Source organism: Zootoca vivipara, chromosome 3 (assembly GCF_965207765.1).
Source record: "Zootoca vivipara chromosome 3, rZooViv2.hap1.1, whole genome shotgun sequence".
Taxonomy (NCBI): Eukaryota; Metazoa; Chordata; class Lepidosauria; order Squamata; family Lacertidae; genus Zootoca; species Zootoca vivipara.
Window position 1 is genome coordinate 76,918,191 of NC_142586.1, and position 72,089 is coordinate 76,990,279.

Consider the following 72,089-nt stretch of genomic DNA (forward strand, 5'->3'; position numbering starts at 1 on the left):
CCATCTGTCCCCTGCTGTGCACCCACATATCCCGTCATTCTACAAATTAATCTTTCACACATTTTTTAACAAGGAAATGTGTTAATGTTATAGAAGAGAAAACAAGGAAAACAGAGAACAGTGTAATGATACATTAAAATTACAATATATTGGCAGCCACAGATATGGATTGAGGAATCTGAATAGGAGTCTGAACTCAATTCCATGCCAATGGAACGTAGATGAAGAGTTGTGACAGAGCAACCATTCTAGATGTTTTATCTTTTTCTTTTGCAGCTAAATGCCACTTTAATTACTCTTCCCTGTAGTTGTATCCAAAGTATTAGACCCTACAGGTGGAGCTGGCAGCAAAATGATGAAGTGTGCGGTGGTCTTCTGGGTTCCATTCTCTGCCGCCTTGCCCTGAACAGTCCCTCCGTGGCCAATGAGTACACTCAGTCCTTACTGGGCTGTTTCAGTTTTCCCTGTCTGCTAAAGATTGTTTGCACTATTACAAAACCTTGGATTTCTCCCCCAAGCAATCCTGCTTCTGCCACCCTCTTAGGCATGGTGATGCCGCTTTGGTTACATGAGAACATAAGATGAGCTCTGCTGGTTCATCTAGCCCAGCCAGGTTCATCTAGCCCAGCCAGGCTGTTCTGACAGTGTCCAACCAGATGCCTATGGAAAGCCCACAAGCAGAACCCAACTCCCCACTTATGACTCCCAGCCACTGGTATTCAAAGCGCAGGTGGCGCTGTGGTCTAAACCACTGAGCCTCTTGGGCTTGCCGATCAGAAAGTCAGCGGTTCGAATCCCTGCAACGGGGTGAGCTCCCGTTGCTCTGTCCCGGCTTCTGCCAACCTAGCAGTTCGAAAGCATACCAGTGCAAGTAGATAAATAGGTACTGCGGCGGTAGGAAGGTAAATGGCGTTTCTGTGGACTCTGGCTTCCGTTCTGTTGTGCCAGAAGCGGTTTTGTCATGCTGGCCACATGACCCAGAAAGCTGTCTGTGGACAAACACCGGCCTGAAATCGAGATGGGCTCCGCAACCCTATAGTCGTCTTTGACTGGACTTTACTGAGCAGGGGTCCTTTACCTTATTACCTATTCAGAGCCATACTATCTCCAACAAGGAAGGTAGAATATAGCCATTGTGGCTAGTGGCCATTGATGTATTTCACAATGAGTTTGTCTATTACTCTTTCAAAGCCATCCAAGCTGGGTGGCTCCTTTTGTGGGGGTGAATTCCATAGTTTGCCTATGCACTGTGTGAAGAAGTACTTTTCTTTGTCTATGCTGATTCTCCCAACATTCAGCTTCATTCGATGGCCCCGAGGAAGCGAGGAATTTTCAGCCCCAATATGTATCATTTTGCTGACATTGAATTGCATTTGCCATTTTACTACCCATTCATTCATGCAGTCTGGAGAGATCCTCCCGGAGCTCTTCATGATGGCTTAACCACCCTGAACAATTTGATATCATCACCAAGCTTCCTCAGTGCTGACCCAGAATTTAATCACTTCTGAACAAGTTAAAAGCAGGTCCTGATCCTTGAATGACTCAACTTTCTACATTCCTCCATTTCAGGCTCAGCAGAAAATGCCTTGCACTCTTTGGTATTTACTCCTTCAACTGGAGATCCTGAGAAGATGGTTCAAACCCTCAAACATGTGGCCAAACCCTGAGACACTGCAGCCACTTCCTTTGATCAGCTGTATCAACCAGGACAAGATGGGGAGAGGATTCCTTGGTAAGGTGACACTAGCCTTTGCTACATTCCTCTTGCATATTAACATTTGGGCAAGAACAAGGGTCATAGAAAGCTAAAAGAACCCACCAAAAATGTACACTGAAAATAGCTGGAGTCAAACAAAACACTGGAATACACAAATTAATAGCAAGCACAGCACAAAGGTATTTCAGTAAATTAACTGATTTTATTGAATCAGTTCCTTGAAACACTGGTAGCCTTCAGTATGGGAATCTGTTAAAATGGGGTTTGTTTTACAATCCTCTTTTGTGTCCCAAAGACACAAATGGACAACATTTCTTACTAAGAAGGAGAGAGCCAGCAACAGTCAGAACTCCTTTTCACACAAAAATAAAACAATTCCAAATATTCATTTAAAAAAGATATTGGCATGATTATTCTATGTCCACCTAAAATGTTGTTGTTTAGTCGTTTAGTCGTGTCCGACTCTTCGTGACCCCATGGACCATAGCACGCCAGGCACTCCTGTCTTCCACTGCCTCCCGCAGTTTGGTCAGACTCATGTTCGTAGCTTCGAGAACACTGTCCAACCATCTCGTCCTCTGTCGTCCCCTTCTCCTAGTGCCCTCCATCTTTCCTAACATCAGGGTCTTTTCCAGGGAGTCTTCTCTTCTCATGAGGTGACCAAAGTATTGGAGCCTCAGCTTCACGATCTGTCCTTCCAGTGAGCCCACCTAAAATAGAGAGACATATATTAGACTTGCAGCCCAAATTTATACAATATTTTTAATACTTCTTGTGGGATAGTGCCCCATTTAAAAACAAAGCAATAGCCTAATACATCAATTAGCTGTTGATATTAACCATGAGGAAGGAGCACAGAAACATGTTTAATACAGGAGTTATTACTATATTTTGGTTCTATGCATCTTTTAAATGTGTTGCATATGTTTTCTGTTAGGACTAGGATTGATAGGTGGAAAACATGGCATGGAAGGAGAGACTGTCCAAGAGCTGAGAGGAACATAGTATGGGATATGAATGGCCTAGGTGAATTGTACCTCATAAAAGAGCCTGAATGCAGTTACCAATGTACAGTAAACAAAGACTTCTCAGTATTGCTGCAAAAAGAAAAGTATCTGAATTAGGTGCCTGAAAACACACTAGAAGCCTCCTTATGGACCTCACAGTTTAATGCTCATTTAAGCAATAATACAGGCATCCAGGTTGAAGATGAATTATGAAAGGCCATCAGCTGTAGCTATTGCCTTGTGCCATTTAAAAAAGGAACCGGTAGTTTCACTTTGTTTTATGAGCTTAGTGTAGCCTGTTGTTATTGGATCTGTCACATAAAAGCCAGCAAACCATGCAAATGAAGATATAATCTATTATGCTTTCACAGTTTCTGGATAAATTGTTTCATGCCATTCCAAAGTCTTTCCCCAACTAAGTTGGAGACTGATTCACATACTGATCTATTCATACAAATCCAATTGACTTTAGAAAGCTTGGACAAGTTTAATTGCTTGAGAGGTAGCCTACCAAAGAGAAGCGAAAGTTCTGGATCCAAATCTAAGTATATTGTCAACTGAAGAGATAGCTTTTCTAATGAGAATTGTGGGGTATTACAGTCAAACGTAACTAGCAAGCTTAGGGCTAGTTCATGCGTGAAGGGGTTAAGACCACAGAATTGTATTCCTAGACACAGCTAGGTCACGCTTCTCACCTGGAAGGAAGTTCTGTTTCCTCCTTCCTTCATTCTCTCTTTCACCATGTGAATTCACCAAGACAGGATGTGCCTGAGCTTGCTCACTACAAGCTCAAACCACACGCTTAGAGTTCTTTCACTATATTTTGTATCCCACAATCTGATGCCTTTCAGTTGTTGTTGGACTCCAATTCCCATCAGCCCCTGCATAGCCAATGGTAAGGGATGATGGGAGTTGTAGTCCAGCAACATCTGGAAAAGCACCAGGTTGAGCAACCTTTGAAGCTTGGGAGTTTGAAAACCCCAATACAACATGTAGCCCTCACTCTTGGTTGCAGCTGATGCGATAAATAGGCTCAGTTTCTTCCTGTTGGAAGAGCTATGTCTTGTTTTGTTGGTCACTGGAAGGAAGAGAGAATAAAAAAAGCTTCCTAGTTAAGAACAGAAGAGCAAACTGATGCCCTTGCTGCACACACTGGCAGGAAGCATTATACAGAATGGAACAAGTTCTCAGATTAATCACTGTTCTTCTAAACTTGCATCTTCTCTTAGCAAACAATGCCTAGTCTGAACAGATGACACTACCTGTCTTTACACACCTTGCCGACAACTTCCATTAAATTAAATTGGTTTTATCTAGGATTCGGTTCCCTTGGATACCTTCTGTTTCTTTTTTCTTTTTGCTGTTGTCCTTGTCTTCCTGCAATTTGGCCACTTTCAAATTATAGTTAGCTGTTCCCTGAAGAATTCAGACAAGATTATTCTACTGCATGCATTCCCCCCCCCCAGCAGTAGCTGCACTGTCAAGTTCTGGCACTTTTTTTGCATATTTGTGCATGCCCTCTCCTTCCCCATACCTTTTACCATAAGATAATAACATATGGCACCATGCAATTAGATGAGTTGGTGAATGAACTGAGCAACACAGACAGACTGATTGGAAGAAGACAGCTTCTGTCTCTGTAATCAGCTATAACAGGAAGTGAAATGCAGAATAAGCATTAGGCAATTTCGGGGACTTTGGAATTGGACCGATTTTTTAAAATAGACAAATTAATAATAATGCAGATCAGTAAAACGGACCAAATTCACAGGGCAATCCTACTCTCGGGCTGCACCAGATGGGTGAGGATAGGATTGCAACTAAATCCCCATCCTTCTGTAACTACCAGATTATGACAACATAGTGATGTCGTTATGCTATCATAATCTTAAATCAGTGTAAATCCTATGCTAGTATAACTACAATGGCATAAGGGAGGAGAAATAGAGGATTTGGGGGCACAGAGTGCAAGGATCAGAGAACTGATCAGTTCAGGTTGGATTCGATCCAAACCCAGTGCAACGTCCTACGTTTCTACTGATTGAATAGCCAAAAAAATAAACAAAACAGCTGTATGACCCATCACTAAAAAAAATTAATAATAATCCAGCAAATAAGAAAAGTCCTCAACCATCAAATGCCTGGGCTTATCAACTGAGAAAATAATGTTAAGGAAATATTTTTACATATCACTACTGTACATTGAAAGATTTTAGAACAGAGCCATTGTTCAGGTGTGCTTTAGGAAGTTAGAAGCTTTCGCTTTCAATGGGCCAAAACACAACTGTGTGTATTCGTCCTGTAGAAGCACTGAGCATGAGGCATCAAGCATCAGGATTAGTGTTACTTGGGGGTTATAAACTGAAGCTGGCACATTTAAAGGTGGAAGAGTTTTTTCTAGACTCACTGTAATATGTCCTCCCATGAGACTTTTTGTTTTTTTGTTTAGGGGGAGAAGGGGATGAACGGGATTAAATTGTTTTAGTCAATGAGAAACATTCCTGTTCTCTCTGGCTCATGAAAACTCATCACTTAAAATTTTGCTTGTTTTGTGTATTACCTAGGGATGCCTGACATGAAAGGTGTTTTATAAATGTATGTAGAGGCCAGATGTATTGCCAGATGTTGTACAGGAAAAAAATGCGCTCCAGCTAAACAGCTCCTGTTTGTATTTAATTTCTCTCTCTCGGAGTCTTAGGGCCAGAGACGATATGACAGCAGCAGACTCATGCAGAATTTGGTTTGCCACCAGATTCCTATAAAATGATGTTGCGTGTGAGAGAGTGTGTGTGCAATTTAAATGGTAACATATGCAGGCAAGGAGCATAAAAGTCTCACGGATCCACCACCAATGTTTCCTTCCAAGAGCACTTTTTAACTTTTTTACCTGGTGATGGCATTGGGCTGGTTCTGTTCTTCCCATACACCGGTCTATGTTGCAATTTAAACCACCATCCCATCAATCCAGCTTGAATCTGAATTCCATCTCACTTAGTTGCAAGACCTATGAAATCTCCTTTGTCCATACAGTTTATGCCCACACGACCACTCCGATACTTTTTCCACATTTGTAACAAGTCACTCTTTTAATGTGGCAGCACTCACTTTGGAACTCCCAGCCTATTGACATCAGGCAGGCTTCTTCACTGTATGCCTTTTTTGGAGCTATATCTATTTATTTAAGCAAGCCTATGATATCAGCAAATTTACAAACTTTCATTCATAATGTGTAATTCCCAAAGGCAGAAATTCCATTTATTTTTCAGAACTCTCTATAACAGGCATCCCCAAACTTCGGCCCTCCAGATGTTTTGGACTACAATTCCCATCTTCCCTGACCACTGGTCCTGTTAGCTAGGGATCATGGGAGTTGTAGGCCAAAACATCTGGAGGGCCGCAGTTTGGGGGTGCCTGCTCTATAATGAAGCAAATAATTACATCTCAAGATGTGTAGTAAGATTATGAAATTTCCATTAAAGCAGCTTCAGTTGCATTTTAATTTCTCTTCTAACCTGACATCTACACTTCTTTTCAATTAGAAATTTTCTTAAAGACCTTCACAATGAAGCTGGTGGAAACAAAGAATTCAAAATCCTCCCCTAATACAAGCAGCAGCAACAAACCACACCATTCATGGCTTATGCTGCAGGCACGAAATACGTTTAATGCACTTTTATAGCCCATGGCTTTCCCCAAAGCATGCTGGGAACTGTAGTTTGTTAAGGGTGTTGAGAGTGGTTATGTGACCTCTCACAGAGCTGGTAATTGCAACTCAGTGAGAGGTCTCCTAACCTGTCTTAGCACCCTTAACAAACTGCAGTTCCCATGATTCTTTCGGGGAAGGAATGTGCTTTAAAAGTTAGTCATGGACAGAGCCTTAGCACTATGTTCAAATGGAGGGTCGTGACTTACACAGCCCCCAGTTCAGATGTTAACATTAAACCAGTGATCATGTCATGTTTTGTTGCTCCTGCATGGGCTAGGGGAGGAGGGAAGCAGGGGAGAGATCTCTGTATTCACAATGTGGCATAATGGTTAGAGTGTTGGACTAGGACTTAGGATATCATGGTTCGAATCCCCACTCAGCCAGAAAGCTCACTGGGTGACCTTGGGCCAGTCACCATCTCTTAGCCTAACCTACATCACAGAGTTTTTGTGAGGAAGAAAGGGGGAGAAAGAGAACCAAGTACATCACTTTGAGATCCTTGGAAGGTAAAGGTTGTATAAAAATGTAATAAAAAGTAATAATAATTTCATATTTTACCAGTATGCTGCTATAGCATCTAGACCAGTGAGCATTTTGTAGTTTAGAAAGAATGATCCTGCCTCCCTGAACATCATAGCTAGGAAAACAAAAAGGGAAAGGAAGCTCCCCTGGCAATGTTTATTCTTGCATATGAATAAATATATGCAAAAAGTGGAGAATTTTATTGACCTATGATCCTAAGAAAGGGACATCTGCTAGCTTTGGACAATCCAAACAGAAATGTCACACTTGCCTGTCTCCCAATACTATTCTCACAGTAATTTGCAAACACAAGAAAATCAAAGTAGCTATTTTAATATCTGCAGTAATTCAAATTGTATTCTTAAAATTATTTCCAGAGTCGTAGATGTGTTAAAATTTTTGTAGCAAAACCAGAGTCTTATGACACCTTAAAAGCTAGCACATTTATTATGGCATACCAGTAAGCTTTTTAAAAAAAAGTCTAAATCAAAGAAGATAGAATTTATGTTTCATCAGATTCTTCACATTACATATTTCATAAATCTTCAATTCTGTCATTTGTAATAAAATTTTAAAAACCCTCACTTCTTTTATCATCTATAGCCACCAACTTACAAACATGTGTTAATTTCAAGGTTTCAAAAAATTGCCTACTTGAGAAAATTTATGTATGTATTAATGTTTACTGAGCTGACACCTAATTATGCACTAACTAAAGGAAGATATAAGAAGTTATGATTGACAAATTTATTCAGTTTATGAAGTTTGACAATAGTAAGTTTTGTGTATTTCACACATTGTACAGATAATCAAATAACATTTTTGCTACACCAACATACAAAAGTTTTTTAGTAGTAAAAAATAACAATTACTGACATAAGCGGTTCAAATGAATGTTGTATAATTTATCTTACCTTAGCAATGTGCATGTTACTGCAGCATATACTATTTCAAAGCCACTCTGGTAATGTCAGACTATCTAGGCAACTATGGCGGCAGGTGCCTATTGGAACTGGCAGAGTGGAAGGTGGGGAGACCAACAGTAAGTGGAGACAGAGCCAATAGCCAGCAGAGCCAACTTAATTCTAGTATTGTCCCTGTCACTTTCCCTGCTCAATTCTATTACGACAACACTGACACTAAGGAGGAAGCTGGCAAGAAGTAGCACCCCTTAGATTGACTGCAACTAAGATAGGTTGCAAGGAACTAGGTTGGTTACAAGAAAGAAGGCACACAGGTGGGGGCAGACTGAGTTTGGTGGGAAAGTGCCCCATTGGCACTAATGTGCAGACCTCCACTGCAAGCCAGCCTGACTCAACCAGTCATCCTCCAGTTTTTTGGTCTATAACTGGTGTTAGCCCCAACCAGTAGTAAACCAAAACAACTGGAGCGCACTGGGGTGTTTTTTGGGAGGATGGGCAATCTAGGACCTGTGATGAGTTCTTGATGCAGTTACTTAGCACACCAGCCTCTCCCCACTTAGGGCTTATTCACTTACCATTTGCCCCACACTTTCGAGGCACAGGCTCACGCTTTCAAGCACCACATCCAAGCACTTTCCCCACCACCACCTTTCCCCAGAAAACCTGATCTTTGCTTTGATTCACTGGTAAAGAGTAGGTTTTTGCAGGGAAAGCAACAGGGTGGCGGGCACTCAGACATGGCGCTTTAAGGAATGGGCCTGTACCTAGAAACCTGGCACAAAAATCAGGATGAGCCATTTGTCTCCAAGAATAGTGTGCTGTTCCTAGGTCACTGGTTCTAAACTCTCGTTATGATCATTGATACTGTTTTGGGCTTTACTGTATTTGTTTTCTAATGTAGCAACAGCTACCTAGAGGCTTTTTCAAATCAATATATATGATCCCTCCTCAGGGCCGTCTCAAGCAGGTCGGGCGCCCTGGCGCTGAGATCGCTCCGGCGCCCCCGCCCTGGTGGGCAAACGCAGTGTGGGCAAGCGCAGCGCCCCTCCCCCACCAGCCTGGCGCCCCGCACCACCGGGACTACCCCTAGAGCCAGGCCTGTCCTTCCTTGGATTACTATTTCAAACTCATACACTCTCATGACTTAACATGTAGGTACTTCTCCCCATTTGGTTTGGGTTGCTCTCCTATGCTAAAATTGTGTGGTAATGCTTGTTTTCAGTCACTTGGTGTTGCTTTAGTGCTGTTTGCTTCAACATCTGTGAAGATATAGCACACAACACAGTAGTGACACCTATTGATAGAAAAAGAGTATCAACATTCTTAAGACTAAAGAGACTACTGTTGACTGCAGGGGAGCGTGGAAACAGACATCCCTTGAACTGTGGAAGAACAAAAAGTAACTCTCCAGTTCTGTATACTGTACATTGAACAAACCATTTAGAAGGAACAAGGAAAGCTCAATTACATAACACTACTGTATTTTTAAAGAAAACAATACTGCTCTGTGGTGGTTTTTCTATTTGAGTTTTAATATAAACCAATGTGTACTATGACAGAAGAAAAACAAGCCCAAGTTAGGTAAACTGTTGTTAGGACATACCCCAAAGTATTACTTTTAGAACCTAACAGTCCTGACTGACCTTGGGGCAAAAGTGCAATGCTATTTTATTATTTACTGAATTTATATCCTGCCCCTCCTCCCGAGCATGTTGTCCTTTCCTTTACTCATGTTGGTGATCTAGTACAGCGTTTCTCAACCGCTGTTCCGCGGCACACTAGTGTGCTGCGAGACGCTGGCTGGTGTGCCGCGACGTGCGGCGCGATTTACATTGTCACGTGCCTGGCGGCCGCCAATATACAGCGCTGGCCCGCCGGAAAGGAAGCCGGCCGGGTCATGATGCGGGGCGAGCGCAGCTCTCAACAGCCACCACCACGGGAGGGTGGTTGTAGACAAACTTAAAGAAGCTGGCTGGATGAGCTCAACCTGAAACTTGCTGAGCAAAGGATTGTGCTGGCAGAGAAATCAGCGGCTTGTGAAGCCTTATTACAGGAGATTGCAACCAACACAGCAATTGGCAAGTGTTTCTTACAGTCATAATTATATAGTCAATATAGGGCGGCACAGTTAAATTTTTTAACTTTTGTAATGGTGGTGTGCCTCGTGATTTTTTTCATGGAACAAGTGTGCCTTGGCCCAAAAAAGGTTGAGAAACACTGATCTAGTAGCTCACCAAGCAGCAGTCATGTCTTCCTATTTTCATTCTCAGTGCATAGTTTCTAAAAGGAGAACTACAACTGGGAGGAAACTGCCTTTTAATCAGGAAGCCCATCCCCACAATCCCATCTGGAGTACATGTGTGGCCAGGTTGTGAATTCTTTTAGCAGACTTTTTGAATTGAAACCAAGGCTTCATGGTAAGAGAAAAGAGATCTTGCCCCTTTAAGATCCCTGGCAGAGGCCAGCTCTCCCTTCTTCGCGGAGAAAACTGCACCTGTGCAACTTCGGCCTCCCACGGAAAAGACGAAAGGAAGTGGCTATGAAAAGCCTACGGAAAAGGAGCTTCTCCCGCGCAGGTTGTGCGCGCAAAAGGGGCAGCCGGAGAAGATCCTGGTCCTTTTCAGAATAAGAAAGGACGCCCCTGGAAAGTTCTCCACGCCGCCCTCCTGCAAACATAGCAAGCAGCGGGGAGTTGGGAGCCATTAAAAGGTAAGCAGAAGTTAAAACAGATGAGGAACCGCTGCTGAGAGCCACTCAGGCAGCAGAGGAACTTGCTGCGAGAAGTTTCCCCTCAGCTCCCTGCGGAAATGACTGGACGGGCATCCAGCCGCAGGGAGGGCCGCATCCCCAGCAGGTCTCTGGTCCCGGGCAACCCTTCAGGCAGGCCTCGTCTCACCCTGCCTATCCCACCCGAGACCGAGGGCCATTATTCCCCACCATGCTTTGCGCCCAGAGTGTGTGGGGTTGAGCGGGGGGGGGGAGGTGGGAGACAGGAGCACCCGCACAGCTGCTTGGGTCTCTCTCCGCTCCCTCCCGAGACCGCAGAGCAGCAGCAGCGGCAGGACGCGCGCGGACTGACCCGGGACCGCGAGTGCCCGCCCCCTTCCCAGCACCTTCCCTGCCCAGCCTTGTGGCGCCGGAGCCCCGCCCCGCAGCGCTCCGATTAGCCGCAGCCCCGAGTTTCCTTAGCTTCCTTGGCCGGCCATTGGGCGGGCCGGGGCTGTCGATTAGCGGAGCCCTCGCGCTCCGATTGGAGGGAGCTTCGCCGTGGGCCGGCTGCGCTGTCAGTCAGGGGAACTGGTTCGGGCAAAGGAAGGAAGGAAGGAAGGAGGGGAGCCGAGGAAACATCTGGCTGCCGCAGCCCGGGCCCGTCTGTGCCGCCGCCGCCGCCGCCGCCGTGCGTGCTCTTGCGCTGCGTGCGCCGGGCTCCCCGCCCCTCCCTCCTCCTTCCCGCTCTGCCGGCCCGGGATCCTCCGGGGCGCTGCTGCTGCTATGGGGAGCCACTGAGGCAGCGCGGGGGCCGCTTCGCTCCCACCTTCCCCCCCGCCTTCTTCCTCCCCCCGCCCCGCTCTCGCTGCCCCGCGGGGCGGCCCCTCACTCTCTCGCTGCCTCGGAGGCGGGGAGCGGGCGGGACGCCGGCGGGGGGCGCGGGGAGCCCGGAGCGGCGGAGGGGGGCAACAGCGGCGGCGGCGGCCGGAGGAGGAAGAAGAGGAGGAGGAAGAGGAAGCGGCGGCGGCTCAGGGAGACTTGGGGGCCGCTCCAGAGTGTGAGTCCCGGCCGTGACCCCCCGATGGGACTGGGCGGGCGGAGGGGGGCTGGGCTGAAGCGACCCCTTGCCGGGGAGAAGGGGAGGCGAGCAGCTGGTTGCTGTCGCGGGGGGAGGTAGTTGTGGGGCAGCTGAGAGGCTCCGGGGTGGTTAAGGAAACTTAAGTATGCGGGGTAGGAAGTTGTGGGGGCGGCGGGAGGGCCCTGGGAGGGTTTGACTGGTGCGGAGGCAACTGGTGAACTGGTTAAAGTGAACAGGGGGGTGCTGGGGGTAGGGAGGGGGTTCTGCGATGGGGGCGGCGAGGGGAAATCTCCCCCTGCAAAGCAGGAAGCAAGAGGGTCTTGTGGGGTGTGTGGGGAGTTTGTTGGGGTTAGGAGCAAATGAGGCGTGGCGTGTGGGTCAGTGGGTCAGGGTGGAAAGTGAACATTCCTGAATGATAAGTGTTGGGGGGGGGAGCAGGTGTGTTTCTTGGGGCAGCTACGTGTGGACTAGAGGTGTGGGGCAAAGCAGGTTCAGCCCCTGAACAAGAGTTCGCAGCTTCCCATGCAGGGTGGGAGAGTGAGGAGGTTTTGCTGGGAGGGAGGGGGGCTGGGCTGAGCTAAGGAACAGATGGGGGGAACAAAGATGAAGTCCTTTGTGTGTGGCAGAGGCAGTGTGTATGTGTTTTGTTTTGTAGCTCAGGAGGTCAAAGGGGGGGTAGGTGATCTGGGGAGCAATGCAGCTGTGGAGACAAGGCGGGGTGGCTGAGGAGAGAGCTCTGCTCCCTCCAGGACTCTTGTGCTCAGTTCTTCCAGCTACTTTCCTTTTGTTGTTGCTCTGGTTACTGTGATCTGGTCTGTTCTTGCATTTGTCTGCTTTCTTCTGTCCTGTTGGTGCTTCTTTTCCTCACCCACCTCACCCTTCTGTGCATTTGCTTTGCTTTTTGGTTTCTCTGCACTCTTTACAGAGTGTCAGGGGGCTGGATTAAGTTATAGTTGGTTTAATCGCAAACTTTGTTTCTCCATGAAGAGTGAAAGGGTGGGTGTGGGTGTTAATCTGCCCCATATTCACCCAGTTTCTTTTTCTAATTTTTGGTATTCTGATAAGAATGGTGGCAACTAGGGCAGGGCTTGGATTAGATGATGGCTACTGCTATAGGTGTGCATAGTTATGAATAAATGGTGCGGAGAAGTTAGTTCATTGAGCATAAAGTTAGTTGATGGCCTGGGAAAGTCAGTCAGGGAGACTCATTTTGCTGTGTTGTTCATTCTGCTTTGTTGAACAGCTCATTTCATTTTAGTTTATTGCCCCTTTCTACATGATACTATCCTGTCAAGTAAAAAGAGGTCAAAACAATTTCCCCCATGCTCAGTAAAAAAGTTATGTTTTAGTGTAGGTGGTTGTACTGCTGCCCCATTTATTAAAACAACATATTCAATATTTCACACCAATATTTGAAAACCCTCATTTGAGTAAAAATGCAATATTTTGTAGTGCAGAGGATGAAGTATGAAAAGGAGAAGTGTTCTGTTTTTTCAAGTGCAAAATGCAGTACAACTTGAATTTGGACTCCCTATTTATTTTATATTAAGTGTTTTGAAAGAACATTGGGTTTCATTACTATATACAAATTCCTAAGCACTCTGTTTTTACGTGAGTAAAATACTCTGACAGAGTATGGTATTTGTACAGTCTTTAAAAAAATAAAACAAAGAACCCCCTCTATGTACAAAGAAGGGGTTCATTGAGTTAAACCAGTTGGATGAAAGTCATATGCTAAAACGAACCTCTGGGTTTGGTTAAAATGGTTTGGTATGGCTTGAGTAAGTTCCCAGTGTATGAAAGACTCTGCAAAGTTGTGACAGAAGGGTTGCTATACTGTATATGCAGTGGAGCCCCATATGTTTAAGGATTTTTTTTCTCTACTTTTCTGTGTTAGAAAGTTTTGAAAAAAGAGACTTTGAAGTATTTTGTTTATACTAACAGACAAGAAAAGTTCTCCTAAGAAAAAGCTGGTGGCAGGAGTGTAGAGGAGTAGCATATGGCATTAAAAGGAGCACAGCTGGAGGTAGCATTTCCATCTGAACATGATGTCAGAGCAGCTGACAGCCTGCCATCCCTCAGCCTTTTATTCTAACACACAGACAGAGAGTGAGTGTGTTTGCAGATCTGTGTGTAGGGAAGGTATCTCATTCCTCTCTAACATCATCTCCACTTTGCATCTGTCTCTCTCTTAGTCTGCTTTTTTTCCACCGATCTAACAGACCTGGAGCCAGCAAGACTCGGACAAAAGGACTTAATCAGGTTTATGTGTGCTAAAGGTAGGAACAGCAGTAGGCTAGCTACAGTGTATTTCTCTCTTGGTGTTTGTTTATCTAATTTCAGAATAAGAATCCCATTACTTGTTTAATGAGGTTTAGGAAGAACAAGTACAATTCAGTGAAAAGGGGATAGGAGTTTGTATTGTAATTAAGCTTGCAATATGTATTGACCTGTTTGTTCTTGTGCAGTTGTATCAAAAGTAACTCTTAAATGATGTAGTTCCCCTATTTTTATTTTCTCGGTCAGTAAGACAGCAATTCATACTGCAGGGAATAAATGTTATGGCCATGCAGTAATTAAATATTCTGGTGCTGCTGCTACTTAAGGATAAAAAAGAAGGGTTTGAAATAACATGCAAAATAGAAACCAAAGTACATATGAATTCCTTGTATATGGTGATTTTCACTATTCAACTTTATTCTTAAAGCCGCTGAGAACTCCAGAAATCCTTCCTCTTTTTGGAAAAGAAATGGAAATCATTTTTGGGTTAAACTTTAGAACCCCCCCTCCTTCCCTGGAGAATAACTTCTTTTTCTTTCTTCCTTGGGTATATATTAAGGAAGTTCATTTCAATACAACAATAATTGTTTGAGGGGAGGTTTTTGTGTTCACGACTAATTTAGAACTTGTAGATTTGAGCTGCCTGAATTGGCCAGACAGCTGTAATCGCACTCCTCTATTCTTAATCTCTTTATCTGGGCAGCAGCTGCCATATGGCCACAGTCAGCTGGATCAGATGTTTATAAGCTTCCTTCTTCGTCCCTCTCTGTCCTTTCAGCCTCCTAATTTGATCACAGCTACCTTGTGAGCTGCCCTCCAATCTTTATTTTTAGCCCTCTTAAGGATTAGGATGGATGTTGGCTGTGGGGCACTTAAAGTGATTGTATTGTAAATCTTCTTGCTTTATTCCAGCAGTAGTATTTTATAGAATATACTTGGGACAGGATTATAACTTTTAAGAATACATCTCTTTGCCCAAAGATGTATATAACTGCTTTAGCAAAAGTTGGATTGCAAGTCGCAGAAATGAGGAAAATACTTAAAGCCTTAAAGTAGAAACTTCCAGTGCTTGTTTCAAAAATCTTCTCTTCTAAAAAGGAACCACACAGACAAAACTACCAGAATAATGCTTGAAAGAGAGGGAAAGCAAAATTATTCAATCTTTTCTTGAAATATTTTTCTTCTTATAGCATATTGGTCAAAGCATTCTCCAGAAATGAGATTAGTAGAGGGGCAACCTCTTCTGTATAACTTTCACTTGCTTACATTTTAGTGTGCTCTTTTGAAGTTTTTGCCTATGAATTAGGGTTGCTTTTCAAGAGAGAGAGTGTGTGTGTGTGTACTGAAAAGACTAGCATTCCAGATGAGGCCAAAATTTTATCTCTGCCAAAGCAATTTGGAAGAGCAGCCATTGTCATCTTGATCAGTTAAATATTATCTTCTATCCCTTCGCTGTAGAATTATGCATGCTACATTTCAAGTTTTTCCTTCTGCCCTCACATTGTAAGATTTGTTGTAACATTTAACTTCATCAAGCTGAATACTTTATTCCCACCCCCACTCATCTGATTGTAAAATAAACTGCTAATATATCTCTGGAAGATGGAGAAAGAAGATAGTTGAACAGAAAGAAGCTATGAAAAGTTGACTAATTTATCCATGTGATTTGTTGCATGCTGTTGGAAATACGGCTCATTAATAACTTCACAACTTGCAGAAATTGTAAATGGGTGGGCACATAACTGATTACTTCCAATGCTTAACTAAATCTTTTTTTCTCCTAGGTTATGAAGACAGCATGGAGTTTCCTGACCATAGTAGGCATTTACTACAGTGTCTGAGTGAGCAGAGACATCAGGGTTTTCTTTGTGACTGCACTGTTCTGGTAGGAGATGCCCAATTCCGAGCACACAGAGCTGTACTGGCTTCGTGCAGCATGTATTTCCACCTATTTTACAAGGACCAGCTGGACAAAAGGGACATTGTTCATCTGAACAGCGACATTGTTACAGCCCCAGCTTTCGCTCTCTTGCTTGAATTCATGTATGAAGGGAAACTCCAGTTCAAAGACTTGCCCATTGAAGATGTGCTAGCAGCTGCCAGTTATCTCCACATGTATGACATTGTCAAAGTCTGCAAAAAGAAGCTAAAAGAAAAAGCCACCACGGAGGCAGACAGTACGAAAAAGGAAGAAGATGCCTCAAGTTGTTCAGACAAAGTGGAGAGCCTCTCTGATGGCAGTAGCCACATGGCAGGAGATATACCCAGTGACGAAGATGAAGGAGAAGATGAGAAATTGAGCATCCTGCCTAGCAAAAGAGACTTGGCGGTTGAGCCTGGGAACATGTGGATGAGATTGCCCTCGGACTCGGCAGGCATTCCCCAGAGTGGCGGAGAGGCAGAGACACACGCAACAGCAGCTGGAAAAACAGTAGCCAGCCCCTGCAGCTCAACAGAGTCTTTGTCCCAGAGGTCTGTCACCTCCATGAGGGATTCGGCAGATGTTGACTGTGTCCTGGACTTGTCTGTCAAGTCCAGCCTTTCCGGAGTTGAGAATTTGAACAGTTCTTATTTCTCTTCGCAGGACATGATGAGAAACAACCTGGTGCAGGTGAAGGTGGAGAAAGAGGCTTCCTGTGATGAGAGTGATGTTGGCACTAATGACTATGACATGGAACATAGCACTGTGAAAGAAAGTGTGAGCACTAATAACAGGGTACCGTATGAGCCAGCCCACCTGGCTCCTATGAGGGAAGATTCTGTTCTGAGAGAGCTAGATAGAGAGGACAAAGCAAGTGATGATGAAATGATAACTCCAGAGAATGAGAGAGTTCAGGTGGAAGGGAATATGGACAGCAGTCTGCTCCCTTATGTCTCCAACATACTTAACCCTGCAGGCCAAATTTTCATGTGCCCCCTCTGCAACAAGGTCTTTCCCAGCCCCCACATCCTGCAGATTCACTTAAGTACGCACTTTCGAGAGCAGGACGGGATCCGCAGCAAGCCTGCCACTGATGTCAATGTCCCGACCTGCTCCTTGTGTGGTAAGACTTTTTCTTGCATGTACACCTTGAAACGTCACGAGAGGACTCATTCAGGCGAAAAGCCGTACACTTGCACCCAGTGTGGAAAGAGCTTCCAGTACTCCCACAATCTGAGCCGCCACGCCGTAGTTCACACACGGGAGAAGCCACACGCATGCAAGTGGTGTGAACGCAGGTTCACACAGTCCGGAGACCTTTACAGACATATTCGCAAGTTTCACTGTGAGTTGGTGAACTCATTGTCTGTCAAAAGTGAAGCACTGAGCTTACCTACTGTCAGAGACTGGACATTAGAAGATAGCTCGCAAGAACTTTGGAAATAGAATTTTTATATATATAATTAATATATATATATATATAAATCTATATAGTTGTGGTACAGTCTAAAAGCAGTCTTGTTTCCTTGAACTGAAAGTTTGGCCATTAGCTTGTTTTATGCACTTTAAGACGGCATGAACATTTCATTACTTAGTGCTCTGATAATATGAACTATAGAAATGAGACTAATAGACTTCATAAATGTTTCCCCATCAAGTACTTCTTTTAAACAAAACTGCAAATGAAAATAATGTGATTTTTTTTAAAGGTTCTATTTAACCTTCCATGCAACACTGCATCATTTCAAACTCCATTTAAAACAAAAAGCGAACAGAAATCCCCTCCAGTGTTTTATCAATTTGTTTAAATTTTTTTAAAAAACTGCATGCATCTTTTCTAGCTGTGGGAAACCTGAATGCTTTTAGACCCAAATGATAAATTTCCGAAATGCTGGAGTATCTATTTTTAAACAAGCAGTTGAGATATTGTAATTTGTGGATTACAACAGTTCCCAATTTAAAAAACAAAAACCACCAGATTTTTGAAAATACACTGGAATTGCTGGGACTGTGTGAAGGTTTGCTTGGGATAAAAAAGGACGTTGCAGCTTCAGCAGTTGCGAACTGTGCATTTAAAAATGTGAATTACTGTTGTATACTGTAATTGATTAAATGGGCTGGGGGGTGTCAAGGAAATTGACAAGTTGTATTAATGCTCTCAGTTGAGTCTTGAAAAGTAAATATTAACGCTACGGAAATGCATGCGTTTCAGTATATTTTTGTCTTTGTTTGCATTGTATAACTTTAATGAGTGAGTTTTAAAACTTATTTAATTTTTTGTAGGAAAAAAAAACACCACTGGAAAAATTGGTGTTAATGAAGAACATAAATGCACTGTTTTTTATTTTATATAATTTAAATTAATTGCCCACTGTCTTTAAGTTGAACAAAAGCTACATGTTGATTTTAGCTATGTAAAGGAAGATAGTAATGTTTACAAACAAGCTTAGAGATTTGCATGTGCAGTGTACATTTATCAAAAAATCTGATTGCACAAAACTCATGCCAGCTCTAACTTTAGATGCATACATTACCCATATGAGCATTTTTAGAATTCCTGCTGCACAAATTAACAATAGGTCATTCATTTTTCGCCCCTTGAAAAGATTCTATGGAGTGAAAAAGCCCCAGGCTGAAAGGACTAGAAAACCTTGATTGACATGGGGTGGAATAGGGTGGGGTGGGGGAACGGCAGGAGAAAAGTTGGGGGAGGGTTTGTGAACTGTGTATCCAAGCAGCAAAGTCTGCAGCCTGATGTGTGGTTTTAATGATCAACACACGGGGCAAAAGCATTTTGCACAGTGTTTGTTTTCCTGTCTTGCACTTACAAATAAGGTCTATGGGAGTAGCATGGAAAATTGTTTTTTCTTCTTTCTGCTTTTGTTTAGAATTTGATCGCCTTAACTACTGTAAACATAGCCTATTTTTGTGCTTAAGAAAAACTGAATGGAAAACTCCATTGTGTATTGCTGGACTGTTTTGGAAATATTTTGGTCAAATGTATGTTAATTTGGCTGTAATGGCATTTAAAACAAGAAAAAAGCTGTGAAAATGGCCTTGGAGCATTATTTTTAGTTACTTGAATAGTTAGGTTTTAAAAATACATTCTTTTTATTAATTTAGAAAAGACAATCAGTGTCTGAGAAAAATGGACTACTTTTGGATTTTTTTTGTGGACGTGAGTGATTGTTTTTTCGGGGGGGGGGGGGTTGGCTTTTAGTTTCACATTCTTCTTTGGTTCTAAAAATTAGACTGACATCTAGCTTTGACAATCATAGTATGTTTTATTTTCCTGAGGGGGAGGGGGAATAACTTATAATGCTGTTTAGTTTTGTACTATTGGTGTGTTGGTGAATTTTTAAACTGTGTGCTAACTGCAATAAATTATACATACTGAGAAATCAATTAGTTGTCTTCGCCCCTTTTTAAACACTGAAACTCTAGGCGATTTTCTATAATGTACTATATGTCACCTTTTTGTCCTGATTCCTCTTGGTGACTGATTTTAAAAGTATGACTTATTTCACAATCTGTAACAAAAATGATTTACGACAGGCAAATGTAACATTTTAAAATGCAGCATTAAAAAAAATTCTCTGTTCTACAAAGAGAAAGAATAGTTACTTTGCTATTCAATAAGTAAGACTGTTCTACGTTTACAAAGGTGTTACAACTCTAAAATCTGTCAAAACTTATTTATGTTACATATGTGGACAATGCGAATTGGGATGGGTAAGAGAGGAAAAGTAGCAATTTGATGAAATGATTAGTTAACAGCTGGAACCCACAAAACTGAAATAGTGGCTGTCCCAAATAGTTTGCATTCAAGTTACCTGAAATTGCCCAAACCACTTTTCATTATATAAGAATAAAGAGCCTGTCTCTCAAATTCATCAGTGAATTTATTATATTTTGGTAGACAAGATTTCCTAAAAATGTCTAGCCAAACCATTGAAATGGAACTCCTTTACTAATTGTGTGGTGCAAAAGATGTCTCCTCATTATAGAAGAGGCTGGGGTTATGATCCTAATCAGGATCTAGCTACTTTTGAAGCATATACTATGGCTCACAAAAAAATATTGAGAGAGTATTATGTACTAAAGGAAAGCTGTACTGTATTGCCATTTAGTTAGGTACAATTTTCACAGTACTTGGTGCACTTCACAGTTTTTCAAACAATTGTTGTATGTAACCTCAACATTTAGAACTTTTAAAAAAGAAATTTTGTTACATTAATTTATTTAAATCTTGCCCTTATTTTTAAAAATGCTGTTTTCTCATAGTAGTCTATAACAACACTTGGTTTAGACTTAATTTTTGTGAATTCTAAGATCACTTATGGACGGTAAAATTCAGATTGCAACTCTAAATGTAATATGCAAAGTCTAAAGAGGCTTGTTTCTCCAAGATGAGAATTTTCAAATAACATGGAGGAAATCTGAGATAAAGAAGCGTCTCTATGAAGGAATTTAGCATCCACTTGTGGACATAGTGCCAATTTCTCCAAACTAGCCTCCTCTTCCACCCAAAGCTCTTGAAAGTCTGAAAGAAGTTGTGCTTAAAATAAAGTTCCGCAATGCTTCATTTAAAGTGTGTTTGGGAAATGAACTGAACAGGTACTTGTAATCTAAGAGCAAATGCTCAGGCTCACTTCTGTATATGTGAAGAGTGCGTATTATTGCCACAGATAAGCTGTTTTAATTTCCTAGTCATTTGTTTTTCCATATGAAAATAAAACAGTCCTTCCATGGGCTATGCCACTATCTTAAGTGTTTGTGATGCTGTAGCTTGTAATAACATTGTGTGGCACAATCCTCCTGGGGTGCGGAATGGTAGTAAAACACCTGGGTATAAACAGGAACAAAGCTTTTCTATCACCCTTGTCAGCAGAGCTGGCATTTGTAGGTCAGCTGGAAAAGGGTTTTTTTTTTTAAGGGGGGGGGGAGCAGTGATAGAAAATGACTCAGAATTGTACAATGCTGTAATCCTAAACATCACAAGGATTATTACACTTGGAACTGAACTCCGTGAATTTGATTGGTCTTGCAGCAGTTAAAAGACTGCAGTTAAAAGCTGAAGTCTTGTTCTTGTGTGCATCACACAACTTACCAAGCAACAAGGACATTTGCTAGTAATTGTTAAAATGCAGTATTTCACACTTTATTATGGAATGTCACAAGTGTGCATATGCTCATTCACAGCATAGGGGAGGAGAAAGGCAAGATATTTTTTTTTATAAAAACAAACAAACCCTGCAATGCAATGATGCAAGATAATATAGTGTTCAAAATAAAACTATTATACAGTTGAAAATAAAACTTGCTATTTACTTTGCTGTTTGCTTTTCTTACTAGCAGCTGCATTTGTTCACCTGTTCAGGAAGTATGCTGAGGTTCACTTTTCCTGCTGAATTAAAATATTTGCTTTGCTGCTAAAGCAATGTTTGAGAAATGTAGTGTCATATCCAAAGTTATGCGCCTTTGAACATGATCATGGGCATTTTGCTTCTTTTCAGTTGCCTCAGACCTGTGAACAAATCCTTTATTTCTAATTGGTACAAAATCCTGTTTGGAATAAATTTCACATACATACTTTGAATGCTTCTTTAAGTACAATGCAAATACTTGGTTGATAGAATATTTTGCTTAACAACTATAGTTATTCCAGTTCAAATTTAAAGTGAGCACATTAAATTCAAATGAGAATTTGGAACTATGCATGTATTTTCAACATTAAAGCATGCATGACTTATCTCGATTAGCATAGAATATGGTTAGACCGCTGATCCAGTTATGATAACTTGTCTTTATTTATTTAAAGAGTTCGAGGTTGGTATAAAAATACTTCTACAATAATTGAAGACGCGGTGAATAAGAGGGTTCAGTTTATAAGAAAAATTGAGTTAAGTCTGTTAAGTTCCTCAATTTTGCAATTTTTTTGTAAAATTGTTAATTTTGTCAGCTGCACTCAGTTGATATTTTGTGTTGAACTCATTTGGATTTAGCGCACTGAATTTACAATTTGTATTCCTAACCAGAACAGCCTTTAGAACCCCCACCCACCTACAACTCTTTAGTGAAATGTTAATATAGTATCCTCTGTCACTACATTACAACAGCAAATCCAAAAAGAATGCTTCATGGTTAAAGCCTAGAGCAATATGCTCATTCTATTGTGATAAAATCCAACTAAACCTGTTAGCAGCTCTTACTGATGACAGATTGTGCATTTTTGCCAATATTTAGGGGGAGAAAGCATTGCTTTTACCAATTTTAACTATCCTGTCAAATGGTGTTTTCACCTCACTTTAAGCTGCAACATGTTCCTGCTTTAGAGTGAAAGTAGTCATGAGTTAAACGTCATTTGTAGTTACTGTTTGTTATTGATCTTCTAAATGCTGTCTCAAGCAAGAGGGGTGAGTATCCAGAAAAATCTTGGTGTGTTTTTTCTCTCCTGTTCTGCTAGTTTATATGGGTCATCTTAATCTTTACAGATTAGCGCATGGAACCCATCTTCAAATTGGGGCAAAAGTTACCTGGAAACTAGGAAATTAATGTTTAAAATGAAGCTTTTGCAACTACTAAAAGCACATTTTACCATTTTTATTCATTTTTAATTTCCTTGTTCCCTGCTTTTTGTAGCCGAGCATGAAATGTTGCATTGTGTTTTTTTTAAAAAAAATGGGTTTGGGTTTTTTAAAAAATGTTTCTGGATGGATATTACATTTACGGAGGCAAATTGCTTACATGAAAGTATTGGAAAGACATTTTTGAAGCATTGAATACACATTGCCACAGAACGTGTAGACAAAGGCAGCAATCCATTAGCTATCTTCTGTAAGCTCCATTGAATGGAATGGATGCTACCCAAGAAAAAAACAACAACATGAGCTGCTCTTGTTCAGCTTCCATTAATTTCAATGGGGTTTGAGTATGAGACGTGATGAGTAATTGTGTGATTTACTTTTCTCTAAGTTGATAAATGGATTAGACATAGCATATCCTGTCGGTCTTAATTCCATATTGATGAGCAGTACATGAAGGGGAAAGTCTATTGCGCTGTAAATAGTTAACATGCAGAATGGAGGTGACTTAACCAAAACAGAATATAAAGTACTTAACAGCAGAAATAAACTTGTTAAATAACCATACTTGCCTTTTAATGTTTTTATTGCAGTGTTACTAATAAATATTGGGCTAATACACATCTTGTTGCTAAAAATGAAAAATGTGACTGGAGGGTGTTTTGTGCTGCCGATTTAAGTGCCGCAACTCTCACTTCTCAGCAGTAAAAGTGAGAAGACATTTCTAGGGTCCCTCCCCCTGATAAAATAATCACATTTTCAAATGGATTAATCTCCTGCTTTATCTATGACATTTGCTGTTGCTTTGTGAAAAGAAAGCAAAGTTTGTGATCACTTACAGCTCCCAATACTTGATGAAGTAACCTCTCGAAAGTATAATGTAAATTCAAGGTAAATTAATAATTTTAATAATGCCACTTTAAAATGTATAGCATATATTTAATACTTTGCATAAATTCTATATTTCCCTCATAAGCAGAGCTTTTTTTCTGGGAGGACGCAGGGGTACATTTTGTGAATCTAAGTTTGGCCTCAATATGAGTAGGAAAATGAGAGTACTTCTAAACTTTTTTTAGAAAAAAAAAGCAGTGCTCATAAGTATTTCTTTGACATGGATAATTTAAAGTAGAATATTTATGGGAATGCATTTAAGTGACAATAGATAACTTCAGCAGCACAGGAAATTCCTCCCAAGCAAAGTCTTGTATCGCAAAGTATCGCAAAACTGCTTAGCAAAAGTGACTGAAGCAGCTGTTTAAAGCATTCTGTAATGATGAAGCTGGGATGAAGTTCAAAGCAGGAGCTGCCTTTATAATAACTCTTTTCAAATGAATAAATACAAGTCTCCTAGTTCCTTGCCCTTTTAACATAATCTATACGTTCTCAGCCCCCTTACATGATTTTTAGTTTTGTCATAGTAACTACAAAGAAATGAAACATACCTGTGAATACCTGTGTCTGAAACCGACTAGTTCTGTGGGATAGAGAACATGTACCTTTTCCCTCACAATTTGCTCTCAAGAATGGGTTTGCATTATTAAGAGGAAGAACTGCTTAAATATTTATTCCTGTGTGTTTGAGTTCTGAAGTTCAAAAGCAGTCAAATTAGAAATGGAGATAATTCCCTCCTAAAATAAGAGAAGTTGAAGCATCAAGACTAAGAGACTCCGTACGTCAATGTGCTAGGTGGAGAAATGGCTGAAGACCAAGCCACATTATTTGCAAACAGGTGAAAGTAGCCTAAAGGCGATTCTTGAGATGTCCCCCTCAGAGGAGTCAATGTGGGGTGGGGAAGGGTGCTGAACCCTTATCCCACCTGGCATTTCTTTGCACCAAATCTCCCTGTCCATCTTTTTTACTTGAAACCCAAAATATCCCTGTCATAAATGCCCTCGTATCTGCCCACTCCATTGCCATGGGCAGGCTTTCATCAGCCCAGTAAAGCATCTGACCTGAGCCCAAATCCTAAAGCAGTATCACGAGACAGTGCCTTATCCATTTGTCACTATCTGAGACAAGATTCCTTTTCTTCTGGAGAGTGTTCCTATGTAGCAGACATGCAAGCCACTACCCGTGCACCTAAAATTGGACAGCAAACCACAGTGGGTTGCCACTTCAGAGCTGAACACTTAAAGAGCATACGTTCACCACTGACACACACAGAGTTGGGGCAGCCAAATTTGAGCTTGGAGTAATACAGTTATGGAACAATTTCTGACCGCATTTAATGGGGCCGACTCTGCTTCTCTTAGGCTCATTTATAAAATGGCAGGTCAAAAAATACACACACAGGTTGTCATGATTTGGAACACTTATATTGAATAAATAATTGAATTAATATGTTGTAACCTTGCTGACGATACAAGGAGCCTTTTGCCAGGAAAAGCATCGCCCTCCCCACACCGTGTACTATGGTTTAGCATGAGTAACTCTGTCCAGCATTTGAACAATGGTTTGTTAACTGCCAACAAACCTCAATCTGAGACCATGTTATGTTGTTGGCCTACGAATTTTGGGTTGTGTTAACTGTGGCTTGGCTTCATATGTGAACCCAGCACCCTACCTTAACCACTAGCCCACCCCAGACCCTCACCAGGCTACAAACGCACAAGGCAAAAGCAGCTGGAAAACAACCCCAACTTTGATAAAGAAAGCCATTATTTGATTGTCTGTAGAACAGCTTCCGGTTAAGTCATGATTTGTTAAACCATGGCCCTCTGTTATGTGCAAGCTATAGTCTTATCAATGGGATAAAGTCACATATCCCTTTTATTTTTGAAAAAAGTTTATTTGTCATCTTAATAGACACAATCTCTTTATTTGATATAAAGGGTGTTTGCCTGGACCTGCACTGATGACATTGCTATGGTTCAGGTGTTTAAAATAATGATACACATGCTCTCAGATCTACTGCTTTTTGCAACTTACACTTTAATGGATCCAAGCGTGGTCCTTCAGATACTGCTGAATGACACAATCCCCTACTAAAATTTGACAATAATGCCCCTGATAGCATGCAGAGCAGAATGGCTGTGCTCTTTAGATTGTGGCCATTTCCAATGCAGGATTTGTCGAGAAAAGGACTGTCTCGTGGCAGAGATGAAAAAGACGGGTGGGCCAACTGATATGCAACACCTCCAGAACATGTTTCAGGACAGAACTCTTGTATCTCTAGCAATCAAATGTCAGAGCGTTTCTTCTGAATCACTATAACAGGATGACAAGTTTCTTCCAGTTTCACATGTGGAGTCAATCTATAGGTTACATTTGCCACATCAAGGCTGCTGCCAATAGCCTTTTATTGCTAGAGCAGTTTATTGTTGCCCTTAGAGTGCCAAGGCACATGTGACAGTAGCCCAGAGACTCTGCATGGGGGCCATAATTTACAACAGGAAGCTGCACTAGAACTCCCATCTGCAGCAAGGGGGCACTAGTCCCATTGAGCCTATGTCAAAATTAATACGTAGAGCAGCTTTTAAGGTGGAACTTAATTCATTCTGGAGGTCCGTTCTTAACCTGAGGTACTACTTTAGCTAATGGGACCTCCTGCCACTGCCGCCGTGCCACCACTGCGCAATTTCTGTTCTCATCCTGAAGCAAAGTTCTTAACCCGAGGTACTATTTCTGGGTTACCGGAGTCTGTAACCTGAAGCGTTTGTAACCCAAGGTACCACTGTATCATGGATATAAATGTGTACAAGCTCAAACAAATTCCTTAAAAAAAACAAAAACCTGAGTCAGGATCTGAGACAGAGACAGGTCTTACTGAGGGAGGAGCAAACAGAGGTGGGAATATTTGCATTAGAGGATGGATGGATGGATGTGGCAATAGCTGAGTAACTCCTCTCCCATCAACTCCTTCAAATGCACCACCTTAACCCTTCATTTGCATTAACTCACACATTTCTAAAGTACAATAGTAGTTCCTTACTCGTTAATGGCAAAAAGAGAAGAAGAAAAAAGATACGACTAATAATAATAATAATAATAATAATAATAATAATAATAATATAACTCGCCCTATTAAAAGTTTAAAATAACTATCAGGATCGCAACAATAAGCACGTGTCATTAAGCCTGCACAGTTGTCTTTCATCCTGTCGTTTGCAATACAGTGGTACCTCGGTTTAAGTACACAATTGGTTCCGGAAGTCTGTACTTAACCTGAAGCGTACTTAACCTGAAGCAAACTTTCCCATTGAAAGTAATGGAAAGTGGATTAATCTGTTCCAGACGGGTCTGCAGAGTACTTAAACTGAAAGTGCTCAAACCAAAGCGTACTTAAACCGAGATATGACTGTATTGCTTTTTCTTATCGTAAAGATATTGGATAAAAACCTGCTCCTGCAAGTAATGCAACAGAAGTCAAAGGTCTCGAATGGCTTTCTGAGAGCCAGGGCCGTAGGCTGTTTCCCACAAATTACATTTCAATTGTGTTGGGGTGGTGGGAAGTGGGGTTGCACTTCCTGTGTCTGTTAATGAAAAAGGAAAAAAAGCACATCAACAAAAATGTACTTGGTTTTAAGAAAGCTTCCTTCTACTCCCTATGTTGCTTTCACAAGTGATGCATTTCAGAACGAAAGGGATTCTTAACAGTGCCTGTTAAATTTCCCTAAGATGCGGTTAAATCTGGCACGTCCCTTTTGTGAATGGATGAGCTCCTGCTGGAAGAACAACAGGGAGGAATTTTTCACCAATTCCCTTTTTTGCTCTCCCTAGTGCCCCCTCCCAAGCTGCTCTGGAGGGTTCCAGAGCAGCTTTCTGGGGGGGCTCTTGAGTCTGCAGGGGGAAGGACAAGCAGGGGGAAATAATTTCCCCACCTTCCTCCAGAAAAGCCACAAGAAATTTGAATCCAATCCGTGGTCTTCAGCCACTGCAGTCTTTGCACTTGTTATGAACGTTGCCCATTACACTTAGTAAAACGATTGCCACTAACAAATTTAGGGTCTTGCCATTAATGGTATCTGTGTGTCTCTTTAATACCTCTGAGGAAGCCAGCTCCAACATCGCACATCAGATCCAGAATGCATTTCATCTCCTTTGCTTCGTGGGTGACTCAACCTCCTTTTGTGTCTGGATGGATTTAATTTGTAGCTTTTAGGATTCTGGTAGTTCCCTATGTTTATTTTTGGTTAAATATTCGTATTTGTTGAATATTTAATTGTTTGTTTGGGTGAAGATTTCACTCTTAAACGGGGAGAAAAAGCAGCTTGATGCCATTGCCTGAGTCCAAAAGAAATTAACTGCTCCATTGCACAGATTGGAGTTGGGGGGTTTTTTCACTGAGAAATTGGTGCTGCTGATACACTGTTAATTTAATAAGAGGTCTGAGGATTCTCGGTGACGAGATTCTGCATTCACATTAAATGATCGCATGTATAAGAGAGGTGCTGTTTCTGTTTGTGGAAAGGCTTGATGTTTTTCATTTTTAAAAAAATATAAAATTACTGGGTGCCTCATCCTCTCTTGCTTTTAACAGAGGGAAGCTGAATGGGATAGTAAATAAGGGCCTTCATTTAATGGGACAGTGGTAAATGGACTTTCACACCTGGGCCAGTGATGCCCATGATGTAGTACTTGAAGATTATGCAGGTGAATATCAAGGGGGGATGCCACCTTTTCCAACACAGATGACTACTTTACTTGGCTGGCATGGCTAACAGACCTGAACAAAGGATATGTAAACTGGCATGTCTAAACCTGCAATTATTAAACCAGAATAAAGGTAGTTTTTTTAATAATAATAAAAATCACTCTAAAATATAATTTTTATTTTCTAAAAGATGAACCGGAAAATGCTGATTTTGATTCATCTTCAATTTGATTCACACGTAATGTACAGGAAAGTATGTTGCACTGTAGCACCATCCAAACTCTGTGAATGGGGCAATGGGACATCCAGCGCAATCTTATGCATGTATACTCAGAAGTAAGTCTCACTGCGTCCAGTAGAGCTTGCTTCCTGGTAAAATGTTTAAAATTGCAGCCTTGATTTCTTTTCTTTTTTTAAAAGGCAGTATTATCTGTATGACTGTGTCTGGACAAAAGCAGGATTTTTTTTTTACATATAAAAAAATACATCTTGGCACAGTAGATATGCAAATGCCAGAATACACTAAAACCACATTTAATTGGACCCACTTGCCAACTTCTTGAACACAGCTTGGATTATTTCACTGGAGGCTGCTTCTGTTAAAAGCTGGGGGAGGAGGAAGTGGCATGCTGTCAAAACTTCAGATTCCCCCCCCCCAAAGTACACTTATACCACGAGCCAAGTTTGGAGGTATTTTACTATATTTAATGATTATTATTGCTGATATTGTAAACATATGCATTGAAGTAGATTGTAAGTTTAGTAAAATCACGTTGCAACGTAGCATTGGCTTTATTTTCACTTTTCCTTCTCCAGCTTATCTGTCATTCACGATGACTTTGACTGAAGACATCCATGCTGCTATGTAATTTAGGCTGCATGAGATGACACTTGAGGGTTAAATGAGCTGACAGGCGTTTATTCTTCTTGGCTTTCGGAGACTGTCTTCTGTCTGATGGCCAATAAAAACAAAACCACATAATGGGATTAAAATGATTTCTTTTAGGGTGGCTCCTACAAATTCAGAAATAGAGGGGGAAATTAAGATTTTGAGAGGTCCCATATAACCATTTTGTGTCTGCTCACCACACCACAAAAACTGGCTGCTTCTCATATTAGATAGTTACATACTTAACAAGGTAAGTTACCATTTGATAAATGGTCATCTATAGCCATTCAGTGTTACTACAGCAGGTATTTCAATTAAGCTTGAAAGAAGCATTATATTATAGCCAATGAAATAGGCTGCAGTGCGGGGGGGGGGGGGACAGCTTCTTGAGTGTGCCAATGTACCCATAGCCCCAAAAGGTTGGCAGTACCCACATTAAAAATAACCCCACCTCATTTCCACTTATTTTGCCAATTTTTTACACATCTGCTTGCAGTCACTGTTTCAATCTGCTGTCACCTATGCACTAATTTCTGCTTGAAAAGAATTACTGAGTGCGTGGTCCTAGGCAAGCGGGGGTCACATAGCGAACTTGCTGATGTCACAGTATTGTACAGCCTATCACGCTTCGCTATCCAATGACATCGCTGAGGTTCAGTGAGGTTCTTCCATTGCTCTTGTCATGAAAGTGGAAGTGGGGATGCGTTGTTTTCCAGGAAACTGGGTCAGTGCTTTAGGTCTTCCCATGTCAAAGTGCTGACATTGACTTACAAAGCCTTGAGTTGAACCCTTCAGATCTTAAGAAACCAACTCCTCTTCCCACCCACCCTGTTCTGTTGATCTCTAAGTGATCAGCATCAGACAATCTTATCAGTGTGCAAAGTCCATAAGATGAGGGCACATAAAATGTTCTTACAGGCTGTTCCACAACCTTTCCTTGGTGGCCTATCAAACCTGAACATCATGTGGAAGTTACAGGTAGGTAGCCATGTTGGTCTGACGCAGTCAAAACAAAATAAAAAAATCCTTCCAGTAGCACCTTAGAGACCAACTAAGTTTGTCATAGGTATGAGCTTTCGTGTGCATGCACACTTCAGTGTATCTGAAGAAGTGTGCATGCACACGAAAGCTCATACCTACCAGTATGACAAACTTAGTTGGTCTCTAAGGTGTTACTGGAAGGATTTTTTTTATCATGTGGAAGAATCTTATTTGGGCCAAGATTTAAACAACAGGAAATCAGCTAGAAATAAGGACATACAATGATTTGCATTTTTGTGTGTTACTATCATAACTTACGCATTTTAGGCTTGATGTTGCTTTCTGCTTGACAAAATTAACTAACCTATTCTATTCTCTTGTGTTCTGTTGTTTTCAGCATTTTTCAAAAGTGAAACTAAGATATAATCTTACTGTTATAAATTTGTGGGAGCTAGGCACTTCTAAATTCCTGGAACCAGTAAGCGTTAGAATTTAATCAAAGGCTGCTAATTCTGGAAAAATGCCAGCCTCGTGTGTATTAAGCCAGTGTGCATTAAGCAAGACCTGTATGTATTGAGTTGCATGCTAGACACGTCTAATCCTTTGGAATCAACAGGTGTTAAAGGCTAATTAAGCCAGGCTAGTCTTCTGGGTCAGGTGATAGCCTGGGGGATGAGCTATTAAGACTACAAAGAATCAAACTTGGGGCCTCTCCCTCAACTCAAAATTAGTTAGAAGATAAAGCCAGAGCTTGGAGAGGTTAGTGTTAGGAGGGATGTGATTGAGAAGCAAAGCAGCAGGCAAAGCACAATGGCTGATGTCTGTTTGAACCAAGGGCTGCAGCTATGGGAGAAGCCAGAACCTCTTAATGCTGTGAGCTCCTCCATTGTAGGCTCAGGCTGCATATATGCCTAAATAAACCATATATCATAAAGATACCACAGTCTCTGCTGTGCCTCATTTCTAAAAGGAAACACAACCCCCTGGGTAAGTGTGCCTGGACCCCCCGGAATCTGGCACCACTCAGAGATTGGGGTGGTGCGCAACACAATGCAACTGCTCAGGCCCCAAAGGTTGCTGATGCCTTTCAATGCTGTTTGCGAAGCACCTTTTACCAGCTGTGCCTGCTACAACAACTATGACACTTCCTGAACCACAGCTGTTCCAGGCATTGCTGACTTCAAGACTATGATACTGCAATGCACTCCATGTGGGGCTTCCCTTATGCTAGATCTGGCAAGTGCAGCTACTAGAGAATGCTACAGCACAGTTGCTGACAGGAGAAAGGTCTGGTCAGCATATAATACTTCTGCTCAAATATCTGCACTAGTTGCTGATTTGTTACCAGGCCCAGGTTCAAGGTGTTACTATTGTTATATAAATACCTTAACAGTTCGGGACCAATTTACTTGTGAAATTGCTTCGCCCGATAAGTGCCCATTCGACTGCTTCAATCTGTAGAACGGGCACCATTACAGGTGCCACATAATATTCATTCCATACTTACAATAAATTGATATTTTGGTGCGGCAGCACCCACACTTTGGAACTGCCTGTTGACTCTTTTTGGCATCTGCTTAACATATCTTTCTTTAGGCATGTAATGGCTCTTATTGTTAATACTTCTTGCAAATTGCTTTGAGATTTCACAACAATCAAACAGTATATACCGTACATTTTGTTAACAAAACCTAATATTTTTCACCTTCCAGACTGCTCTCCGCTGAAGAGTTTTCAGAGTTTGCTGTGGCTCACCAGGGAAGACGAAGAGAGTTAAAAGCAAAGCAAGGAAGACAGTATTCCATTGGCGGCAGAACAGGGCTGCTCTCTTTCTGTACAATGTTGAGCATTACCTCTGTTTGTGATCATGCCCCCTCTTGTATTGGCGATCTGTTGCCTCTCATTAGAAATGTGCTGCTGGGTATGGCAAAGGTTGTTCAAGGACACCAACACGGCATTTCTTGGCACAAAAAGACTGCCACTATTGGGAGAATTCCATCCCATCAGGCCAAACACAGTTCAACTTTATTCCCTTTATCGGTTTAGGTAAAGCTAACATCTAAACTACCCCTTTCTCCAAGACACACAGATGAGAGATTATCCTTAGTAGCAGGCAGTGCAGTTTTGATGAATTGCTAAACCATAAGAATAGATCTGATTACTTTTAACACTTTTTCGCCCAATATCCTGTAATCTTGTTATTAGGATTGAAAGCATTTGTTCATCACATTTTAAAAGTGGGTTTCTCTTCCTTCCTCTACTTCATGTTGCTTCCCCCACAAGCAAAATGTAGACCATAAGCTCATTAGGTCAAGAACTCTGATGTGCTCCGTAGATCAAGGGCACAATATAAAGAATATTGAACGAAAATGAAAAGTTTTGCACTTTCATACAGCCTGGGAGAGCCTGTCTTGAGCTCTGACTTTTTCACTTACACTGCAACAGCTGCCCACTGTATCCTGTGCTTGATAAATGGGACAGAGCTGCCCTCCCTCCTCCTGAAAGCCAGAAGGGACTCCCTTGATACAAGTTCCAGCAATGGCAAGATGGTGTTGGAGCATTGTGTAGGTCTGAGAAAGGAGAGAGTAAACTAATACTCTGGGTAGAACACTAGGAGGCCAGAGTGTGATCCTCAGATTTACAGCTCAGAGGCTGTTTGAAGAAATGGTTGAAAGTAAATGTTTGTTTGTTTGTTTGTTTGATGTGTGTGTAAATACCTTTGAAATACCACTTAGACAGGGCACTGTAGTGATGAGTTTAGAAAGTGGGTGAATTAACTTCTGTAAGTGCCATCAGTTGCAATGGAAGAAATAATGATAGGTATAAATTTCCCAAGAAAATCAAGACGCCTTAATCCAACCACAATCAAGCACTTTTATGTCTAAGCTATTGAGTTAAGACATGAGTTAAATTCCAAAGTGAACTTTTAGAGGGCATGCACATGTCATATTTGGGCTATCAGAAGTGGACAAAAAAGCCCCCCCCCTCCTTTATTGACAATTGAAATATTTTGCATTTGAAATTTGTTGATTATATATAGGTGGTAAGGGCAGATGGGGCTTGTCAAGGAAAGCTCTGGTCTTAAACCTCTGCTGCCTTGTGGGATATATTCAGGAGAAGATATCCTACACAAATCAGGAGTGGAGTCCCTAAGACTGTAGGATGGTGTCTTGTATGCCTCCTTCCAACAACAACTGCAGCCCAGCTGGTGCCAAACATGTTGCTCTGCTTTCCTTTGGACCACGGAGGGGAATCTTGTTGTATGGGCAGCCCTTTGGTGCTGATAACACAGTAGTTTGACTTCACCTCCCGGTGGTGCACTCCATTGTTTTTCTCATGGCAGACAGATGCCAACAATATAAGTGGTTATAAGCATGGCACATATGGGCACCACAGTGCCTCCAAATAACCCCTTGGTGTCCACCAAAGCCCTCTGATTTTTTTTAAATTGCTTCCCACTCCCACCCCCCTTTTGGTTGTTTGGTCAGGGCTTGCATTTCTTGTTTTTGGTTTGTCTTTTATTTGTTTGGGGGTCAACTGATGTTTTGCCTGTTAGGAGGCGGTTCTGAGTAGCACCAGTTTTTCTTCTGTGAAATGGGTATTTTGTGGTGCCCGTGACAGTTTCTTAGATGATCAAACGTACCCGCAGATCCAAAACGGTTGAGACCCCTCTACTCTAAAGAGTCTGAATATCTAGAATTGTGCTGCATGGTTCTCAGTTACTTTCCGAGAAACCTTTAACGTTATTTGTAAGGTTGAAAATATCTTGAAAGCATCATTTCATTTCTATAAATATCTCATTTAATATAAGATAGGGGCTGGGGAATAAATCTGCAGATTCCTAAAGGGTGTTAACCAGCCAGATGGAGATGGGATGTGGAGTGGCGTAGTGAGAATTAACTAGAAGTATTGGGAAATCTGGTTATAAGGTTGTTTTTACATCTTTACACAGTTCACACAACAACAGTTCTCTAATCAGAAGCACAGCGAAACCCAGTGGATGAACTCCTGAAAGTAGGTTCTAGGCTCAAATTCTAGTTTAGTCTTGGACTCTTTGGTTAACCGCCATGATTTAAAAAATAAAATAAAAATAGAATAGGAGTAGTGACCTACTGTGCAGTGCAGGGGGGAAAAACAGATAATGTGAAGCTCAAGTCCAGTGTCAAATGGAAGTAGCTACTTGGGGCTCTGGGTTTTTCTTTTGAAGATCTGAAATGTTAGTACATGTGCTGTCGGAAATAAATCTGTGTTAATAGGCGAACAGGCTGCTATGGTTTCTCAGCTTGAGGTGATGAGTAGCACAGACTGCGGTGACTTGTGCTTGCTGTTTGGAAGACAGATCAGGGGATTCCAATATGTTCTCAACAGTGTTTTTGTACCACTATGTCAGAACATTGACCTCACAGATAATGTTCCATGTTCTCAGCCATAATAGGTTCTCTGTCTTTTATCCGAGTAGTTATTCTACACAAGGCATGTGTAGAAAAGTAGGGAATAGATTGGTTTTCAAGGGGTTTGTAGAATTCTGGTAGCATTTGGCACTGCAACACACCAAAACAGGATCGCAAGGGAGAAGCTCTGCTTTTCTGCAGCCTGGTTTAAATCAGAGATTTTAAAAGGCCAATGGTTAGGAAGGATGAGAGTTGGAGTTTAGCAATGTCTGGAGGGCCCCAAGTCTGGCCACCCCTGGCCCCCCATTTAAACTGTTCATAAGAGCAGCTCACTGATCTACCATTGGCTAGTCTTGACAGTTGCTATAGGCGGCAGAACTGAGCATGTCTGATTTTTATTTTTTTTAATGAGACATCTACCACTTCTCTCCAGTTCCCACAACGGAGAGCAGTACAATATTTGAGCTGTCCATGCTGCTCTCTCGCACAAGGAGTAATTTTCCAGAGACAGAGCTGCAGATGCAGAAAAGTGAGAAAGTTGGATCTAGTTTTGCTGCAAGGGATATTAAGATGCCTCCAGCTGATATTTTGCAGACTGAAAAGTTGTTCCTTCTTTATCCAAGGAGCAACGAGAGTTCAAAAATCTGGTGCAAAGGTGCCTGGAAAAGAATGAATGTGTTGAAGCATTTCAAACAGATACACTCTTCTTCAGTGGATGTAGCCTAGCTATTGAAAGCCTGGCTCAGGTCCAGAGATTCTGCTGCAGGAACAGAAAGCACTTCTACTGTTCAGGGAGAGTTGCCAATGGCGGCTTTCCCCTCTCTGCAGTCCCACACCCCAGTGTCCCCAGAGAAGCCACTCTGGGGGGCCCTTGACCCTCCAGAGCTGTCAGTGTTTGGGCACAGAGTGATTACAGGAGTGAGGAGATCTGTGTGTGTGTGTGTGTGTGTGTGTGTGTGTGTGTGTGTGTGTGAGAGAGAGAGAGAGAGAGAGAGAGAGAGAGAGAGAGAGAGAGAGAGAGAGAGAGAGAGAGAGATGGAAATACATTTTCTACTATGAGAAACTAAAATTAGGGAAGAGCTACAGTTCAGCAGCAGAGCACATGGTTTGCATGCCAAAAGCCCTAGGTTCAATCTAAGTCATCTGGCAGGGTTGAGAAAGACTTCTGACTGAAACCCTGGGAGAGCCCTTGCCAGTTAGTGTAGGCACAGCTGAGAGAGATAATCTGACTTTGGTTGTAAATCAGATCTGATATAAGGCAGATTCTTTCCTTCTTATTATAACATTTGCCTCTCTATCCCCGACTTGTTGGAAGTGAATAGCTTTTCAAATCACTTATTCATCATTATTTGAACTTTTGTTCTTGCTTTTTTAAAAATGTATTGACTGACTGCCTCTCACTTTGGGTGCCTTATCCGAGGGACCTTTCACCCACTGCTTTTTAGCTGTACACCTTAGACTTTCTCACTTGCGTTTTTAGAGCTACTGTACATATGGTAACGTGACAAACAGGTATTTGAAAGTGTTTGATGGACAGCTGTGATGGGCTACAGTTCCCTGCTTTAGTGTGCACTGGGTAGCTGGCCTGGTGGCTGTGTAATGTGTGAAACAAACCTCATTGGCGTATTGTAATTTTGCCTTTCAGTTTCTTTAAGCTTTGAGAGGGGTCTGTCACTGCGTCTTCAAGCTCAAGCTGTAACAATGCCTTGGAGGACCTTTTCACTTATCCCACTTACATCTCATGGGCATAGCTACACCAATGCTGCAAGGCAACACAATGTCATGAACTTGTCCTTGATAAGCCATCTAAAGGTTCAGTTCATGTAGACTGCAATGTGGAATTTATGAATCTGTCAGTTTCAGTTTTTCTCCATTTATTGTTTTTCCAACCTGAAGTTCAGTTCACCATGTTTTTGCATCAGTTTATTTATCAGCATTTTTAGTGTGCCTTTCTCCTACTAGAGACATTTTTGTGTGCAGATTTGCCTGATGTACTGCATCTTGTATGTTTCCTGACAGATGCATTGCTTTGCACACTTTTCCCCAATACATGCGTTTTTTGTATATGTTATTTGGTCAGAGAACCACACTGCAAACGATGGAGAAATGTGGATTCCAAAGGGAGGCTGCATTGTGGTTTGTGGGTTGTTTCAGGAAGTATGAATTAGGTGAGTTTGAAATAAAATGCAAATGGAACCAAATTCATCCCTATTCCAAATGACAATGACATGACTCCTAAGATCTATTCCGCTTTTGCCCTGGTTATGAGAGGTCCACAAACGATCTCTCCTACTGAAGTGCTTCTTGCTTCAATGTGATGCTTGTTTGGAGGAATAATAATAATAATAATAATTTATTATTTATACTCTGCCCATCTGGCTGGGTTTCCCCAGCCGCTGTGGGCGGCTCCCAATAGAATATTAAAAACATGATAAATACATCAGACATTAAAAACTTCCCTAAACAGGGCTGCTTTCAGATGAAGACTTGCCTCTTCTGCCTGGCTTTTTGAGATGAAGGGGTATAATTAATCAGAGATTGTTTTTGTCGTGTATCCTCTGCTATTTTACGCTTCTGTTTTCATTTAAATTGCATTTATTTTGCACTGATGCTTTAATGGGTTTTTAGAAAACCACACTGATGAGGAACACCAACCTGTGACAGCTGTATGGCGAAAGGCAATATAGGGACACTTAAACAAATAAACCCTGCCTCTTATAAGATTTGAACCATACATTTAGTCTGGGGAAGTAAAATGTTAGTTGAAGCTGGAGAGAATGCTGAAAAACGGCAAATCTTAGTGGGCCAGTGATTAATGTGTACCAATGTGTTGAATGCCTAGGCTCATACAAATGCAGGCACATTTTAAAATGAACTCCCATGCCCTGGAGGGTAAATCTGCTGAGACTCTAAAGGAGAACTCTGCAAATATTGTGCCAATTATAGAGCTGCCTGAGGTTGGCATTTATTGCAAAAGACAATGGATTGTCTATTTTGTGTCGCTCTTAATGGTTTCCTTCTTTAGCTCCCTGATGAGCGCCACCTGGTTAACCACACCCACGCAGCGCTACATTTTTGTGCAGGCTGATTAGCAGCCAAGATGGCAGGGGGACACACCTGTGGCTCATGTGGTGGTGGTGGTGGTGGGGAGCCCAGAAGTAGAGGGGAAGGATGGGGTGGAAAGAAGTCAAGACTGAGATGGAAGAATAAAGGAAAAGTCCACTGCAAGCACGCAGTTCACACCTCTGGGAAAAGAGGGGAAAGCGGTAAGGGAGAGAGAGAAAGCCAAAATGGATGGAGAGATGGCATGGGTATGGGGGAAAAGAAAGATAAGCATGGATAGGCTCTGGCCATTTGTGGTTCTGGCCCCACCCACCACTGAATTTGTCCCTGCCCCACTGCCACAATATGACCCTAGCAGACTCCCCTTGAGGAAAGGCAGCCCTTGGCCAACAAAGAGATTCCTCCTCCCCTAATTTAGGACAGGCTGAAATGACAGCAGCTATTGTTCTTTGGGGAAAGGTGTTCAAAGATCAGTGGTACCACTACCTAAAAGTGAGAACACATCCGCACCATACATGTAATCACACAACTCCCCCCCCCCCAAAAAAATCAAGCGAGATGTAGTTTACTCCTCACAGGGCTACAGTTCCCAACATCAATAACAAACTACAGTTCCCAGGATTCTTTGGGTGAAGCAATGTGTTTTAAATGTTTGGTGTGGGTGGGACTTGAGTGAAAATATGTTCCTGTAGGTTGCTTCCTCAGTTGCTGCTGTGCTGGGGGGAGAGAATCACTTTTTGTATAGCAAGGGTGAGGAACAGTGATTTTTACAACAGTAACTGTGCTCTGCTGTATCACCCCCCCAAAAAAAGCACCCAAGTAGCTTATTTGGGAGTAAAACCAGTGGGGCTTAATTTCTGAGGGGATTGGAATTGAGATGGGTGTTCTGTAGCAAAGAGACAGTCGTGGTAGGAATTGAAGCAGTGCAGTCTTTACAGTGGTACCCGGTTTAAGAACGATTCTGTTTACAAACTCCGCAAAACCAGAAATAATGTCCCGGTGTGAGAACTTTACCTTGGTCTAAGAACGGAATCCGAACGGCGGAAGGGCACCGGCACCAAGAGGCCTCATTAGGGAAAGCGCATCTCAGTTTAAGAACGGTTTTGGTTTAAGAACGGACTTCTGGAACAGATTAAGTTCGTAAACCGAGGTACCACTGTATTCTGGATTATTTAACCCAGAATACTATTGACTCCAGCTCTGTCTGCTCTTGGCATGTGGCCCCTGGAAGATAAGGGAAGGCAAGTTCAGGCTGAACAAGGTCCCCCACTTGTGATGTATGCCAATGACAAATAGATAAGCAATAACTTTGTATTCTTAATATCTTAGACTGTAAAACATTATGAATGTTAAAAAGTCTTCTGAATGAAAGCAGCACCAAACCTTTCAGGGAGGATACCCAAATGAAAACACATCACACATCTGGCCAGCAGGACTTTCCTTCAAAACTGCTTTGAAGATAAATTAGAACTTTCCGTTGCTCAAAGCTATATTTTCTTTTTCACCGAATTACAGCGTAGCTGTTGCTTTTGCCTAGCTGGCCAGCACTCGGGTGAGCCCTCCTAAAGTTCCAAAGTTTTTGTTGCCAACCCCATGGGAGGTGCAATTGAAATTTGTAGCTCAGCTAATATTTGGGGGTAAGTTTTGGAGCATTGTTTGGACCTTCCTTGATCCTTTTGGACAGGGTTTGATAAGAAAAGAAAAAAGGCAAAAATCTAACTTCAAAAGTGCCCACATTGTAATTCAATCTCTATTCCTCTCCATTCTAAACTTAAATCTGGTGAAAGCCTGTTGAAAAAAAATAATGGTTAGATTTCCCCTCATGATTTAAATTGAAATGATGTAACTAGTCTCATAGGCAAAGCCCTCTAATGCACTTTTGGTGTCGGATAGGGATGGGTGAGAAATTTGATTCAGTGCACATTTAAAACTGTCAAATCTGTCAAATTGGCACTTTCCAAAATGATATGTGAACCAAAACATAGCCATCCTTCAAAATTCGCATTTATCTGAATTTTGTGATGCGGTTCACCAATGAACAACATTTACAAAAATGCATATTTGGAGGGGAAGTATCTGCATAAAAGTGCAATTACTAGTCAAAATAATGTGCAAAAAATGCATTGTTAAAAATGTGCAGTCAAAACTGCATATAAAATGGTGCTTGTGAGGAGAAATTTGCACTAAAATGCTGGTGAATTTTCATGAGGGTTTAGAAATAATGATTTGCAACTGAGTTCAAGATTGGGGGAAACATGAAACAGAGACAACCAAAAGGGATGGGTTATTATTATTTATTGGATTTATATACTGCCCTATACCCGGAGCTCTCAGGGCGGTTCACAGACCCCTAGTGCCAGAGATGGGTTGCTAGTCTGCTTCAAATATCCTGCACTGACCAGAATCTTCTGGCAGTCGTGGTCTGTCTTACAGGAAATGCCTCTGCTGAATACTTGTGTAACTGTTAAAAAAAAAAAGAAACCAGGCTAATTAAGCAAAGCTGCTGGTGAGGGGAAGTAGGGAGGTGGTTTGCTTTTTGCAAATTCTGTAATGGGGGAAAGGGAAAGTGGTACTTGGAAAGAAACAGACAACCGCTGGCAACCTTGGTTGCTTTTGGACGGCTATTTGGAACACAAAAGGATATCTCTCCCCCCCTCGTTCCTTCTTGTGCCTTCTGTCTAAGTGCAGCTGCTGAAAAAGTCCATTTTGCAGGCCTTGTATTGATTATGCTATTTGTCCAGAAACAGATGCAGTGAGGGAGGAGGAGGGGTAGTAATGGGAACGCTCCGTTTAACCTTCCCTCCAAAGCAGCAGCCTCCAAAGTAGCACCACACAGTTATCTTTACAGTATGCTATGGGGGAGGAGGAAGGAAGGAAGGAAGGACTCTGGCCCTGTCTGCTTGTGTTAATTGATGGCTTCTGCTGCAGCTCTTCACACTTTAAAAAAATTGGAACAAATGTTTTTATTTATAAGTGTAAAAAGAAGAGAAAAAAAGCCAAAGCAAATTAACAGCTTCATTAGAGTGTCAAACTAAAGCTTGAAAAGAAAAAGGAAAAAAAAGAATGGAAAGAAGCTATATTCAAAACGCTTTGGAGTCAAAAGGCCTGGATGCATTTACAGCAAAGCAAAAAGGTGCAGGAGAAACTTTTCAAAGGAAGGAAAGCAGGGAAACAAACTGTAAACAAGGCCAACCTTCAGGGGTTTTTTAGTTCAGCTGCCTACATGGAGACTTGGTACGCACACTCAAATTTAAGATTGTTTTCAGACTGTGTTTCATTTGGATTTGTTATTGGGATTAAGTCTTCTCCAACTGAGTGGAAGGCAAGCTTGTGCAAGGGATAACTGTTCCCTTCCTGTCCTCTCTGCTGGAACCCCCAAAAGTCACTTCAGAAATTTGGTGGAGCCTACCAACCATTGTGGATTGGGTTGTCCGGGGCTGAAGTGGGTGGGGACATTGCCTGAAATCATGGAGGAATGGAGGGATGTTGTGCTCCACTGGTGCAAGATTCTTCCACTCAATTTCAGGCAGTCCTCTCCTTTCTGCTGCAGATCCAGGTCACATAGCCCACAAAGCTTGCTTGTTCCTCCCAAACTTCTGGAGAGGCTTTTTGAGGGGTACAGGGGAGCTGCAGGGGAGAGGAAGTGCCATTGTGTGAGCTGCTTTCTGCTCATGCACCAATGGATGCATCCCATTTATTTCCTCTAATCTGAGCGGCAGCATATTATTTTTCAGTTACAATCAATCAATCAATCAATCAATAACTCAAATAGCCAGTTTGTGCTCTTATTTTGTTGGTTTTGTGCAAGTGTGTTTGCTAGCAGTCACAAAATTAAAAGATGCCTGCTTCTTGGGAGAAAAGCAATGACAAACCTAGACAGCATCTTAAAAAGCAGAGACATCACCTTGCCAACAAAGGTCCGTATAGTTAACCCTATGGTTTTTCCCAGTAGTGATGTATGGAAGTGAGAGCTGGACCATAAAGAAGGCTGATCGCCGAAGAATTGATGCTTTTGAATTTGGGTGCTGGGGGAGACTCTTGAGAGTCCCATGGAGTGCAAGAAGATCAAACCTATCCATTCTGAAGGAAATCAGCCCTGAGTGCTCACTGGAAGGAAAGATCCTGAAGCTGAGGCGCCAGTACTTTGGCCACCTCATGAGAAGAGAAGACTCCCTGGAAAAGACGCTGATGTTGGGAAAGATGGAGGGCACAAGGAGAAGGGAACAACAGAGGACAAGATGGTTGAACAGTGTTCTTGAAGTTACGAACATGAGTCTGACCAAACTGCGGGAGGCAGTGGAAGACAGGAGTGCCTGCCGTGCTCTGGTCCATGGGGTCACGAAGAATCGGACACGACTAAACGACTAAACAACAACAACAACTCATCCTGGAATTAGATCGGATGATGAGGGCTTCAATCTTATGCATCGTATTGCAGCTACTCGTCATTTGTCTTTTGTCTTTATGCCTTACACAAGAAGCGAGGCTGTGTGTAAATGATAGTTTACATACTGCAATATTTCCTGCACTATATGTCCTTAGGTTTCCCCTGCCTTGCCAAACTTGTTATTCAGAAATTCTTAGTACTTCAGACAATTGCTGGGGAAAGGCAAAATTAGTTCCCAAAGCTTGGTGTCTATGATAAGTAACACCCTCTTTTACCCAGCCTGTGGTAAGATTTGAAATGGATATTATCTTCTCCTTGAATTGACACGAGCATTCACAGAAATAGAGTTCAGGGCTGTTCAGTCACCTATGGTATTCACAAATGTTAATCCACCATGTTAATTCTTTCTTTCAGAATTGACTGTACCTGAAGCTAATCAACATGGAACGAGGAGTAAAAGGTACACCCAATGCTAGGTCAGGCTTATTGCCGCAGTTGCACTGGAGTGACTGTTGTTCTCCACAGAAATTACCTCAGAACATAGTCAGAGGCTTGTTAGTGATGCTATTTCCTTTCCCACCATTGGTATCTCAGTGCCTTTGACTATGATGAACTCCTTGGCCAGAAGGAGTTATTACTGCTTATGATCCTCTTTTACCAATTATACATTTCTCTTTTTCTGAGACTAACGTGTATGTCTCTGAGACTAAGCGAGGCATAAGCCAGGCTTATGCAGACAATGTTATAGTTAGCTGATGCTCTCAGGCTTTACATTTGTTTGTGATTTTTATTGTGCATGGGTGGCGCTGTGGGTTAAACAACAGAGCCTAGGGCTTGCCGATCAGAAAGTCTGCAGTTTGAATCCCCACAACGGGGTGAGCTCCCATTGTTTGGTCCCTGCTCCTGCCAACCTAGCAGTTCGAAAGCATGTCAAAGTGTAAGTAGATAAATAGGTACCGCTCTGGTGGGAAAGTAAACTGCGTTTCTGTGCGCTGCTCTGGTTTGCCAGAAGCAGCTTAGTCATGACCTGGAAGCTGTACGCCGGCTCCCTCGGCCAGTAAACGAGATGAGCGCTGCAACCCCAGAGTCTGCCACGACTGGACCTAATGGTTAGGGGTCCCTTTACCTTTACCTTAATACTTGTTGGAAACCATTTTGGTATTTTTATGGAAGTGTTTTTATTAATAAATAAACAACCAATGAGCTGGACAGTCCAAGGCTGTTATTAGCACTCTTTTGAATGAACTTTTCTCTACATTAGGGAAGGCTAACTGGTGGTGCAAAGGCCACGTGGCAATTCTGGCTGACACCCAGTAGCCATGTCATATTTTAAATTGCGTCGTGCTAAGGAAATATCGCCTGCAGCACTCACTTGTGCGACCTTTACAAAAGTTGTGTGAGAGAAATAATTCACATATTGAAGTTACATCTCTCTTTGAGTGTGATATGAAATATTTTGGTTAATAGCTACCTACAGATAGTGTGCCAATGCATGGCATTTCATGTACACGCTTTTGCATGATTAGACATGCTCCAGAAAGGCGAAGAGCCATTCCCAGTCAGCTTCCTGAACAGTCTTTTGGGAGGAACCATTTCCCTCAGTTTTCCCTCACTGATGACTTCACCCAAGCGCATATGCTCCATAAATTTGATAACTTGGTATGAAACAGTGCCAACTATAATGCAGAGCTTGATGGCTCCTGACGCAGGAGCTCATGTGACGGGCTGTCCCTCTCCCACACCACTTACTGGACAAGAAAGTGGCCTCCACTTATACAGGTGTTGACTGTTGCTGTTCTAAGAAGGGCTGCTATGTGGAAAGAGGAATCTTGGCCCATTCATTAGCCAGCTCTATCCACAGCTTTTATAGATAATATTTACATTTTCCCTCACAGTTGTGAAATATATGGAAGTATGATGTCAAGATCTGAGAGTGCCTCTTTCATATGACAAGATGCAATCAATAAACCATGTGCCACGTGTGGTTATTGTGCATGTCAACTCATATTTCCCATGTTGCTCTGACTGCAAGTGTTTGTGTTGTACCTTTCCACCTCCAAAGCGTTGATTCTAGAGTTGTTATTTTGGGCTCAGAGTAACTGCAAGAAAAATCACATTCCAAATGTTTCTGTCAAAAGGAGGAAATGTAACGAGCAAGTCAACAGAAAATTCCACTTGTCAAACATCACTTGCCTGTATCTATGGCTTTTGTTATGCAACCTTGTGTTCGGGTGAGTTGTGTGAAGTAAACAGAAAATTGACTTCCTAGTAACAGATCCTTTGTACCCGCTATAGAATTTTGGTCATGTGGATTGAAGCCCTCAACTGAATTACATTTCCCTCCGCCCTCCCATGCAAAACCAGTGTTTTTTTTTCTCACTTGAAAGCATTTGGATCCCTACCCCCACCCCTCCTTATTGTTGGAAACCACCAGATTGAGGTTTTGTGGTTTTCTCTCTCTCCAATGGACAGCTAGGCAGATAAGAGACTGTATCCATAAAGAAGAGTTTGACATTAAAAAAATTCACACACTTCTGAAATTGACTGTCAAATCACTTCACATCTGTACCTAAAGCAAACAGACATAATGCTAACAGCTTGCTAGAACTCAAAAATGCCACCCACTAATCAGTCCACCTGTGGAATTCTCAGTCCATCTTGCAAACCGTGGAGTTGACTGCCAAGACGCTTGACAAGAAAATGTATATTAGACTGTTGAGGAAGAAGGGAAATGGAGTGCAGTGTGTGATGGCATGAACAAAATGCACTTGGCGCGCAGCAAGTAAAGGGATTTGTTGAAGTTGACTTGTAATTCGTTAACCTGGCTTCAGGCTGTGTTGTGTGGCTGTAGATGGTATCACCTAAAGCCAGCGCTCCTTAAATCACCAGATCAGCCCCTCCAGGTGTCCCTTTTTTTCCAGGGACGATGCCGGATTTACAGAAGCCATCCCGGTTTCTGATTTGACCCCAGGATGTCCCGCTTTTCCTTAGGGTGTCCCTATTTTCAATGGAGAAATGTTGGAGGGTATGGAGTTATCTGACCCCTGAGCCGTTTGAAGGCAGCCCTGTATAGGGAAGTTTCTAAACGTTTAATGTTTTGTTACGTTTTTATATATGTTGGAAGTCACCCAGTGACTTCCAACATATATAGTAATATTACTATAGTAATAGTAAAATTATTATTATAGTGTTGCATTGGTCATGTTCCAATGCAACACTTCAGGCACAAAGAATAATCTTAGAAGACTGGAACACGGCCAATTAAACATGTTACACATTTCAGTTAGGTCAGCAAATTTCATATTTGAACACTCTTAAGAATTCTTGGATGGATACCTTTGACCCATATAACTTTCCCTTTCAACTTTTCTTTCTTTACCAATCCTCTAGTCTTTGACAAATTTCCTCTTTTGAAGCAAAATGTGTCTGTGCTGGACTTCCTTGGCAATTGTCCACCTGCATATCTGTTGAATTTGCACTGAGGTCACTGTTTCTAATCAATTCAGCAATGGCTACATCTCCCACCAGGATTGCTTCTCTTTTTGTCAATTCAAGGACCAGCTGGTATAGAACACAGTCATTTAAGGTATCCAGGATTTTTCCTTTTTTGTCATGATCTAAACATGCATTTATTTGTCCATTCTTCAGCAAGACATGTCCCACTATATCCATGCAGCATATGTTCAAATTTATGATCAGAATTTGTCAGGAATTTAGAGTGCTTCTTGTCTAGGGCAAGTTATAATTCCCACATGCAAATCCTTCACAGCCAAGGACCAACATGCCATAATGAGTCTGACTGCCTAGGTAGGCACTGAATGGAGTTTATCCCATTATTTTGCTTGACAGACTTGATGGGTGACCCAGAGATATAACAAAAGGAGCTGGATCACATTCAATGTCTTTTAGTCTTTCTCTAATCTTGGAAATGTGAAGTCCATCAGAATTTGGCAGAGGGAAAGAGAGAAAACTAGAAGCGGTTGCTGCTTGAGTTTGGTTAGAAAGAGAGCCAGACAAGGGAGCTGTGAGTTGATCAAAGATGAAGGACCCTAGGTCAGTTAGGAATCTCATGCAGGATCAGTGGTTGTGCTGCCTGCATTAGTAATCTATTTGATCCCATTATGCTCTGCATGGATATTTGTAAATAGACAGATATAACAAAAACACTATGTGTCTAGCGTGCTCTGTCATCCAAAACCCAGTAGAACTGTCTCTGAGTTTCTTGCCACTCAGGGAAATGGGGACCATGCAACTCTGAGACCACCTGCTCCTGTATTTGCCCCAGGGATGGTTATCATCAGATAGTGAGCTCCTATGTTTTATGAAGGGTAAAACCATCAGCCTCAAGGAGTAGAGCCTTGATTGCAATTGCCCCCAAAGCTATGGACTGACCTCCCTGAGAACAGAAACTGTTCCATCCTGTGATAGGTCAGTTGGTTAGAATGTGGTGCTGATAATGCCAAGGTCACAGGTTCGATCCCTGTATAGGACAACTACACATTCCTGCATAGCAGGGGGTTGGACTAGATCAGTGGTTCACAACCTTTTTTTGACCATGCCCCACCTAAGCATCTCTAAAATCCTGACCCCCCCTGACATATAATTCTTATTATTCAAAAGGTGAACTCCTATTTACGTGAAGGAAGCTTAAAAGGCCATTAATGGTTAATAACTCATTCTTGAATTTCCCCCCTTAAAAATCAAATTGCCCCCTGTGGGGTGTGTGCCCCACGTTGGGAACCACAGGACTAGATGATCCTTAGGGTCCCTTCCAACTCTACAATTCTATGATTTCTTCCCTCGTGGCCTTTTTGATGGATTGTAAAACCTATGGGGTGCTGAGACAATTTGAAGGCTGTTCAGATTTTATTTGATGGTTGCCGGGAGTCGATTTGTGGAAGGCATGTTATGTTTAATTGCTGCTTTCAAAATGTTTGTTGATATTTAATTAAATTGCATTGAGCATAGGAGAACTGGTCTGCAAATTATTTTGAACGGATAATATTTCCATGTAATTCAGGAATCCTGTATAGCATATTGGCAGAACTTCACTATCTGACGGTCAACTCAAATGCCAATACAAAGGATTGGAGGGGTCAAGGATGGTATTAACAGGTAGCTCCTCTTCATGGATAACATTCTGCTATGAGTCTCTTTGATGAAAAGTGCTCGCTGCCTTAATGTAATCCTACATGTGACTTTTCTTGCAATTTGCATGATGGTTGTTGGGTTTTTTTTACATCTGTTTCCCTCCTCTTCCCGACTTAAGATTTCTCACTCTTTTTGCTAAAGGTTTCTCTCTATTAATTACTTCTTCGCACCTGGATATAATTACCATTCACAAGAGTCTGCCTCTTTTCAGGCTTAACTCTCAACAAGGTTTTCCAAGAAAGCATCCTTCACGACTAAAGACTGCCTCCTGAAGGATGGGACAAAGAGGTAATGTTTTATTTTATAATTATAAGTATGACTATAATAATAATGAGACTGATACAGTATACAAATCTAACAGCATCTGATAACTATCTAAAGTAACATTCTTCTTGTCCTTCCAGCCTGAAGATAAAATGCAAAGATCTATTGGGGGGGGGGACAGACAGATTGGGGGTGGGGGGAGAGGATTGTAGCATGTGATGTGCAGAATAATTTGCATCTCCCGCTCAGGATAGGAAGGTCACGCAATCTGTAGTACAACAGCAAAGGGCAAGCAATGCCTTACTTCTTTACAGGTTATTTTCTATATCGTATTCCAAGCCTACATGTTCACACAGAAGTCCCCCCCCCCTTCATTTTTTTTAAAAAAGCCTTTGCATTTGTGCGAATCCGAATGTTATTTTAACATCTGTTCTTTTAAGGCAGTTAGCTCTGGGAAGGCAGTGTTCTTTGCCATAAATTTAGGTCATTAATTTGTATCTGTTCTTTGTTTATTTAAGAAACAGGACAAAAGGGCAGCTGCTGAAACATTTGGCTGTGCCGAGGGGTAGTGGGCTGAACATGTCGGAGTTCTGCGTACGACCAGCTTGAGTTTGTATCCACAGCTACAGGACAGAACTTTATGGAGTCCTTTTGCCAAGCCATGCGGTGCCCTCCACTCCGTGGTTTTGCTCTAAATACCTGGAGGTTTTTGGAAGGAAGGCATGACAGGGAAGATCTGGAAAGTGGGGGGGGGGGTAGCAACTAGAAATATATATGCAGGCTGCCCCCTTTTTTGGAGGGGGGGAAGTGGGTATTAAAATAGCAATTATTTTTACTGCATTGGCTTAAGTGCTGCAATTGGCTAGCAAAAGTCACACTCTGCACAGCAAAATGACCTATTTTAATTAGACATTTATAAACAGAAGTGGAATAATACCTGCTAAATTGATTGTTAACTACATTTAATGTCCTCAAATTGAGCATTAAGTGTGGAATAATTTCTAGCAAACTCTTGATACCATAAAAAGGGGGGGGGGAATGTTACAGAGGTTTTATTTGTTTTCATAAACCTAATGGTCTCGAGGGAAATTAGGTACATTTGCAGGGGTCGCTTCTTCTGTGTTGACTCTCTGTGACTTCCAATCAGTTGCATCTGGACTGCTAGAAAACAGCATGCTCTCAAATGGGGCAGCTTTAACCTCCTTGAAGAAGCATAGCCATGCAGTTTGAGCTGTGAACATTATTATCCATACGTGACCCCAGTAATTATATAGCTCCAATGATTTTTGTCACTTTTAGCTCATGAAATATCCCACTTTCTGTAGCACAAGAGGGAGGCAAAACATTGCAGTACAACTACCCAATAAGCCGGTCTCTTATAAGGGCTTTTCAGCATAGAGAGGATAATTCAGCCTGAGACAAATCTTCCTCTCACACATACTTTGAAATAAGCAAAGGAATGCAGGATGACAAGCAACAAGTGATAAAATAGATTGAAAACAACTCCAATTGTAGATTGTAGATGCGGGCTGGGAAAGATCTCTACTTAACCACATTGTTGGAAGAGGAAGGTCTTCAGCAGGTGTCAAAAAGAGCTAGTGCCTAATATTTAAGGGGGGGGGGAGATTCCAAGGGGCAGGTGCCACAGCCCTAAAGGTCTGATTCCTATATTGTGCAGAGCAGACCTCCTAATAAGATAGTGTCTCCAGGAGATCCTCAGCTGCAGCACATACTGATCATTTGGGTATAAAAGGGGTGAGCCAGATAGGGCTTTATATAGGGATGTGGTGGCGCTGTGGTCTAAACCACTGAGCCTCTTGGGCTTGCTGATCAGAAGGTCGGCGGTTCGAATCCCCTCGACGGGGTGAGCTCCCGTTGCTCTTTCCCAGCTCCTGCCAACCTAGCAGTTCGAAAGCACGCCAGTGCAAATACTAGATAAACAGGTATCGCTGCAGCGGGAAGGTAAATGGTGTTTCTGTGCTCTCTGGCTTCCATCATGATGCTCCATTGCACCAGAATCGGTTTAGTCCTGCTGGCGACATGACCCAAAGATGCAAAGATCTATTGGGAGGAAGTTGGGGGGGGGTTGAGGATTGTAGCGTGTGATTTGCTAGGATGGCAACTGATGCAATACTGTCATATTGTAGTAATCACCATCCTGTAACTATATGAAGCTGCCTTATTCAGTTAGATTATTATTCCAACTAATCAAATATTGTCTGATGGGCAGTGGTCTTCCCTAGGACTTATATCTGGTTTTGTTTTTTTTAGCTTGTGATGCCAAATACTGAACTTGGAACCTTCAGTATAGAAAACATGGGCTCTCCTACTGAGCTACGAATCCCTGAAGGTGGGAGATAAGTGTAAGAATAGTAATAAATGCATCTGTAAGAAAATGTAAAAGATTAATTAGCAGGGATCGAGAAAGCCAGTTGTAACACATCCATCTGCTGATTGGATCAGGAACAGATCTGGAATGGTGGTTATACTTAAACCAGAAGGAAAGTACTTTAAAATAATGATTCATTCTTCCAGTGGTTGATCAATCATGTGGTGTCTTCAGAGCTTGATACTACATCTAGTATTTGGAAAATCCCATTGCCTAGAGATTCATTGCTCCATTTTGAAGGTACTATATCAACGAGAAGGTTCTATTCCATTTGGAAAGTACTATGTCATTTACTGAGCTCCAGAGGACATGACTTGTTTTGTTACATCACACTAGTTTCATGGCAAAACAAGTCAGTATGTCACCCTGTGATGTCTCCTGTTCAGTCCCAGTAGCTGTTCAGGTGTCATCTTAAATCTGACCGTTACATAGAGGTGGGTTCACTCCTTGGGTGCTTATACAGGGAAGTACAACTGGCTTAACACATCAGTTTATGGATTGCATTAGAGTGCTTGGGAAATGGAATCCATGAAAAGACATTACATTAGTACATCATAAACCATCCCTGTGCCCAAAAGACAAGGGTGGTTAACGGCATGTAGGAAGCCTGGCTTTAATGCTCCTGGTAAGGAAGTCAAAGTAAAAAATAATAATAATAAAAGGTTTGAAGAACTGATCCTGGCGGGTGGTACATGCCAGGAAATGAATGTTTGGCTTGTGGTACAGGCTGTTCCATGGTAACATCAGGAACTGTGGAACTGCATCTGTTGCGCAGGTTCCTCTTGGACAATACAGCTCATGAGGCCCTGTTTACCTGTACCTTAAAAACACCAAAAACACTTTTGTCCCTGGAATTCCACAACAAACTTCCTCTAAAGCAAATGTTGGTTTCACATTGGGCAAAATGGAAGGTATTCTCCACCCTCGTAGTCCCTTCCAACTCCACAATTCTGTGATTCTGATACCAACTTTTGTCAAGGTAAATGTTAAGCCTACATTTTTTAGTGGAAGCTCTGGAATTCTGTAGTAATATTCCCAAATTGCTGTGGGATTGCTTTCATTTTCAATATGACAGTCTTCAGTGGAAGACTGTGTGTGATTTTGTGAATAATCTGATTTTTTAAAATCTCCTCCCCAAATACATGGTTTTCATAAATACTGGCAGACAATCTGCTCATTCTCCAGGAATCCATGACTAACTCTTCATCCTGTAATGAGTCAGTCAGTTTCTTGTTTATTTTTCCTGAGGTACAATGCAAATAATTTCCAGATTTCCCCCCTTCTTTGTTCCACCTGCTACTTTGGACCTTCATGCGTTGCTGTGGTCCCTTCTTTGGTTAATCTGGGTGCTCTACATCTTCCTGAAATCAGGTGGAGGCTCTATGAAGCAACGACTTTTATAGTCATCAAGTACTATTTTTCCTGGTCCCCAATATACCCTTCCAATTCTCATAATTACCAACAGAGGTCTTTTTTTCCTTTCCATAATGTACAAAATGATCTGCCCTTTTATGATTGCCTTGAGAATATCCCACAAAGCCAATGGTGAGGGAGCAGATGCCTCATTCAATTCCAAATAGAAGGAAATCTGTTGTCTCAAATAATCCCTAAATTCAGACACTTTCAGCCAGCTATTACCAAGAGACCACATTTTAAGAGCAGATGTGTTATTAAGGCTGAGAAATGTTATGAGAACTTCGTGATCTGACAAATAAATGCATTTCTATCAAGCATTCCAACATTTGGTTTTTTGGGGTGGGGGGGTAGGGGAAGCACATTTAAAAAATAGATCCTATTGCTGATGAGAGATGAAATCTTTCTTCAAAAAACCATGCTGTATTTTAGCCATTGCCTAAATATTATTGGATAACACCGGCAGGCATTCATTTGATCATACACTTTTCTTACAGAATACACGTGATGTTCCATGTTGTGTCCATGTTTGTAGGGCATGTTTCCCTGTTTCTGAGCGAAAGTGGCGGGCAAGAGGAAGTGTGGAAGAACCCTCAGGATTGTCTATGCTGAGTTGCAGCAACTACCCGGGGTTTCCAACTGAGGCTATTCCAAGCCAGACCTGGAGCCTTCAATGCAGGTAGCCATGTTGGTCTGATGCAGTCGAAATAATAATAATGTCCAGTAGCACCTTAGTGATGTATGGAAGTGAGAGCTGGACCATAAAGAAGGCTGATCGCCAAAGAATTGATGCTTTGGAATTATGGTGCTGGAGGAGACTCTTGAGAGTCCCATGGAGTGCAAGAAGATCAAACCTATCCATTCTGAAGGAAATCAGCCCTGAGTGCTCACTGGAAGGACAGATCATGAAGCTGAGGCTCCAATACTTTGGCCACATCATGAGAAGAGAAGACTCCCTGGAAAAGACCCTGATGTTGGGAAAGATTGAGGGCACTAGGAGAAGGGGACAACAGAGGACAAGATGGTTGGACAGTGTTCTCAAAGCTACAAACATGAGTTTGACCAAACTGCGTGAGGCAGTGGAAGACAGGAGTGCCTGGCGTGCTATGGTCCATGGGGTCACGAAGAGCCGGACACGACTAAACGACTAAACAACAACAACAGCACCTTAGAGACCAACTAAGTTTGTTCTGGGTATACCCAGAACAAACTTAGTTGATCTCTAAGGTGCTACTGGACTTTTTTTTTATGTAATGCAGGTGTTTTACTACTAAGCGGTGTTCCTTCCTCTCAGTGGATAAGAGGGATCATTTTATTGAAAGGGATCAAAAGCCCTTCTTTAGTGCCAGCTCTTTTGAATTCTTTCATGGTATGGTCTCCCAGGCCAGGGCTTCCCAAGCTGTGGAACGGTCCACGGCCTTCATTCAGGTGGTCTGTGCCTCATCTGTAGAAATACAATTTAAAAATCATGCAGCATCTATCACAGCACGTGATGATGGCTACAACAGGCAAGTGGTCCACCAAGTCCCCCAGCAATTTTCAAGTGGTCTATGGGAGTTGGAGAGGTCCTAGACAAATCCAATAAATGAAAGGATTAAATGACAGCTACTCCTGAAAAACAGTTTCCTAGCACTTTTTAAGATGCAGAAGGTTTTTTGTCTACTGCTGCTTTTAGTGCCACATCTGTTTTTTGTTTTAATTATTATGTATTGCCTATAAGGTCCTTTTAAATCCCTTTGGCCCAGTTTGCTCATACTGATAAGCCAAACTATGGCTTAGTGTGAATAAAAAAGTGTGAGTTCCTAGACCAGGCACCCTCAACCTTGAGCCCTCCAGATGTTTTGGACTACAATTCCCATCATCCCTGAACACTGGTCCTGTTAGCTAGGGATCATGGCAGTTGTAGGCCAAAACATCTGGAGGGCTGCAGGTTGGGGGTGCCTGTCCTAGACCACAGATCATGGGTACATTGTTCCTCCCCTGGTCTTTCTGCTGCCCTGCTACTTGAGACTAAGCCATGGTTTACTTAGCATTATTGAGAATGATCGTGATGGAAAGGTAGTTAGCAACATATTAGGGCCTCATTTACCTAAATAGCAGGGCTGTTCCTGAGCGGCTCACATCTTCAATGAGGAAATGAGCATGCAACATGAGAATAATCCATTTCTCAGCCGACCATGTGGCTGGACATGAGTTGCACATCCCACCATACAGTCAAGGGTGCAAAGTTGCAATGTTTGGGGTTCTGCTTTGACATTCAGTTTAAGACCTCTGCCTGTCCTCACTGAGAAATGCTAAATTTGTGCCCAAGTTGAACCATTTCAGAATATAGATGTGGCATCATATGACTGAATGCTTCTCCATAAAAAAAACTAAATCTCTCCTCACATGGCAAACTAGCATGTCAGGGGGAGAGATGTGAAGCCTTCTTTCTGTCAGGTTAGTTTTCCGTGGGTAAGGAACTGTTTTCCAGCAGAGGCTATCTCAGTCATACCTAATCTGCAAATTAAGCAAATCTGCATAAGCGTGGCCACTAAATTAAGCGTGGCCACTAAACACATTTTGCCTTGATAATTGAAATCAATTCTTCTAAATTAAATAATTAAAATCACATCCAGAAATGCTATCAACTGTTCTAACAGTTGTCTTGAGCAGTGATTTAGTTATTATTTAAATCAAATCCCATCAAGAAAATTGCATAATGTGATCACCTTTGGCATTTATCAGCAGGCCTGGCATCAGCACATGACATCTTTGAGAAGTCCCAGCACCCTAGCAGGGCCCACCATTAATACCTGCCCTGGGTCTCATTTAAAAATTCAGCTGTGTCCAAGAGCCACCATTTTAATTCCCAACAATACCCTGGAGCAATGCTATGACAGAGGCATTCTGGATAATTGAAATAGCACTTCCTGTATCTAGCCATTCAGGGGGGGGGGTATTGGTGGGGCTACTTATTACTGCCATAGGAAAGGCCCACCAGAGGACTCTTCATCAAAGTTCCCCTCAAACGTGGATCTGATCCTGTCGGAGTTCTGTACTATATATTCCCAAGTGTCTTATTCTGCATGTTTTGCATAAACAAGAAATGATAAGGCATAGGAGGAAGAAACACACTTGCAACCCACTCTGCAAAGCTCAGCGTCCAGGAAAACCCCATAGTACTAAATGGGATTTGGCCTGGCAGAGCACTCTGAAGAATGCAGTCTAAATCTGCTAATTAAATCACAATAAATAACAGGGATTGATGGTTGGTTTTACCATTTCCTTTATTGTCTCCGACCCATCCTCTTGCGTTGACAAATGGATCTCCTTAACCTCTGGTGGCAGCATTCATTTGAGCCTCTTTAGACAAAGATGAATGAGATGAAATCCTGGCAGTCATTCCCACACTCTTAAAAAATCAGTCATAAATCTAAGAACGCATAGGATTGTGTTTCCTGCAGATATAGCCTTGCATTTCTGCGAAGGCTGCCCCTAAAATATATGATATATGTATTCTCTTTGTTCTATTCTTGTCAGCTATAAATGTGACTTCATTCCAGTTTTGTCTTTGAAGGTTTGTTGAGAGGTTCCTCTGTTTGCTAGGTGCATCTCTATTCTCCCTTTCTGTATACTGATTCTCACTATTCTGGCACAACTTCTAGACTGTTTCCTTTTGGATATGCAGCTGCATATTACAGAAGAAGACTGGCGGTATGAACAAACAACCTTTCAGGTTAGCAGTCCACCACTATTGATTAAACCCAATAAACTTGTGAGAAAGCACATTTTATGCTAGGGATTTTATCATATGCATCATAGCTTGTTTCCTGCCCAAAATACACATGGGTCTGTGGGAATGGGTGGGGCTAGCTCTACCCTCCCAGTGCCACTGCATGTGCTAACATTTTTCTGAACCTAGAGTAAGATTTGCCACCTTCATCCCACAAAGAGTTTCCAGCACAGGAACAGCCCTTGTGGTTGAAATGCTTGGCATGATTCAGGTGGTTCCCAATGTGAGAGCCAGTGTGGTGTAGTTAGGAGCGGTAGACTCGTAATCTGGTGAACCGGGTTCGCATCCTTGCTCCTCCACATGCAGCTGCTGGGTGACCTTGGGCTAGTCACACTTCTCTGAAGGGTGTCTGTTGTGGGGGAGGAAGGGAAAGGAGATTGTGAGCTGCCTTGAGACTCCTTAGGGTAGTGATAAAGTGGGATATCAAATCCAAACTCTTCTTCTTCCTTTCAGTCTCAGCCAATCACAGGCTGGCTTGCTGTTGCTGGCGCATGTAGTATAATTGGAGGGGCAGGCCTAGGCTCAAGCATTCTCAAAGGCCCCTTTTGCATGTTCAGCAGCAAATGTCTGAAGAGTCTGCTTATGAATCTGCTACAGAAAACAAGGGGCTCTGCAGCATTATTGGTGTGTGTGTAGGAGAATATCTGGGATTTAATGGCAGCTATAGTGAATGGTGGCTGTACACTGCAATAGGATGGGATGAATTGTTCTCTGCATCTTCTAATCCTGTCTTTTATTTATTTATAAAAATATTTATATACTGCTATTTCATAAAATATATTTCTCTAAGGAAGCTGATCTCAAGAATTAGACCTGTTGAAAACTACTAGAATGCACTTTAGTACATATAATGCCAAGTTAAATAGTATGAAAAATATGAAGCATTCGTCAGAATGTTTTCCTTAGTTACCAAGACTGAAACTGATGGTATCCACAAAGAAGTACAAGGACACTCTGTGATATAAACTAGGACAATGGGAAGGTGTGTTTTTCTTTACCCAGTTCAGGAAATCCTGTGCGTCTTGCAAGGGAAAGTAACATTTTCCTTCTCTGACCTACAGCCTAATTTGAGGCAGAATTTCACTGCTACGAACGTCCCAGGCCAGGTTGGAAAAGGCCTGCAAGGCAGGGGGAAGTTCTCCCAGGACTCACAGCCAAGATACAGTGAAGGACAAGGTTCCTTAAAAGCAGCAGAGTGAATTTCAACAGGTGCAAAATTTCTAGACCTTTGCCCTTGCCAAAGTTGTATTTTCTTTACACTTGTTAAGAGCACAGGGACCCTGTCATATTTTGCATATAGTCCTCCTTGAGAGAAAGGAACACCGGTTGCTGGAAAGCACAGGAAGAGAAAGTGCTGTTTTGCTCAGGCCGTGTTTGTTTCCCACAGGTATCTGCTTTGCCACTGTGAGAACAGGATGCTGGACTAGATAGGCCATTGGCCTGATCCAGCCAGCACTTTTTACGTTCTTAATCTGCTGCAGAGGACTGAGTAGCATGGAGAATGGGTGAAGGGGGTGGAAAGCTGAGAAAACTGCCTCTTCCACTTCTGTGAGTAGTTGCCTCCATTGAATAGAAACCCCTTCCATGAACAGAAGGGTACCTTTACATGGGCCGCTGATCAAGCAGGCATTTCTTATGTTCTTACATTTAAGGATGCAGGTGAACATAGAATGTCTTCAAACAGATTATAAGTGGGCCCTGTCTTTCAGCTGAGGGTTAAATGCAGATTCCTTGATTTGAAAAGGGCAAGCGCAACTGTTCCAGAACAGAGGGCAGCCCTTCAAAGGGGGGGGGGAACATAAGCAGCATTTGGCAAACATTATCTTCAGCTGAAGTATCATTGTTTAGAATTTCCCGACGCTTGGGAAATAACTGGTGAGCGGAACAGAGGACTGCGAAAGTCATGGGAGATGCCTAAAGCAGTCCTGAGCTGCTTACATTTCTTCCTTTCCTAATAGACGAGCCTCAACGAAAGCACCTGGCTATTGCTTCAATATACCGCTATGATGATCTGTTCATACATGTATATGAAAGGGGGGGAAATCTGCCAGATACACTCATGCAAAAAAGGGTTATGTTGCATGAATGCCTCCGAATGACATTTTTGTGCCCCAGTGGAAATTACAATGATAATTTAAACACAGCTGTCCTGCTGTGTGTTTGTATCTGTGGCCCTGGAGGATGGTGACATGTCTTAATAGCAATGGCTGTCCCAGAACAAAAATAATGAGAGAAACATCTGTCTCCCTGTTACTCTTCGTCCTCCCCCCCCTCCCCGCAGACAAATGGCATTTCTGATTCAGATTTGATATTTGTCCTGGGCTGTCAGGAAACAAAACCAAACCTGCCTCGCTTTTATTTTCCCAGAGTCTTTGTTAAGAGCATAGCAATGGTTCCCACTTAACACTGCCATTTCTCTTATATATATTTAATATTCATTAATTTGGAAAAAAAATATCATTATTTCCTGCCTGTGGCTAGAAAGAACAGCTGAAACGTGGGAGACCAGACTGCAGCTGGGTGAAGAGAAGTTCTGAAAAAGATTCGGCAAGTGGAAGCTGCTGAGTCACTTTTGCTGATATTTGCGACCTCTTTTTATTAGTGAACTTCTGGAGTTTTGTGTTGAAGAATGTTAATGAAAGGAAAAGCAAAATAGCACAAGCCCACCATGTTCTCTCAAGATGTGTATGCATTGAGTTATCCTTTCACGTTGCTGATTGCTTTGCGTTCTCTCACATTTTCTCCACTTTAGTCAAACTTCTATCTGTACTATTATCACCTTCGTTCATTTCCTGTCACTTGCAGCTTGTATGGTTGCATGCTGGATACCAGCCCAAACGAGGCTGACGCATAAATGCTCAAAATATAGTGTGTGCTCATGCAAAGTATATAATTCTTTCTATGTATGGAAAACACTCATCCCTTCCATTAGCTACGTTTATATGCTGTATTTATTTATTTATTTCATTGCATTTTTATCCTGCTCTATCTAGGGATGGGTGAATCTGCCAGCTTTGGTTTCCTCTTCGTTTCTCATTTTTCCAGTTCTTTACATTTTCACATCAGTTTGTGGATTTCTAAAATAATGTCCTCATGAAAATTTATCAACCTTTTATTGCAAATTTATCCTAATGTTCACATATTTGTATGCAGTTTTGCCTAATATGGTTGTTGTGAGTAGAGAACTACACTGCAAAATTCAGAGAAGTGTGGATTTTGAAGGATAGGCTTTGTTTTGGGTTCTAAGATTGTATTGGACAGCACAGATTCTGTAGGTTTATTTGTCTTTAAATGTGAACTGAACTAAATCTCTTCCCCCATACCTAGCTCTATCCCAGAGGCTTGCAGGGATTGGATTCCAGGAAAACACCTTAAGTGCCATCTTTATGCTAATTCCTGAAAGCCTGCAGAATGGGAATGGGAAAAGTTCTTCAAAATGCTGGGGGTCTTGTCTTTATTAATAGACTTTTCATGGATCCCCATCTTAACCGTATGCTGTTGCATTGACTTGCCTTCTACCATATTTGGGGGGACAGATTTAGACAAGAGAACCCTGCCAACTTGGTCATATGATCATGTATGTGGTAGGATGCAGAGACAGCTGGCACTTCCCTTCCAAGAAACACAGCTGCACCTTATCCAGAATGAGGGCCGACCCACATAGGAGGCAAAGTGAGACAACTGCCTCAGGCAGCAGGATCCACAGAGGCTCCAGATCTTTCTTTTCCTTTTGTTCCTGATGTAGATCTTCCCTTACCCCTTCTTGCCTGCTGGGGAAGGGGACGCCATTTTGGTGTCCACCTCTGGTGCCAAAATGTCTTGGGCCAGCCTTGTCTAGCATCAAAGGAATGCAGCCACTCACATAAAGGCTGGATCTAGACACATCCAAGAAGGGTTTCAGTTTAAAGCATTGTAAATTTAAACAGGGAAAGCAGGTAGAGAAAAACGGGGCTCCATGTCACCATCTGGTGGCACAATGTTATATTCCACATACAGCGCATATAAATAGCTTTTTCTTTACCAGTCTAGCTGAGTCCAAAGCTTGGCTTCAGGGCCGTCTTAAGCGTATCCGGCGCCATGATGGAAATATCCCTCCACCCCCCCACACACATTTCCCTCCTGGCGGGCAGTGGCTGGAGGGTGGCTCCTCCAGTGGGGAGGAGGCTCTGGGCACGGCGCGGTATGGCAGAGGTGGGCGAGGAGGGCACTGCCGATGAGGCTGGAGGAGGCGGGCAGCAGCTGGAGGGCAGCTCCTTCGGTAGAGAGGAGGCTCCGGGCGTGGCGCAGCATGGCAGAGGCAGGTGAGGGCAGCGAGCTGACACCAGGAGGTGCCGTTTCCAGCCTCCACCTCTTCCCTGGCGCCCTCCAGAACTTGGCGTGGTGGCGCACTGTGCCAGTAGCCTCTATGGGTAAGACGCCCCTGCTTGGCTTACACAATCATTCCTCCATGCAACAGAGACCTTACATATGTACTCACATAAAGATACGAAGCAAGGCAATGTAAGCCGGCTCCAGAGTATGTCTTTGCTGCATCCTGGAAGCTGGAGGCTGTTCACTTTCCCAGACTCTAATGTTTACAAATGCTGGAGTGATCTCCTGTCATTAGATTCAATTAATGAAACCTCAGCAGATCATGCTGGACTAAGGAAAGGTGGTCTCCCAGCATTTTTGTTTTAACCTGTATCTACTAGTTTATTTAGGGACGCGGGTGGCGCTGTGGTCTAAACCAGAGCCTAGGGCTTGCCGATCAGAAGGCCGGTGGTTCGAATCCCCGTGACGGGGTAAGCTCCCGTTGCTCGGTCCCTGCTCCTGCCAACCTAGCAGTTCGAAAGCACATCAAAGTGCAACTACGGTAGATAAATAGGTACCACTCCAGTGGGAAGGTAAACGGCGTTTCTGAGTGCTGCTCTGGTTCACCAGAAGCAGCTTAGTCATGCTGGGCACAAGACCCAGAAGCTCCCTCGGCCAGTAAAGCGAGATGAGTGCCGCAACCCCAGAGTCGTCCGCGACTGGACCTCACGGTCAGGGGTCCCTGTACCTTTACCTTTTATCAGTTTATTCATTATCTGTTTTCCTGATTTTATTACTTGGGAAATCAGGTGACACAAGGCAGCTTTTCCTCTCTGACCGTTTCCCCTGAGTGCCGTTTTCCCATTTGGAAAACCAAATAATATGACATGTTCAAAGCAAGAAGACCTCTGGTTTTAGATAGTTAATATGAATTAAAACACACACACCCCAATAAAATAACCTAGCACCGAGAACTATGTTGTGTGACCAAGTCCTGAAAACTTCCCATGGACCCTTAACCTTTGCCCCCTTTCTATCTAATCTGTCATCTCCCCCCCTCTTTTTATATACTTTCCCTCTGTCTTGGAGATGAAATAAACTGTAGGAAGATAACACTTCAATCACAGATGGTACAACTGTAAAAAAGTAAAAAAAAACCTTTGCATTTTAGACAAATATAAATTAAGTCCATGTAATATGTATGTGTGGTGACATTTATATTCACACTCTTAACAGCCTTCTAAACTCTGAAGTACACTGACAAAAAAAACTTGTGAGATTTTCCATGGTTTTTTTTTTTAAGTTAACTTGGATTTCAAAGAAGGGACAGGAAAAGAAACCAAGTAAACATCCAGTTTTATACTTGGCTTGCTGAATGTAGGTCTGAGTCACATTTTTGTGTCAGCCTCAAGACCCTTCCTTGGGAGGAAGAGTTGCTTGTTAAGTACATCTGAGGAAACAAGATTTGGGAGGCTTAGTTTCAAGTCTTAGAACATTGGGGGAATTCCTCTTGTCAGATTTCCTGTGTGAAGTGGCATTCCTCTGATGGAGCTATGAAGTGGATGGACTCGGGAACCAAGGCAATGGCATTGCCTCTTGTAGAGCTTCTGAGGGCAGACCTTATTCTTCCTCTCAGGTCTTAAGGAGTAGAGTCCTTTGGGAATGGTGAGGAAATTTTCCCTGCCACACGAGACACAACTAGTTTGCGCGAATCTAGTTTCCTCTGCTTGAATCTAGTTTCCTCTCCTTTCCTAGTTTTGTTCAGTCCACTAGGTAATGCATCAGGCCATCCTTTTAAAAATTAAGGAAGCAAGAGTTCCTTCAGAACTTCCCTGAAAAAGTGCTCTGGTGAAATGAATTATATGGATTTTACAGAATCATGGGGACAGTAATTCAGCTTCCCTAAGAATCCTCTCAGAACTCAATGTCTCTGCATTTCATAGTTTGAGCCTTTGAATAGCTGTAAGGTAGGACTCGCAGTTCAGCTTTGCATTTAATGTGTGTGTGTATATATATATATATATATATATATATATATATATATATATAATATTTATTGGTTTTATAAAACAAAACATACAACACAAAAAACACACAAATTATACACAACAAAGCAAAATACAAACACTACAATAAAAATAACAAATCAATCTTCTATCATAAATCTTTATCGACTTCCTTAATTTTATATTTTTGTAAACAGTTTAGAGGTTTTCTTACAATCTAGATTTTGTGTAAATAAATAAGTATGGATGGTTCTGTGTGGGTCTAGCCCCACAACTACTGGAGTGCAGGCTCCCAAACAGTTGTCTACTGGGGTAATATAGCCCTTGAACCCACTCTGCATCCCAAATATTGCATACATACCACTGCAAAATTCTTGAACACTTTTCTTTGTATTTGCAAGGAACACACGTCTATCTCTCTGCTGAGCCACACACCCCAACCCACTTTGAACTTCTTGCAGATAACTGTGGCGCAATTGCACACTTTGCATAATACCGAAGGCTTTTTTCTCTGCCAGCTGCTCCCTGGGTGTGAGGGAGGGAATCCAGAGGACCAAATGAAATATGGCTCATAGACTAAGGGTTCCCCACCCCAGTATAGAAAAATGGCAAAGAATGTGAAGGTAGAAAACTTGTTGAGAGGCAGCAACTTTGGAGGATAGCATGAGAGAGGAAAGAGAGCAGCAAAGTTCAGATTTTAGAAAAGTGATGGCTAAAGCAGATCGAGGTTTTGAAAGCCCGAGGGAAAAAAGAAGTGAAATGAAAAACAATGAAATGCATTGGCTTGTTTTTTGACTGATATCCTAACAGAAAAGAAACCTCAGCTAAGAACCAGATTTATTCTTATAACAAGCGAGAGCAGAACTTCTGCCATACTTCATCCAGATATTGCCGGGTGGCGGTATAGCAATGTAACTTCAGGCACTGGGTTGCAAGTTGGTATAATTCCTGAAATTCAGGAAAGGTTAGGAAATCTATTGTGTGCAGATGCCCTCACAAACATGAAAACTGAATACTTTCTGTTCCTTTATACAATGAAGATGCCACAAAATCTGCTTAGTTATTTCTGCTGTTTCAAATTATCTTTAAAGCGGATGGAGTTGTTTTAAAAAGCCAGAAAAGAAAAGCAGCACACAACTGACACATTTAGGTGGGATTCATACTTTATTTAGGGAGGAAAGGAATTCATGATTTGGAAAGAAATGCAACATACTGTTTGTCCTTTAATGCTCATTACTTAAGCATAAAGGCGCATTATGAAACCGGATAAGGTGGCTCCCCATTGTGAATAGGTATTAGAGGACATATGCTAGGCATTCCTCTTAATGGCACTTTTTGGCTCTTGTGGGCTTATACTTATCGTGCTATACCTTAAAGATAATAGTCACTGGTATCTCAGTGGGACTGTTATATGCACACACAAAATTACAGGCAACGATCCCTTCTAAGTCTCTGAATAGCTGGTTAGGAAGTCACTTTGTAAGGGACAGCAGTTTTGCTATGAAAGGGATTTTCCCTTCCCAAAATCATTTTAGTGCATATGATTCTGCTGGGCAGGAGCAGAGAGACATAAAAGTGAGGTGGGAAAATCTAGGGGTTTAGGAAAGTGTGGAATGGCCAGGCATGGGACTCCGGGGTGGGAGAGAAATTTGATTCAGCTCACATTTAAAGGTGAATCTACCTAATTTGCATTTTCCAAAACAAAATCTGTGAACTGAAACACAGCCAGTGTTCAAGATTCACACTTGAAATTTTCCAGTGCAGTTCTCCAGGCAAGTAATGTGCATGAGAAAATGCATATATTGGGATGAAGTGTGCCTATAAATGCATATAATATATTGGTGTAAGTAACAGATAAAAGCACATTGTTTTAGGGGGAACTGCTTTGCAGCAATGTGTACATTAGTCAAAATGTGCATTTGGGGAGAAATTCGCACTAAAAGGCTTCTTCTTTTTTTTGAAGCCTTCTTTTTCAAAGGCTTCTTTTTTAATAAAAAAAAGTTGTAAACTGATTTAAAAGTGCAGAGAAGTGAATCTAAGATAGGGAAAGCGAGATAATGCACAGTGTACATGAACCAAAGCAGCCAGCTTTGTAGAATTTGGGCAGCAGTGTTCCCAGCCAAGGGAAGAAACAAACTATGGAGCTGAGCGAAAGATAAGCAGGTGTAAGCTGCAAGCAAATAGAGGGGCCACATCTAGATAAAGGAGAAAGCTAAGTGGAAGGACTGTGAAGCAGGACCTGCCCAAGACTTGTGAAGGACAAGATAACACCTCCAATTCCACAGAAAAAGCCAACCAGATTGTTAGTTTATTCCCCCCCCCAATACTGACAGTATCCTTCATCACACCAGAGGGCAGCAGGTTAGCTTAAGGGTTGCAAGGCAGGTTGTGTAATGACAAGCACAGATCTTTCCCCCCAACACCTTGCTGCCACTCCTTGCTTTCCATTGTCTGCCGTTTGAGGTGATCACATCACCCTGCCAAGTACCGTATTTTCCTGTGTATTAGACGAGGGTTTTTTGACTCAAGAATCATGTCAAAAAACCAGAGTCATCCTATACACGGATAGTGGCATAGGGCGGGGGAAGCTGCGCACTGCCAGCCAGGTGGTTGGTGGGTGCGCAACTCTCCCCCCCCCATGTTTCTGCGGGAGGCGCGCGCTCTAGGGAGTGTTTCCCGCAGTGGTGTGGAGAAGCTGCGAGCCGCCAGCCAGCTTGTTGGCGGCCCGCGCTCTAGGGAGCTTCCCGCCCGCAGTGGCGTGGGGGGAGCTGCTGCCCACTTTGCCAACCCCCAGCAACGGCCCTGCTGGGGTGATGGCGCATGTGCAATTCCCGCTAAAAAAAAGCTCATCAACTTTGGGCCATCTCCCCTGATTTTCTTTAAATTTAGTCCCCAAAAATGTCCGCCTTATACACGGGAAAATACGGTATTAGGATTGACCTTGTTGAAAAATGCAGGGAAGATGAGGAAACAGGTGCCATTTAAGAAGAGGTCTTTGAGGGCATCCACAGAGATGAGGTTGTAAAAACCTTTGGATATGAGATCCTTGTTGTTGCAGACTGGAAAAACCCGACCCTATTTTCCTAGGCTCAGGTATCATGCGTCAATGGAGGCTGAGGAAATTGATGACATGCCAGAACTCGGTGCGAGCCTGGTCAGATCCAGTGTGCATGTGGGTTGGTGAAGAGTCACTTTCCATACTCTTTTCATGACTAGAGAAGATTCTGGAAATTTGCCCAGGAGCCCTCCCCCAAATGTGCTAGATTTCAAGTACCTGCAGAATTCGGCAGTATGTAACTCCAGATCTCATTTCAAAACAATCCCATGTAATCTCTTCTAGACAATTAGCAAATCTTTACTAATGAATCCAATCAGATGGCTGTGGATCTCTAGTGGGAAATCAGGATTTGTTAAAGTTTCACCACCAATTATATTATAACTGCAGAAAGCATTTGGTTGCATTGGTGCAACCCTAATTAAACATAGCCAAAGCACAAGTTGATTTATGTTCTTGCAAATAATCTACGGTACAAATATTTCAGCATACTTGTTAAGACAGAACACTTTGAGGTCAAGCTAAAATATTTCCATTTCAATCTATGCAACTGATGCATCAACTTTACTTGCCTCAAATTTTGTTAGCAGGTCAGATCTCTTGCATGTCTTTGCACCAACATTTTCTTTCCTGAAACTTTTGCATCCAGCTCTACTCCTGGCACATTTTTCATTTTACAGTACTTCTGTTTCACTCAAACTAGGAGTATTCATTTCTAGACATTTTGAAGCCATGGGGGAAAGTGGTTTTTTTTTGGGGGGGAGGGGGTGTTCATGGGAGAAGTGAACTTTATTGAGGATATTGAAATATATGCAATACCTGCTTTCATATCAAACCAAAACTTATTTTACTGCTTTAAAAACTTAAAATGCACATAAAATTATATTTTTCTGGCATGCTTATCACATTTATGAAACAATCCTATGTATGTTCACAAGGATGTAAGCCACACACTGCTTAGCAGTGCTTACTGTTAGGTAGGCATGCATATAGAATTGCAGCCTCAAAAGTATAAATGCACTACTGTTCAATTCTATACAATTTCCACAGAGTTCCGTTGGAATTTAATCACAGATAACTGCATATAGGATTGTAGGGTTTCGCTATGCAGGAATTTAATCATCTAATGCTGTAGATTGCCTGTTCAAAAAAATATTCATACTATATATTTTGAGTAAACCTTTGTCTTAAGCATTTCACTCATTTTGAAAGAGAACGTATTTCTTACAAGTTTCCTCTTCTTTTCAGTGTTCCCCAAATTTCATATGAAAAATGAGGGAAAGGTCTGGAGGGGGGAGGGACTCTGCCTTCTCCCAATTGCCTGCCCTTTTCCTCGATTTTATCAGCTCTAAATTACTCTCAAGCCCTGTGTGTGTGTGGCTGAGAGACAGTACATTGATAAGGATTCTACAGTTAACCGGTGACACTGGCAGGTTTGTGGTGGCTCCTTGTCAGGTACCTTCTTGCAGGGGGGAGACATCTTGCCCCCCCCCTACTTTGACATCAGCAGCAGCCTGGTCTTTCCCCTGTACCTTTGTTGGGAGTTGGGGCTGATCCACTCCCACCTACTGCCAGTCGCCTCCCACCAATCTCCCCCTGTTGCTACCACCATGGTTTTGGGCCTACGATGATGGATAGATGTGGGCAAGTTATGCTGCAAGGCCACCTTCTGCTGCTCAGGGCCAGCAGATTCCTGCCACCATTTTAAATTACTGAACTGCTTGGTGCATGGTGGTGGTGGTGGTGGGGACGATGACTTATGCCCCCAAATCTGGGGCTAATGGTGCCATTGTAGTCAATACTTACAATTCAAGAAGCAGAGAAAGTTGGTCCAAATCTTCACTAAACCTAGAGTAAAGTTATTTCTATAGAATACATGGGACAGCAGTTAGATTTTTGAGCGATTAGCTGGGAATCTATGCTAACCCTGCAGAGCCAAACAAGTTCTTCATGCTGCGATCCTACTTAGGAGAAGAACAACCAGAGCCAATGGGGGTTGTACCAGTTTGTATGCATGCCATCATTTAGCAGGGACAAATTAGATCTTATTCCATATTGGGATATTATACAGAAAGAAAACAGGGAAGAACAGAGTTCCAATCTAACCTGCTCCTATCTTACTTTCAGTCTTTACCTGTCCTTGCTATGTCAAGGTAGAATGGACCTTTTGGGAATGAAGGGAGGGGTGGAATAGTGTTCAAGGCATGGGAAGAGCTTACCAGAGTGCTTCTGTCCAGTACGAAGCCTAAGAGACCATCTTGAGCTATTCTATATCTAGGTCACATTGCAAATTTAGAAGACCTCGGAAATCTGTTTCATCATTTTCAGACGCTTTTGTAGCCACCCACCCAAATCCACTAACAGTTTTGAACATTGTATGGCTCTCCTATCATCGAGGCCTCTCTTTCTTAAAAGCGCCATATGGAGTCATGAGACAGCCTGTCTCTCCAGAACTGGGGAGCGGGGAGAGAGCAGATTGGTGCTATTTAGCCCCACATGGCAAGTATTTCTTAATTACCAATGGTATGATCGGTATCATATCAAATACAGAGGTTAAGGGCTTGCCCCACATCTTGCCTGGTTGGGAATTGTATTCTGTGATGGCTCTCTGCCAACTTTGGTGGGGCAAATGGTCTGTCTCCTTCTTCTTTCCAAACTATGCCCACATCCCCACGAAGATATAACAGAAGACTGAGAATTATATCAGGATTTTCCAATAAAATTATATTCAGTTATCAAATTTTCAGTATGCCAAAAAAAAAAAAAACACCGCTTGTATTTTTCGGCTTGGCTATTCCATACTAAAGTAGTATGCTAGAAGAATAGCTAGGAACACAAAAGGACACCTGTGCAGTGAGTGGAGCACATGGCATCAGAGGAAAGCATCTCTCTTTGGGTTATGGCAAACATGTGTCATCCTCCTTCCCTCATTGTAATCATGTATCTCATTAGCAAGTTTCAGAGTTACAGCACATTTAAAAGCAGAAAGTGAGTTAACACCGCCTAAAATCTCCTCTCTTTCTTCCAATCCTCTATATTTTGATAGTCTATGTTTTTAAAAAAGAATAAGGCTCTACTGATGGGGGCAGGGGCTAAGCCAGAGTCAAACAACTTGAGGCTTTTGCAGGAGAAAATAGGGGCATGAAATCCTGAATAGCAATAAAGGGCAGAGCATGGAATAGACTCAGTGCTTTTTTTTTCAATGGTACGCAGTACCAGCACTCCCCCCCCCCAAAAATAAGGTAAATAGAAAGTGGGGTCAACAGGTTGCACTGTTCCCCCTCGGCTGCCCCGCAACGCGCTCTCTCCTGCTGGATGCGCTTGCCTCAATGTGCCGTGAGTGGCTAGGCGAGCATGAGCACGGCTTCCCTTTCATCTCTGCTGATTCTTTCCATGTCTGTTCAGCAGGGGAAGGGGAGGGGGAGAGAGAATGAAGGGGAAGGAGACAACAGCCTCGCTTGCTAGCACTGCTGTCCACCACCCTGTGACTGGGGCAAGCCCTAGAGGCTAAGCATGGACGGTGTGGCTGGTAGCTGGGAGGAGGGGAAGGGAGGAGAATATTTTGTGAGAACTCAGATATTGTCCAGCTGTTTGTTGGATGTTGACTATCTGTAACAGGTATGCTAGAAGGCATTGGATTTCAGTATTGGTAAGTTAACAGCTGGTATTTGGCATTATTTGATAAACATACAGTAGCACTGATAGTAGGCATCCAGGCATATCTCATTGGTGTTCAAACTTTTGACCTTCATGGAACACCTTTTGCAACGACCTCTCTCAGATTTATTTGTGCCTGCCATAGAATATGCAGAATTGGATTCTGAGGCACGTTCTACATTCATAGTACACACAGATGTTGTGAGAACTCACAATTCCAAGCTATGAAATGAGACTGTCCTAGAATGGGGAACAGGCTGAAGAAAGACTGGGCTCTACTATCAGCAGGTGATTTAGAGTAGATCATCAAGGATTTCTAAGAGTTGAGGTAACCCTGGAAGGAATTATTATGTGAAAGATTGGCGAGCACAGTTTTGGTACTGGAAACAAACTACTGGGCTGAGCATGTGCTCAGAGGCACCCAGTTCCTTACTTTAAAATATACGTTCACCACCTTGAACCACTATTTTGCACCTGGCTCTGGGCGATAGGCCTCAGGTTTCTAGTGAAAAACGAATGTTTGACTGCACATTACAGAGGAAAATCATTTGCGGTGGCCAACATGTTGAGAGCCTTCTGAGAAACTTTCAGAGAGCTTGAGGCACCTCGGAAAATAGCCTGAAAACCACCAATATATCAGATTTCACTGCTATTTTAAGACTGGCATGCAATGATATTGACAACTGACATTTAACAGCTTTTTAAAATCATATGCATTTGACAGATAACATACTTCAGCATTTAGTACCTGACAGCATTTAATAAATAGCAAGCAATGATCATTAGTATTTGATGACTGTTTGTAAGACTCCATATTTGAAGCCTGCTGCAAGTTAAAACAATCAAGCGTTGCTGACATCTACAGCATTCGATTTTCAATTTTTGAGCTGTATTTTGAATGTGAATTTTGAAATGTAAGATTGACCATTGCCTCCAAATAGTTTATTCTAAATTGGGAATTGCTGGTGAATTTTGAATATTTGCAAATATTTGTTTCAGCTCCAGCCTATGCAAATCAGAGAATTTCTGTTGGACGACCCTCTGAAAAGTGGCGGGAGTCAAATATTGTCTTTCTTTTAGCAAGTTAAATGTATGCAGGCATCAACAGACGGTGATTATGAGAAATCCTCTTGAACAAAGTAACAGTATTCCCTTCCCTCCTACCTACTGCCAATGGCACAAGAGTGGGTGGGGAGCTGCCCATAAATAGTCTGGCTGCTGTTTGTCAGAAACAACAGTTGAAACATCCTTTTAGAATTGCTACTTCAGCATGTGCTAAAAATGACAAAGCCGTCCAGATTAAATGGGTCCCCTGAGAGCCTTCATTCCAAGGCACAGCTATAAAACTATTGGTGGGTGGCCGACATCGCTGGCCCCCCTCATTATAATTTCATTGTGTTTATATGGCCTACTGCACCATGGAAGTCTCCAGTATTTTAATGTATTTCATTGACTGGGGCAGTTTGACATTCGTATTTATACATCCTTGTGGCATTGCAATGCACTCTTCTGTTCTTGGTGTCCGAAGCATTTCGTAAAATGGTGTGAGGAAGATGAACGTTCAAACCTTGGCCCCATGAACTGGGTTATATTGTCATGAGGTAACTGAAAACTGTGCTGGTTTGCAGCATACCTATTATAACCCCACCTATTATTTTCAAATTAAACCAGAAGTAAACATAATATAAACATGTTTGTACCTTAGTATTAGTACCAAATTAGCAACCCATCAGCAAGAATACAAAGTTTTATAAAGTTATAGTTAGCAAATGCGCCTTTCTCTTTTTCTTTGCAGAACTTTTATTTCAAGTTATTTCTTGTCATGAATGTGGAGCAGTTGCCACCTTTGGTAGGACTGCCAGGTTGGGGCAATGTTGTAGGAAGAGGTTTTTCTAGCAATAAGCCAACTCACTAAGCGAGAACTTTTGTTAATCCCCACATTAGCTCTCCTCAGTATTTGGGAACAACAGAGAGGTAGTTAATGTTTTGCTTAGAACGAACATTACCCAGCAGGAGTGGCAACTTGAATGAAATATTGCGGGGACCCAGGTAAGCCCCACCCTGCATAATCGGTCACATGACACAGTGTGCACACACACACCATTTGAATGACAGTGCCCATCAACTTTTAGGGGCTAGGCCCCCTCAAATATTTCATCGTGAGAGCCAAAGCCCCCACAGACCCTAGGAGTTGACTCCTATGTTACTCCTACATCAGTTGGTCTGTTTATTTATGAATACTGTACAGAAAAGAAAGTACACTTGATTTCAGTATAATGTGTTTGCAAGCACATGGAACTGTTAGCTGACAGGGGTGCATTCCCCAAATATTGATATCAGTAGACCCTGTGAAAGGAATCCAGCAGGTTAAAACTATGGTGTTTTTATGTTTTTCCTTGGCAATCTGCCATAAATAATCCTATTATTATTATTATTATTATTATTATTATTATTAGGCTTTTTATTCCTATTACCAATACATATAACTATCTGTACTTTATTTCTGTATAAATAAAAAACAATAACAAATAACTGAGATTATGAGGTTGAATCCTGACAAGACAGAAGTACTGTTTTGGGGGGACAGGGGGCAAGCGGGTGTGGGGAACTCCTTGGTCCTGAATGGGGCAACTGTGCTGCTGAAGGAGCAGGTGCGCAGCCTGGGAGTCATTTTGGACTCACAGCTGTCCATGGAGGCACACGTCAATTCTGTCTCCAGGGCAGCTGTCTACCAGCTCCAACTGGTACGCAGGCTGAGACCCTACCTGCCCACAGACTGTCTCGCCAGAGTGGTGCATGCTCTAGTTATCTCCCGCTTGGACTACTGCAATGCGCTCTACGTGGGGCTACCTTTGAAGGTGACCTGGAAACTACAACTAATCCAGAATGCGGCAGCTAGACTGGTGACTGGGAGCGGCCGCCAAGACCACATAACACCGGTCTTGAAAGATCTAAATTGGCTCCCAGATGTCAAAGAAATAAACAACTTTCTGACGTTTAGAAGATATCTGAAGGCAGCCCTGTTTAGGGAAGTTTTTAATGACTGGTGTTTATGTTTATTATGTGGAATAATGAACTGAAGAGCAGAAGAGCATAGATGGCATCACAGGAAGAGAGACCACCTTTAGGTTCCTATGTCGATGAGTCTAGGTGCATTTATCCAAATACACTTAGTAGCCCCTTTCAGACCTTCACACACAATGCAAGAAGGTTGGGTTCAAGCTGGTACATGTGGGGGCATGGTGCGGGGAAGCAACCACATGCGTAGTCCTGCTTCCCCCTATGTGAGTTCAGGAAATAACATCTGTCCCTAGCTGATTCATCTTACGAAAGGTAAATTCACCCAACTGAGTATTCTTACAGTAATACAAATGTGCAGAAAATGATTTTTCCAGACCTTTGGCATAAGGCTGGAGTGAAATGGAACCAGTAGTGGAATTCTAATCCAAAAAGGTTGTTCCTGGCCCTCACAGATGATACAGGGTTGCACTGTAAAACCACCATAATCCGCACCACTACAATGTGCTCAAGAGCGAGAATGATGTGCAGAACCAGAAACTCGAGCATACGATCTCATCCACAGACTACACATCAACTCACAAAACATATATAATGTTCATCTATGAAATGCATCACGAGGGAATTGAACATTCATAAAATTAGTGCATTTTAAAAATTTGTCTTAGAGGGCAGGTCAGAGTATAGTAAAGAGTTCCAAGAGCAGCTGGTGAATCCTTGACAAAGAAAAGAGTTAAGAAAAGTGAACCAAGAAGTCACAAACTGCTCACCAACTTCACACACACATCAGACTGCTTAAATTATTGCCTGGCCTAGTCAAGCACTCAGCTGCACCCAGAAGCTTCGCGTTCCATTGATCAGCTTGCGCATTTGTTGCACTTTCCAATATTCTAAAACTAACTAACAGAGGGCTCATCCATATTGTTGTTTCATGTGGATTGTAAGCTTCCAGCAGCTCCATTAATATTTAAGAGGGTGTGGGCCATGGTGGGACAAACTAGGTAAAGGTAAAGGGACCCCTGACCATTAGGTCCAGTCGTGACCGACTCTGGGGTTGCACGCTCATCTCGCATTACTGGCCGAGGGAGCCGGCGTATAGCTTCCAGGTCATGTGGCCAGCATGACAAAGCCGCTTCTGGCAAACCAGAGCAGCACATGGAAACGCCGTTTACCTTCCCGCTGTAGCGGTTCCTATTTATCTACTTGCATTTTGACATGCTTTCGAACTGCTAGGTTGGCAGGAGCTGGGACCAAGCAACGGGAGCTCACCCCGTCACAGGGATTCGAACCGCCGACCTTCTGATCAGCAAGCCTTAG

General features: G+C 42.3%; 1 protein-coding gene across 3 annotated transcripts; it reads left to right on the forward strand.

Annotated features, from left to right (window-relative positions):
- The first annotated feature begins 10,457 nt into the window (after positions 1-10,457).
- On the forward strand, positions 10,458-19,271 carry ZBTB18 (zinc finger and BTB domain containing 18). 3 transcript variants are annotated; one of them, XM_035108347.3, is made up of 3 exons: positions 11,174-11,644; positions 13,888-13,944; positions 15,730-19,271. In XM_035108347.3, the coding sequence occupies exons 2-3, from the start codon at positions 13,932-13,934 to the stop codon at positions 17,310-17,312; spliced, it is 1,596 nt and encodes a 531-aa protein (XP_034964238.1). In that variant the 5' UTR covers positions 11,174-11,644; positions 13,888-13,931; the 3' UTR covers positions 17,313-19,271. The 3 variants fall into 3 exon arrangements, with proteins under 3 accessions (XP_088522614.1, XP_034964238.1, XP_034964239.1); XM_088666488.1 differs by lacking the exons at positions 11,174-11,644; positions 13,888-13,944 and adding an exon at positions 10,458-10,587; XM_035108348.3 differs by lacking the exon at positions 13,888-13,944 and having other exon boundaries at positions 11,175-11,644.
- Positions 19,272-72,089: the final 52,818 nt, after the last annotated feature.